General features: G+C 35.2%; 5 protein-coding genes, 2 long non-coding RNA genes and 1 pseudogene across 8 annotated transcripts; 6 read left to right on the plus strand and 2 right to left on the minus strand.

Annotated features, from left to right (window-relative positions):
* The first annotated feature begins 20497 nt into the window (after positions 1 to 20497).
* BNAC04G25570D (photosystem I assembly factor PSA3, chloroplastic) lies at positions 20498 to 22409 on the plus strand. The gene is made up of 3 exons (XM_013807307.3): positions 20498 to 20923; positions 21697 to 21861; positions 21977 to 22409. Exons 1-3 carry the CDS (start codon positions 20570 to 20572, stop codon positions 22298 to 22300), a joined length of 843 nt encoding a protein of 280 aa, XP_013662761.1. The 5' UTR covers positions 20498 to 20569; the 3' UTR covers positions 22301 to 22409.
* Positions 22410 to 23048: 639 nt separating this feature from the next.
* On the plus strand, positions 23049 to 26898 carry LOC106367520 (beta-hexosaminidase 1). Its single transcript, XM_013807308.3, has 15 exons — positions 23049 to 23515; positions 23614 to 23697; positions 23766 to 23801; positions 24030 to 24141; positions 24257 to 24327; positions 24404 to 24534; positions 24642 to 24658; positions 24789 to 24837; positions 25100 to 25200; positions 25305 to 25364; positions 25442 to 25475; positions 25590 to 25688; positions 25758 to 25817; positions 25893 to 26143; positions 26545 to 26898. Exons 1-15 carry the CDS (start codon positions 23156 to 23158, stop codon positions 26718 to 26720), a joined length of 1641 nt encoding a protein of 546 aa, XP_013662762.1. The 5' UTR covers positions 23049 to 23155; the 3' UTR covers positions 26721 to 26898.
* A 7421-nt stretch (positions 26899 to 34319) lies between these two features.
* Positions 34320 to 36410, minus strand: LOC106363353. Its single transcript, XM_013803107.2, has 5 exons — positions 35619 to 36410; positions 35081 to 35467; positions 34772 to 34942; positions 34642 to 34654; positions 34320 to 34522 (listed from the first exon to the last, which is right to left on the minus strand). The coding sequence occupies exons 1-5, from the start codon at positions 36408 to 36410 to the stop codon at positions 34320 to 34322; spliced, it is 1566 nt and encodes a 521-aa protein (XP_013658561.2).
* A 2971-nt stretch (positions 36411 to 39381) lies between these two features.
* LOC106367521 (protein-tyrosine-phosphatase MKP1) lies at positions 39382 to 42964 on the plus strand. 2 transcript variants are annotated; one of them, XM_013807310.3, is made up of 4 exons: positions 39382 to 39529; positions 39647 to 42121; positions 42377 to 42518; positions 42638 to 42964. In XM_013807310.3, the coding sequence occupies exons 2-3, from the start codon at positions 39992 to 39994 to the stop codon at positions 42431 to 42433; spliced, it is 2187 nt and encodes a 728-aa protein (XP_013662764.2). In that variant the 5' UTR covers positions 39382 to 39529; positions 39647 to 39991; the 3' UTR covers positions 42434 to 42518; positions 42638 to 42964. The 2 variants fall into 2 exon arrangements, with proteins under 2 accessions (XP_013662764.2, XP_013662763.2); XM_013807309.3 differs by having other exon boundaries at positions 39383 to 39529; positions 42635 to 42964.
* Positions 42965 to 44401: 1437 nt separating this feature from the next.
* Positions 44402 to 46207, plus strand: LOC106367522 (60S ribosomal protein L23a-2). The gene is made up of 4 exons (XM_013807311.3): positions 44402 to 44490; positions 44636 to 44682; positions 45512 to 45875; positions 45959 to 46207. Exons 2-4 carry the CDS (start codon positions 44667 to 44669, stop codon positions 46041 to 46043), a joined length of 465 nt encoding a protein of 154 aa, XP_013662765.1. The 5' UTR covers positions 44402 to 44490; positions 44636 to 44666; the 3' UTR covers positions 46044 to 46207.
* A 1419-nt stretch (positions 46208 to 47626) lies between these two features.
* On the minus strand, positions 47627 to 50960 carry LOC106367523. Its single transcript, XR_001273879.3, has 2 exons — positions 50534 to 50960; positions 47627 to 48467 (listed from the first exon to the last, which is right to left on the minus strand). It is a non-coding gene; the product is annotated as an uncharacterized LOC106367523 (long non-coding RNA).
* On the plus strand, positions 50612 to 53085 carry LOC125585295. The gene is made up of 2 exons (XR_007322212.1): positions 50612 to 50844; positions 50967 to 53085. It is a non-coding gene; the product is annotated as an uncharacterized LOC125585295 (long non-coding RNA).
* Positions 53086 to 56499: 3414 nt separating this feature from the next.
* LOC106364774 lies at positions 56500 to 58801 on the plus strand (annotated as a pseudogene).
* The last annotated feature ends 13288 nt before the right edge of the window (positions 58802 to 72089 follow it).

Below are 72089 nucleotides of genomic sequence, written 5' to 3' on the forward strand. Positions count from 1 at the left end.
AAATATTAAAATTATATGTCAATACTAATAATAGTTTTGATTGAAAAAACGATAATATTTAAGCTAAAGTATAAAATTTCGGGTTTTTGGGCCGGCCCTAGCCCAAACGGGTTTAGGCCTAAAAAACCCAAAGCTCAAACGGGCTTAGCCCGAAAAGCTCAATTTTTTGGGCGTATAAAACTAAGTCCAAGCCCGGTAATTTAGGGCTGAGCGGATTCGGGCTGCGGGCTTCGGCCCTAATTTACATACCATTTTTATTTGTAACGTATGTATAATCACATCTTTGTGTGTGTCAATCTTACAGAAGAGTTCTGAATCAAACGTTGTTTTGTTGCGTCATTTTCAATTTCAAGATCACTTGTATATTTTTGTCATCAACTGCTATAAATGTTAAATACTAAATAATACTTTCTCCGTTTCAGTTTAATTGTCGTTGTAGAGTAAATTTTTGTTTCAAAATAAGTGTTGTTCTAAAATTTTGATGCAAAATTTATTAACAATATTCTCCAGTTTATTTTTCTATTGGTTGAAATATGAATAGATATGTAGTTAATGATGATTTTTTTTTATTTTGAAAATATAAAAATTAAATGTTTTCTAAATATACAACTAAAATGAACAGAAAAAGTAGTTTTTCGCTAATAATGTAAATATCATTACATTTAGGTTTACAAAGAGTGAGTGAATAACAAAATTCTAGAAGTCTTACATTAATGGACTACATAATATTCCATCTATTTCCTAATAAGTGTCGTTTAAGGTTTTTGCATCTAAAATAGAAAATTAGTAATTTTTTATTTTCCCTTTATTTAATACATTATTTTGTTTGATTTTATTAAATAATGAATTAAAACTAAGGATAAAAACTGGAAAATATATTTAATATTCGCATTAAAAATGTAAAACGATACTTATACTGAAACAAATTTTAAAAATTAAAATGACACTTAATATGAAAATTTCATATAGAATAGTTACCGAAATCAAAAGTTGATTAATTGCATCAGTGCCAGTGTCATCGTTATTCATGACTACCATAACTTCAAGGAATTATATATACTAATTTCAGTATTTAGAAGAGGATGGGGTATGGTTGGGGTCAACATTAACTTCTTTCATACAATTATAGGCATTTCATAATTTCACTAATATGTATTATGCTATTTATTTTATTCCATTTTATTTGGGTTTAGAGTTTATATTTAGATTTATGGTTTATATTTTGGGTTTAGGGTTTACTGATTAGGGTTTAGGGTTTAGTATTTAGGGGCTAAGATGGGGTTGCGATAAGGTTTAGTATCTAGATTTTAGGGTTGAGATAGAATTGGTGTCCTATACTATTTTGGTGACATGGAATAGAACATTTAAGTTTTTTATACAATAAAAATATAAGTGAATTGGAATAGACTTACGGTGTAAATAAATGGGTACACCATTTAATGCGACAGTGTTGCATGTAAAAATATAAGTGAATTGGAATAGACTTACGGTGTAAATAAATGGGTACACCATTTAATGTGACAGTGTTGTATGTATCCACACATTTCCTGGCTACAATGAAAACTGTAAGCTGTAAAAACATAAGTGAAGTGGATATCTTCTCTAGCTCTGGTTGTGAAGCATTGACGTCATCTACTTCTTCTATAGAAACTCAAATTTCTGACATAATTCGGTCTATTATATAACTAACATGTTTATTGTACATAATTCGAGCCGGACCTGAATACAAGCCGGTGTTTCAGGGCCGCCAAATAAATATTTTTTGGCGCCAATTTAATTGAAGTATTCTGTAGCTCTATTGGAAATGACAGAACAAATGCTGACCCTTTCAATTTCCAAAACTTAATTTTTAGCATTTTCATGGTTGTTCAAAAGATTATTTTTGTTGTGAATTATAAAGTTTCAAGAAATATTTATATTATTTCTTCATTAAGTGGTGTACATACGTGAAGGAGAAGAAGCTAGATCTTTGTATTAGCTTTGTATTAAGTTGTTGTGGTACGTAGAGAGAGATAGAAATATGACTGGTGTCACTTATATTATTTATCACACACACGATGTGTTTATATAGGGAGTAAGAGACGGTCTTATAAACCGACTTAAGCAATACGATAAAATACAAGTCTTATCATGTATAAAGAGATAATCTCTGAAAGTTGTTAGAGACTCATGAAGACATCGGTCCCATTAGATGTCTGAATATAGATGATCATACGTAACACTCCTTCTTGATCATATATCTTGTATTACATAGCGCCTCATTAAAAACCTAGTCATGGAAAAATCCATTGGGACAAAAACCATGACAAGGGAAAAAGAGTACACTGTCGTAATCTCCCCATGAGAATAGTGGACGTAAATTTCTTCAAAGGTTACGCAAATGCCGCATTCCGATAGCTAGACGTGTTTTCGGAATGTTGTTGTCGAAAGAGCTTTGGTGAATAAATCAGCCGGATTTTCGCATGACCGTACATACTCGATGTCCATCTCTTTATTTTTCTCGAGCTCTCATATGTACGAGAAAAATCTTGGAGGAATGTGCTTCACTTTTAATATAGCTTTCTTTGAGTTGAGCGACACAAGCCGAATTGTCTTCAAATATTTTCATCGGCTCTTTTTCGTTGACTATTCCACTTGTTTCTTGTATGTGTTGGCTCATTGACCTAAGCCACACACATTCTCGACATGCTTCGTGAAGCGCAATAGTTTATTCATGATTTGAAGATGTTGCAACCAGAGTTTTGTTTCTGGGACCAACAAGAGAGCGCGGTTCCACCAATTGTAAAAACATAGCCGGTTTGCGATCGAGCCTTATGAGGATCTAATAATTCCAGCATCTACAAAACCAACCATACCAAATTCGGGTTTTCTAAAATACATTAACCCAAAACCAACTGTACCTTGGAGAGAATGAATACGTTCTCGACGCCATTCTAATTTCCATGAATAGGAAATGAGTTGTATCTTGCAAAGACATTAGTGTTTAAAAGTATATTTAATCAAATACAACTCGCAAGATATATAAGCTCACATATGCTTTATGACCATTAGCATCTCCAAAGTACTTATTTATATAAGATCTTACCAGGATCTTTTAAACATCTTTTTCAACATCAAAAGATCTATTAACCATTGGAGTACTCAAAGGAGTCACTTTATTCATATAAAAGCGTTTCAATAACCTTTTCGTATGATTTGATTGATGCACAATTATTCTTTCTCGGAGATGCTCTATCTGGAGCCCAAGATAAAACTTTGTCTTGCCGAGATCTTTCATTTCGAACTCCTCTTTCATATGAGTTCGAGCATCATCATCAACCTCCTTTTGAGTTCCAATTATGTTCAGGTCATCTACATATACAACAATGATCACAAAGCCAGATGACGATTTCTTTATAGAAATGCATGGACATATCACATTATTCACATATCCTTTTTTCAAGATATATTCACTTAAGCGATTGTACCACATGTGTCCGGATTACTTTAATCCGTAAAGTGATCGCTGTAACTTGACCGAAAAAATCTCCCTGGATTTTTCTTTCAATGCCCCTGGCATTTTAAATCCCTCAGGGAGTTTCATATATATATCGTTATCCAACGATCCAAACAACTATGCAGTCACAACGTCCATGAGATGCATTTCAAGATTTTTAGACGCGTAGGCTCATCAAAAATCTAAACGTAATTACATCCATTACCGGGGAATATGTTTCTCAAAATTAATTCCCGGTCTCTGAGAAAAATCTTGGGCAACTAATCAGGCTTTATATCATGTTACTTTTCTCACGACTACCCACTTATACCCGACAAGATTTATATTCTCAGGCGTTATGACCATAGGTCCAAAGACATTCCAAAATAGACCTTGGATCGGGATCATCAATTTTATGATCGATCTCTTTGGACACAGAAAATGAGAACATTCCATCAACATCTTTTATCTTATTTCTGATTCATAACTTTTCATCTCAATCGTAGTTGATGGAAATCTCATATTTTTCTGTTCCCTTCTCGTCATCTGGATCCCTATCTTTATTTGGTTCTTCTTGAACATTTTCATCTACGTCGTCTTTCAGACATTTTCAGTATCAGGTTCTTCTGGAACCTTTCCACTTATGCCTTCTTTCAGACATCTTTCAATATCAGGTTCTTTCCGAACCTTTCTGCTTTGCTCAACAATTTTTTCCGGGGATTTTTATCTTTAGAACCCGCTAGTCTCGCCCTCTTTAACTGAACCCTAGGCTCATTCATTTTGTTACCATCGGTTTGTTCTTTAAGAACATCAACTCTTGATGGAACATTTTCAGCGGGTATATCATGTCGTATCTGTGAACCCATTTGGTAACTGGCTTGCCAAATTATGCAAATGCACAATTTCCTGAATTTACTATTCTCTTTAATTCATAGGGGGGTCAAGGTGTAACAACGATTGTGTACACCATATAATATCTTTAGGAATTTCTCTAATTCCTCCCCCTAACACTGGAAATTCATTCTCATTAAAATGGCAATCGGCGAACCTTACCATAAACATATCACTAGTTACTGGTTCAAGATACCTTATATACGGCTTGTTCTAACTCTTCCAGATTTTTATACATTCCCGAGAGCATCTTTAACTCTCCAGGGACTACTAAATATCAAGATGCAACTCAAGTCGTTTATGTCCCGCCAGACATTTCAATATACTGCATCTATTTTAAATTTTCTCCAGTGACCTTGGAACAAGCCGTTTTTCATACCTCAAGGTCATCTTTTATTTCATTCTCTGGAGAAATATATACCTTGGACTTTTGGTCCAAACATTTCTTGTTTTTCTAATGAGCTTTATGTCAAATTGATTGTCTCATTCACTCTTTGGCTAATCAATTCACTATACCCTCATATATAGAGGTAGATTCAGGATCCGTATTTATATAGCGCTTTTTCATTTTATTGTCGACAATCTATTTTCTCTTTGGTTTCATCTTTTTATCCATACTGATATTGTTAATCGAGATCTCTTTATCATCATCAATGATTTACCCAGGTACCTTACTATTATATTAACCATATCAACGGTCTCATCATGAGATTCATCCTCTCTTTATATTTTTGCTCCTTTTCGAGGACTCTTTGGAACCAAAATGGTCTATCACGTCTCTAGCGTGCCATAGACTCATATATCGTCTTTTTAGGACACTATTTTCTTATTGGAGCATTTCAGCTGGAATATGAGATATCATTATTTCATCAAAATGTATGGCAGGCATTTTGTAAATGGATCATCCTACTTTTCATTGTAATCCATTTCACATATCTCACTCCATCAGCTTATCATATGCTTCTAGCAAACTTGCGATCATATTTCTAATTATCCATACACTACAAGAAAACAGGGGGATTCTGATGGCCGAAATCGTCAGAAATTCGTCGGAATAGACCGATTCCGACGAATTTCTGACGAACCTGTCCGTCGGTATCGTTTTGTCGGAAAAAAAAAATTTATCGGAATTTCGTCAGAACTTCCGACGACTTTCTGACGAATACCGAGAAACGTCATTCTAACGAACTTCCGACGATATTACGATGCGGACACACGAGACCAGAGTTCATCGGAAAAACTATGTACCGACGGAGAACGTTCCTCGGACAAGTCCGACGTAGTGTATTCCTCGGTATATTTCGTCGGAATATACCGACGGACATTGGTTCGTCGGAATATACCGACGGATATTTGTTCGTCGGTATATTCCGACGGATATTGGTTCGTCGGTAAATTCCGACGGATGTTGGTTCGTCGGTATATTCCGAGGAACCGTTGTCCGTCGGTATATTCCGACGCCCAGAGTTCGTCAGAATATACCAATTTTAAAAACGAATTAATTTTGCATTTTTATATATATTTTTATATTAAAAATTAATTAATAAATTAAAAAAAATCAGAAATTTAAAACTAATAATATTATAGAATTTAAATTCATACAAACCGAAATAGAAAAAAATTCAGAAAGTTTAAAATTTATACAAACCGAAATAGAAAAAAAAAACATTCAGAAAGTTTTAAAAAGCCAAAAAAACTAAGATGAACTCGAAGACATCAAACGATCTAGCTTCTGCATTATCTCGGTGTTGAACTTCTTCTGGGATGCCAACTCAGCAAGGATAGTGGCATTCTCCGAACGGATAGTGGCATTCTCGGAAAGGATAGTGGTGTTCTGCTCCTCCAATGCACCAATCCGTTCATCTTTGTCATGTAGCTCCTCGAGAATCATGGGATTGGCATACGGAGCTTGCGAAGAAGATGCCGGATACGAAGAAGCATGGCGGGCCAACCAACCTAAACGGCCTCCTTTCCTTTTAGGAACCGCCTACAAAAATATTTAAAGTTAGTAAATAGGGACAAGTTAGTAATCGACATTATAAAAAAAAATATATTAATAAAAAAAATTACCTTTTCAAGCATCTCATTTATTTGCAATAGAGACAAGTTGGTTGAAGCTCCCGTAGAATCGTCGTCATCAGAGAGAGGCTGAGATTGAGATACTATTTCAGCTTCCACCAAATCAACGACACCTTTGATCACGGGGTCCTGAATTTGACCCGTCGTCTAGTTAGTGTGAGCCACCTTAATGAGCTGGAGACGATCAACGGGATTACCGTCATTTGCTTCGATCTAAAAAAACCGTCATTATTAGCCAAGGAATATATAAAATATTTATTTAAAAAACATAAAGATAAATAATAATAAAAAACTTACAAGTTCATCCTCCTTAGTAGACATAGAGCAAGCGCCGAGGTTGTGCACATACATACCTTTCCCGCCACGATCGCTCTTCCGGTTCTTGGAGTTCCTAGAAGACGTCTCTGCAGTTTCTTCCTTCTCCCAATGAGCTATCAACTGCTCCCACACCGTCCCGTTGATGAACCGTGGCCTCTTGTTCTTCTGCCAAACTGTCTTCCACGCGTTTATCTGCTTCGTATAAGAGTCCATGGCCTTTTCGTTGAATTTCTTACGGACTGTTTCCGTAAGATCGGAGTGCCAGTTGAACTCTTGCTACAAAACAAACATAATTTAATAAGTAAATATATTTAAAAAAATGTAAAAACTTTAAAAAAATGAAGAGTTACTATACCGCAAACTGACAAAACCACAACTCTCGTTCGTCGGAAGGGATCACACTCCACTTTGGATATCCAAAACGGAGCATGGAGTACATCATCTGGTTGATGCTCCGGCTAATGCCATTTTTCGACTTGGTGAACCTTTAAAAAAAATACAAGTTAGCAAGTTAATTAAAGGAAAAAAATATAATGGTACAAATAAAAAAAATACTAACCAAGTGCTATGTCCTCGTAGTGGGTTGGGTTGGAGAACCGGGAGATGCTCTCGACCTGGTTGTTGAACCAATAGTTGAACTGGCATGACCCCCGGATCCTGTTGAGCAGCAGCGCGAGGGGCAGCGGGAGCTGGAGCGGGAATATATGCAGGAACCGAGTTTTGTTCATGAGACGATCCCGATGCACGGGAACTGCTCACCGAACTACGTCGAAGACGGGCTGCGGGGCGGGGTTCATCCTCGGCCCTAAAAAAAAATTAATACATCAAAAATATTTTCAAATCATTTCTATTTTTAATGTTTTCATTTATACATTTACAAAAGGTTTTAAAAACGTTTTAAAAAAAACTATTAAACCTCTTATTATACATAGTTTATTACTAGAAACTTATAAAAAATAATAAAAAATTTAAAATTTTTTATTATACATGATTTATATATATATGTATACACAATTATAAAAAATTTATAAATGTAGAAAAGTGTTGTTAAATATTTATAATTTTTTTTAAAAAATGTTTTATTATACATAGTTTATTAGTGGAAACTTATAAAAAAATTTAAAATTTTTATTATACATGATTATATATATATATATATATATATATATGTATAAAAAATTATAAAAAATTTATAAATATAGAAAAATGTTGTTAAATATTTTTTAAAAAATTTAAAAACGTTTTATTATATATATTTCATTACTGGAAACTTGAAAAAAGTTTTTAAAAATCAAAAAACGTTTTAAAAATATTAAAACGTTTTGAATTTTAACAAAAAAAAAAAAAATTCCAAAAAAAACTAAAACAACAATCCAAACAACAATTATATATCCTAAACTATCCATTCAATCCTAAAATTTTCAATCAAACAACCTAAAATCCGAGATCTAACTTCCAAAACCCTAAACAATTGATATAAAAGAGGGTTTGGGATGATTCTTACATGATTTGGGGTTTGGGGAAGAGATATGAGGGTGAGAAGAGGATTCGCCGGTGAAGAGAGGTGGAGAAGGGCCGGAATCGCCGGAGGGATGGAGAAATCGCCGGAGAGGGATCATTTTGAGAGAGAGGCGGAAATAACGAAGAAGGAAGAAGAAGGGTTATTATATCCGAAGATTCCGACGGACACGGGTTCGTCAGTATTCCGTCGGTATCATTAAAATATACCAAATGGCGATTCGCGAAAATTTTCACGCGGTTTGGTTCTCCCGGGCAAATTGGATTTCCGACGGAATGTGTCCGTCAGTATATTCCGATGGAATTCCGACGACTTAGTGTTTAGGGTGTTGATTACAAGTTTCTAAATGCAAAATCCATATCTTTGATAAGATATATAGTAATTGCATAAAGATTTAACAATAAAAATGTTTTTATAACACGATTTTACACAACAACATTTTTTGTAATGTAAGATTATATGAATATGATTGTATAAGTATATGAGTGTTAAGATGAGATGTTATGAAAACAATGATATGCATACATAAATATTTTTATGAGTTGTTATATTTGAACGGTTGCGATCTAATACTATACTAAACACTTATTATGTGTTATTTTCATAGTTTTGGCTTCTAAATTTATAGATTTTTATGATTAAAATTTTTTAGGAACACATGTCGTCGGTAATTCGTCGGAATATACCGACGACATTCCGACGAACTTGTCTAGTTCGTCGGAATGTCGTCGGTATATACCGACGAATTACCGATGACCTTTACAAACTTCAACGAAACCCTTGGTCGTCGCTATGTCGTCGGTATATTGGGAGGGATTTCCGACGGACCAATAAAAAAAAAAAACTAATCAGAATCTTCTGAATCTTCATCAAGCTCCCCAACCTCGGCTTCTGGCTCCGAATGTACAACAACATCATGTCCAAACACAGTCAAATTCTCAACAAGTTGAACATTTTCCAAATCTTCAACTGCCTGGGCGTTGCTGGTAGACTCTGGTTGCAATGGTTCATCATCATCAGAAGTTCCATCCACTCGTCCTCTTGGGTTGATTTGCGTTACAGTAACCCATGGATCGTCTCTGTACGTCACCCGAGGGTAACTTATGTAGCACACCTATACATATCAATTATACAAGTATTAGTAAAATATATAACATTAATTAATTATATTGGTAAAAAATTATGAATAGATTGACATATCTGATCAGCTTGCGAACCAATAATGAAGGGATCATAATATTGAAGTTTCCGCCGTGAATGAACTGATGTAACACCAAACGCATCAATCTTCACTCCTCTATCTGGGGTGGTGTCATACCAATCACAATAGAATACTACACAACGCAATCCAACCATTCCAGAAAATTGGATTTCCAATATTTCTTTTATGTTGCCGTAGTAGACATCGTCACCGGAAGAAGATGAAACACCAGCATCATATGTTGTCTTAGAATGACATTTCCTTGTGAATGCATATCCTTGCGTACAAAATTTAGGATATGATTTGACCACATAGTTTGGTTCCTGCACAAATTCGCGTATCCAATCATCGAACACAAGACCTCTGGCCAAACCATCATTCACCTATAAATTAAAAACATATATGATTGAAAAGTTAATTAGTTTATATTAAATTTAAACTAATCATTTGCATAGGGTAATATGATATATGACTCACATAACTACGAAGCCACGCAGCAAATCCGTTATCTCTAAGTTGTCGAAGCTCATCTTCTGTTGCATGCCTGTGAGTCATACGCAACTCCGCCATATATACACTATATACAAAAATATTATCAATATGAAATAAATTTATTGAATATTAATCTAACAATAAATGAATAAATATTTTTACCTCTCATATTGTAGAACATCTTCACAGTTGGTGAGCAAATATGTTTGCAAATGAGCGTGCTCAGTGTCCGTAAGTCTCCGCTTCGTGAATTTTCCACTAAGTCGTCCTATTTCCTTGAACATGCTTGGGACAGTAACATGATATGTTGCTCTCTCCCCTCTATCATCATGCCGAGCAGGTCTTCGGTGTTTTGTATGCACTTCTGGTGGAAAATAATTTTCAGCAAAGATTGCAGTTTCTTCATTGATCACCTGTGCCACTATAGATCCTTCCACCCTGCTTTGATTTTTGACCATCTTCTTCAGATGATGCATATAACGCTCAAAAATATACATCCATCTGTACTGCACAGGACCACCAAGTTCCAATTCTCTTGCGAGATGAATAGCAAGATGTTCCATTACATCAAAGAATGATGGAGGAAATATCTTCTCAAGGTTGCACATGCTGACTGGTGCGTTTGTCTTCAAATTATTAATACCCTCTTCAGTCACTACTCTGCTGCATAAGTCGCGGAAGAAAACACTAATCCCTACATAGATAAAAGACATAATTTTCGTAAGTATTAAGTTTTTATAAGCATAATTGTTAAATATAAAAATAAATTAAATTGTAAAAATATAAGATACCTGCAATTGCTTCATGAACATTACGTGGCAATAATGCTAAAAAAGCAAACAGAAGGAGGCGCTGCATAATTACATGACAATCATGACTCTTCAAGCCAGTAAACTTTCCTTCGCTTCTATCAACGCAGTTCCCCAAATTTGATGCATATCCGTCAGGAAATTTCACTTTATCTGTAATCCAATCAAAGAACTCTTCTTTTCTAGCACCATCCAGCCGATAAATGGGAAAAGGGCCGTACCGTTCTCATCAACGTGAAGTTCAGAACGATCACAGATATCGACTAAATCCAACCTTGACTTCAAATTATCCTTCGTTTTACCTTGGATGTTAAGGACTGTGTTCATCAGATTGTCGAAGAAGTTCTTCTCAATATGCATGACATCTAAATTATGCCGCAATAGATGACTCTCCCAATATGGCAGATCCCAGAAAATACTCTTTTTGTGCCAGTTATGTAGCTCTCCAACCGCACTGACTCGAATGTTTTCATGTCCACCTACATCTGGCGTCCTTTCTGCATCAAAATACCTAAACTGCTTCAACAAATCTTTCCCACTAACTTCCTCAGGTGGACCATCAAACACCTGCTTGTTCTTCGTAAACGAAGTCTTACTCCTGCGGTATGGATGATCAGGTGGTAGAAATCGTCTGTGACAGTCAAACCAACACGTTTTCCTTCCGTTCTTTAGTTGGAAAGCATCTGTGTCATCTTGACAATATGGACATGATAGCCTCCCATGTGTTGTCCATCCAGATAACATACCATATGCTGGAAAGTCACTTATTGTCCACATAAGTACTGCCCGCATCTGAAAGTTTTCTTTGCACGAAACATCGTATGTCTCAAAACCATGCGCCCATAGTTGTTGCAACTCATATATCAGTGGTTGAAGAAACACATCTAGTGATCTTTTAGGATGATCTGGCCCGGGGACGAGAATTGAGAGAAACAAAAACTCTCGTCGCATGCACAAGCTCGGCCGTAAGTTGTACGGTGTCACAATAACTGGCCATAGAGAATACTGTCTTCCATGCTTTCCAAATGGGCTGAAACCATCAGTAGATAATCCAAGATAAACATTTCTTCTCTCTTCCGCAAATTCTGGATATGTTGACTGGAAATGTTTCCAAGCCTTCGCATCTGAAGGATGTCTAATCTCACCATTTGTGGAATGCTCTGCATGCCATCTCATTGCTTTTGCTGTGCGCTCACACTGATACAACCTCTTCAATCTTTCCGTCAAAGGCAAATACCACATTCTTTTGAATGGGATCGGAACTCTTCCCCTCGTCTCCTGATAACGAGGTTTTCCACAAAATTTGCATACATTCCGTGTCTCATCCGCTCTCCAGTAGATCATGCAGTTGTCAATACATACATCTATCACTTCATACGGTAGTTGAAGACCGGCAACAAGTTTCTGAACCTCGTAGTATGAACCCGGTGCAAGGTTATCCTCAGGTAGAATACCTTTGACAAAATCTGTAATCGCATCCATACATTCTTCAGCCAAATTATAGTCTGTCTTAATACCTATTAATCTAGTTGCAGATGATAAGACTGAATGACCATCTCTACAATTTTGATACAAAGGTTGTTTTCCTGCATCCAACATGTCAAAAAATCTCCTAGATTCGGGATTTGGTTCTTCACCTCTATAATGATCATGTACCATCTGCTCAGTACCTACACCATAATCTATATCCGTTCTAGATTCTTCTAACCTAATATCAGGCTGAAGTTCACTAAAGGCTGAGGTTCGCTAGTACTACCATATTCATAACCAGTTTCCCAATGAAGGTACCAAACTTTATAATTACGTGAAAACCCTTTCATATACAAATGAGTCCAAACATCAAATTCTTTTATAACCTTATTATTATTGCAAGTAGAGCAGGGACATCTTAACATACCACTTTTTGCATCCGGTTGCTGTTGAACAAGCCTCATGAATTCTCCAATCCCTTGAACGTATTCTTCCGTAAGCAAATTGGTGTTCGGATCCAAATGAGGTTTATCCATCCACGAACGATAATAAACTTCTGAAGACATGATTTTTACGGAATTGTTATGACTAAAGAGAATGAAGAGAGAATGAAGTGTGAATGAGTTGAATGAGGAGGGGTTATATTTATAGGAAATTGCTTACGGCCCTCCGACGACTTTCCGACGAAATTCCGACGGATGTAAAGCAGTCCGTCGGAATTCCGTCGGCATTGTCCAATCTCAAACGGCTATACAACGGTCATATATATTTGTCGGCAATGGTCACATGGTTCGTCGGAAATTCGTCGGAAAATTCCGACAGAATACCGACGACTGTACTGTTAATCGGAATATCGTCGGAAGTTCGTCTGTATATTCCGACGAATTTTCGACGACTACAACGGTTACATTTTTTATTGGAATGTCGTCGAAAAGTCGTCGGAAAATTCCGACGACCCATGTTTCGTCGGAATTCCGTCGGAAATGGCCGACGGAATTCCGACGACTTCAAATTTTTGGATTTCGTCGGAAATTGGTCGGTAATCCGTCACAAACGTCCAACGACATTGATGTCCGTCGGAACCTCCGTCGGAATTCGGCGTATTTTCTTGTAGTGATATTATCCCTCTGGATTGTATATGTCTTTATTACATACACAACTGCATGTTTACACCCGATCATGGGGATCATCTTACTTGAATTTACTTTATCAAGTTATTTTTCGAGTGGCGAACATAATTTTCTCAATGTTCCACTCATTAAAATTCTTTAATGCTCCCCCTCGAGATGATGACACTCCATGTCTAAAATATCGTACTGAATCCCACTCTAGAACCAAATAACATATTCAGTTTTTCCATTTTGAGATGAATTATGTTTCAAATCCTTTAGAGTGAGATCTTAATTTGGGGTCTGCTTAAAAAAAATCACATATTGTGAACTTGTTTGATGATTCATCACCCATGATGGTTTCTTTTATTTTCTTGACATGCTATATGTGAAAAACTTCTCGTTTTTCAACATTTCAAAATAATGTTGATAACATTATTGGAGATGGCTATATATCAGTAAACTTTAGGTTTAGCACTCATTTATAATTTTGCTATCTTTTTCTTATGCATGTCTTTTCATCATAAGCTCTTCTAGAGCCAATAATATGTTTATATTACTAGATACTATACTTATTTATTTTGAGAAAAGATAGATATTTGTTACCTTTAACCATGTACGATGACCAAATATCTGCCAAGTATGCATATCTCCATCCAGAATCTCGAAATTTTCTTGAGAAAAATAATTATCATATCACATCGATATTTTATTTTTATTTTCTGGACCAACCAGAAAATCTGAATCATCAAGATGAGTATTCAAGCTATGAAAGATGGTTCGGGCTCATAAGAGACGAAGTTTAATATACTTTCTTTCTCTTTTTCTTTTTGATTCTCAATATAGATCGGCTAAATATTTGACGTACGACAACTGCGTACCCAATTTTCTTTTTGGCCGTATCTATAACAAACCTTTTATGTTTGCCTTTTACCACCCGACCACTTTCATTTTTCGTGGAAGCTCTAATTATTTCACATGAACGGAATCTTCTTCCTCGTCCTCTTCCACGACCACGATAGCGATTTCAACCGCATCCACATCCTCGTCCTTTTCTAGTAGGACCGATTTGATGGTTTAGTATCATGATTTCATTTTTTTTTCAGTTTTCACGGAGGATTTACATCAACTCCGATCTTTTCTTTCAAGGATTTAATTATCAATGATCTTCTAGATCTTTTCTCATGATACACCTCATCTTATAAACCATCATTAAAGTGGCGTAAAATATCATGGTTTTTCTTTTTCTCATCCGATATCGTTTCAACTTATCGATGATATCTCAAAGCTCATTTTCTCTCAGGTGCACCTTTGCATCCACTTTCCAAGTCTTATAATTATTTCTCGTAATATCTAGGGCATTTATTTTGAGCTTTGTCAAATTTGACATGATAACCGTATTCATAGAATAATAATATATAAAGACGGAAATTTAAATGCATAAATTAAAAGCATAAAATAAATGAATAAATTAAGTTGCCGAAATTTAAAGAGCAATAAAAAAATTGGAGGCTTAGCCTACCACATGATCCGAGGAGTCATAGACTACCATATTGATCATTATTTTTCAAAGTTCGAGGAGACATGGTCTACCATTTTGACTTTTACTTTTTGTTTTCAAGATCAGAGGAGACAAAGTCTACCATTTTGATCTTTTCTTATTTCAAGGTCCTAGGAGACTTAGTCTACCATTTTTGACATTTTCTTTTTATTTACGGAGGCAAAGCCTTCCACGTAACTTTTTTTTTTCAATTCACGGAGGCAAAGCCTACCACATGTTTCTCTGATCGTGAAGGCATAGCCTTCTATAACGATCAGTAGGGGAAGGCAACGCGTATCATCCCGGAAAATAAACTGAGAAGGCCTAGCCTCTTACTCCGGAACAATGATAAAATTTAAATGAATTAAGTATATTGAAACACATAAATTTTAACATTACCTCGGCTGGTTTAAGAACTTTCGGATTGATAAACCTCAGTTGGTCAGAGCTTCGTGCTGATAACGTGTTGTGAATTATAAAGCTTGAAGAAATATTTGTATTATTTCTTCACGGAGTGGTGTACATACGTGAGGGAGAAGAAGCTAGATCTTTGTATTAGCTTTGTATTAAGTTGTTGTGGTACGTAGAGAGAGAGAGAGAAATATGACTAGTGTCACTTATATTATTTATCACACACACGATGTGTTTATATAGGGAGTAAGAGTCTGTCTTATAAACCGACTCAAACAATACGACAAAATACAAGTCTTATCATGTATAAAGAGATAATCTCTGAAAGTTGTTAGAGACTCATGAAGACATCTGTCCCATTAGATGTCTGAATATAGATGATCATACGTAACACTCCTCCTTGATCATCTATCTTGTATTACATAGCGCCTCATTAAAAACCTAGTCATGGAAAAATTCATTGGGACAAAAACCATGACAAGAGAAAAAGAGTACACTGTCGTAATCTCCCAATGAGAAAAGTGGGCGTAACTTTCTTCACAGGTTACGCAAATGCCGCATTCCGATAGCTAGACATGTTTTCGGAATGTTGTAGTCGAAGGAGCTTTGGTGAATAAATCAGCCGGATTTTCGCATGACCGTACATACTCGATGTCCATCTCTTTATTTTTCTCGAGCTCTCATATGTACGAGAAAAATCTTGGAGGAATGTGCTTCACTTTTAATATAGCTTTCTTTGAGTTGAACGACACAAGCCAAATTGTCTTCAAATATTTTCATCGGCTATTTTTTGTTGACTATTCCACTTGGTTCTTGTTTTTCGTTGGTCTGTAAATATTATCTAGTTAGTTGACTTTTGCATTGGATTTTGAAATAATTTATGTTGTGAAAAAAGGGTTCAAAATCCTTTATATACTAAAGCACAAGTCACTTGAGCAATCAGATTTTGACAAATGTAATTATTTTTTAAAAAAAATTAAAAATTAAAAATTAAGAAAATCCAGATTAAAACACGTTCTAATGATTTCTAATATTTTTCAAACTATAAAAGAAAAAACAAGTTCCTATATTTTCTCAGACTATCAAAAGTAATATGAACACGTTCGATTATAAAGATCAGTAACTCCCAATATCAACTGCTCCATCTCCTATATAACATTCAATCAACTATATTTTTTTCTAATATTTTGTCTTTGTTTTCATTTTCTTCTTTCAATTGTTTTGTTCGTTTTTAGTTTTACTTTGTTTTGAGTGTGGTAACGAGTTATTCTACTATTGCTCTTAGCACATTTCTATATTTTGCAGATTAATTTTCACAAAAGGATGGAAAACCAGACTTCTCTTCACAAAATTACCATCAGAGTTTGAAGTTATTCTCAACATGAAAAAACTTTTTTTGTGCAAAAAGGTAAACACATTTATATTTGAAAAATAGTATCTAAAATCGGTTAAAAAAATGAAAATTAGCTTTGTAGCCATTTCTTATATAACAAAGAGATAAAATTAAAGCTTATGTAAAATATAACTCAGTTTTTTCATGGTAATTTTAATATAGCTATTTGCCTTTTATATTTATGTTGATATTTATTTTTAATTAAATTGTATTTTTTCAGAAATCATCATAATTTTATTGTTTCTTTTTGGTCAATAGTTCTATTATTTTATAATTATTAAGTTATACATGAAGGGACTTATATTTAAATAAGTATTATTTACAAAATTAAAAGCAAATATATTAAATATAATAGTTATACCATATTTTGTCTGTTGGTAACTTGGTATATATCTTAAACTTTTAACAAAAACAAGCTTTCCAACATGTAAGAGGTATTCCTTTTTCAAAACAAAATCACAAAAACTTAATGCATGAATTTCTAAATTTATGAATCAATGTGTTGTCCATATTTAGAAAATATGTGAATAAAACAATAATTTATTTTAATAATCATTATAAATTTATGAACAAATAATTTAGAAAATAGGAATTTATGCACGGGAGATAATACTAGTAATTATATATTACACTAGATTTGGACCCGTGCAACGCACGGGTTCTTTGATATTTAGTTTGAAATAATATAATATTTAAAAACTTAACTAATTTTTTTATTTAATTTATAAATAGTTCAATTTTATTAACATTAAAAATAATATTAATGGTATGTAACTAAAATTAAAACATATAGAAAAAAATTTTGGTGTAAATCCTCCATATTGTTTCTAGGGTTTAAAACAAATTAAAAGCAACACAATTTAAATAGATAATGTTACACAACTGAATTAAAATATAAATTGAGCATAATAATGTGATTTTCTAAATATTCTCACATGTTTTACTTTAAATTTTTTTATCTTTGTTCTTTGCGTTTGTTTTTACAGTTCTTATCCATAAAGTTGATTTAATAGAAATAAATCAAAATTGAAATATTAAGTTTAGCAAAATAAAAAATATATAATATGTAGTATATTTACCTTTATGTTTTTATGAATCTTTGAGACCACAAAATTTCAAAGATTATTATCTAATTCTTTAATTTTTATTTGAAATAAATAATTTTCACCAACACTTGAATGTACACATTTGACAATATTTTCAATTCTTTCAACGTGACAGTATAGCTAATTATATATTTTCTATGCATATAAACGCATAAACATAATGGTGGCATAAGCTGATTAACAACGGCATCATAATTTTATGTACACATAAGATGTAGCAAATTAATAGTAAAGAAATTTAGAGTTGTGTGAAGAAATAAGTCTTTTATAATACTTTTCTTTTATCTGCTATTATGTATGGTGAAAAATTAGAGAGAATCTAATCCTATATACAAATATAATTATTGTGATCTTTTAAACATCAAAATTTATTATTAAACATAAAATTTTGTTATTTATAAGAAATATTTGAAAAACTTGTTTTACAAATCAAATTTATTTAAGATTTGAAAAACAAATTCTATCAAATACTCTTGAAAATTAAATTTTATTCTGTTTAGGATTTTTTGAAAAGAAAGACTCCTGTAAAATAATTTCATCAAAAAAAAAATTAGAATTATATTTTATTCAAAAATTTAGAAAAGGAAAAATACTATCAATAACAATTTTCAATTATAATTATATAATTTTTAAAATAACTGTTTTTATAATTCATTATTTTACTATTTCTAGTATCATGTTCTTCATCAAATTTTTATAAAGGTAAAATTATTATCAAATAACTCATTTAAAATTCTATTTTCTATGGTTTGAAAAAAAAAGTTTTATCAAACAATTTATTTTAGATAATTATCATATATTTATAAAACAATTAACACATGTCAATATCTTAATTTTTTATTGTCATGTGTCGCGATAATGTTAATTAGAAACTTTAAAATAATTATTATAAACCATTTTTTTTTAATAATCTACTGTTTAGGTTTTATAAAATTACTATCAAATAATTATTTTTAGTTAAAATTAATAAGTTTTCCACATTACTATTTTTACAATTCATTTTGTCATTACTTTTAATATAAAAAAATTTCTCATTTTTTTAAAGGTAAATCACTTTCAATAATTTTCAACTTTTCTTTTGTTTAGGAACTGTTAAAAGAAAAAATTACTATCTTATATTTTATTTTAAATAATAATTATATATGTATATATATTTAACTATATTTCACTTAGGATTTTAGAAAAGTAAAGTTACTATCAAGTACTTTATGTTAGGTATCTATAAAGAAAATTTGGAATAATTACTATAAAATAATGTTTTACAGTTATATTTGGTTTATGATTTATGAAAAGGAAAATTACTTTCATTTAATTATTTTCAGTTACATTTAGATATTTTATAGTTACTATTTTTACAATTTATTTATGCCACCATCTCAATATAATGTTTTCATGAAGTTCTTTTTAAAAGGGAAAATTACTTTCAAATAAACTTTCCAATTTTATTTTAATTAGGATTTATAAAAAATAAAAATTACTATTAAATAATTTATTTTAGATAACTATAATTATATATTATCAAATAGTAAGATTACAAAAATTTAATATTTTTAACACATGTCACAATCTTAAATTTTAGTCGCCATGTGTCACGATCATGTCAATTAGCAACTTCGAAGAACCAAACTTTATATAATAAGCTTCAGTTACATTTAGATATTTTATAGTTACTATTTTTTACAATTTATTTATGCCACCATCTCAATATAATGTTTTCATGAAGTTCTTTTTAAAAGGGAAAATTACTTTCAAATAAACTTTCCAATTTTATTTTAATTAGGATTTATAGAAAATAAAAATTACTATTAAATACTTTATTTTAGATAACTATAATTATATATTATCATATAATAAGATTACAAAAATCTAATAATTTTAACACATGTCACAATCTTAAATTTTAGTCGCCATGTGTCACGATCATGTTAATTAGCAACTTCGAAGAACCAAACTTTATATAATAAGATATTTTTTTAATTCAAAAACAACATGTTAAGTTATTATTTATATTCTTAACAAGTTTATAACAAACATAAAATAATTTATATATGACAGAAAATTTCATTAAAATATATATACTAATTATTGTGTTGAAATTTTCAAAACACTCATATATTATAAATGTTTTAGACTATATTTTTATACAAATATTTTTTCTTCATTAATATTTAATTATATACTGTTTTATATCTTAAGTTTTATAATAAAAATATTATTTAAAGATAACAACACAACATATAAGTATTATCTTATTTTTTAGAAATATAAAATATTATTTCAAGATAACAACACAATATATGAGAATTATCTTTTTAGAAATTTAATATTATTAATATAAAATTCGTTTTTAATTAAATTATTATATATAAAAATTTATTAAGGGTAACAACGATATTAACCAGTTTAACTTTTAACGTGAGAGCTCGATTCCGAAAATTCGGTTGGCAAATAGTAGTATAGATCAAACTATCGAAATCTGGGCTTTACGTAATGGTCATATGGCTGCTTTTATAAGTAAGCCCAAAATAAACATTTTCTCCTTTGTTCTATTTGGGCTTGTCAGTAATTCTTACCATGGCCCCCTAAACTTTCAAATTCACCGTTTTGTTTCCACACAAAAAGTAAATTACTGATTAGCTTTTTTTTTCCTTTTAATCTGAACTCTTAGGAGAGTTTCGTATGGGGAAGAAGATAACGTATATAAAGATGAGGTCAAGATTATCCATCACTTTAAAAGACCTTCCTTTTCCACAGCCATGGTGGTCGTCACGCACCTCTCCACTTCCTTCCACCAAATCTCCCCTTCCTTCTTCCACCTCCGCCTCCGTATCCCCGCCGCTTCCTCTCTCCCCAAACGCGGCGGCGACGGAGGAGGAGGATTCGCCTTGTCGATCAGAGCTTACATAGAGAAACCAAACTCCATCTCCAGCTTCGCCAACACAGTCATCGGTTCTCTCCCGGTCATCGGACTCCTCGCCAGGATCCTCAGCGACGAAGGCGGCGTCGGAAGAGATCTCGTCGACTTCGCCGAGTTTAGGAAACGAGTTGGGAATAAATGCGCCCCTAGTGATTCTAGAGCTTTCTACGAATTCCAACAGCGAAGAGGCAAGGTAACTAGAGTTTGATCATTTAGTTGGTGGAAACAGTTACAGTTATTACATATGGTTATGTCGGAATATTGTTATTCCATGTGGGTTTACACCGTTCAAGCAAATGTTTTTAGCATTTTTTGATGATTTTTTTTTTCAGATCATGTATGGTTGAATTGTTGTGTTACATAAAGTTATATCCTTTTTTTTTGGTTGGTGCTAATGTGTTTGATCAGCTTTTAAGTGCCTTGTTTGGTTTGTTTGATATGTCGGAATATTGTATTCCCCTTGATTTTACACCATTTAAGCAAATGTTCTTAGCATTTTTGTTGATTTTTTTTTTCCAGATTATGTATGGTTGAATTGTTGTGTTACGTAAAGTTATATCCTTTTTTAATGTGTGTGATCAGCTCTTAAGTGGCTTGTTGTTTTGTTTGATATGTTGGAATATTGTATTCCCTGTGATTTTACCCCAATAAAGCAAATGTTTTTAGCATTTTTTTTGTTGATTTTTTTTCCAGATAATATATGGTTGAATTGTTGTGTTACATAAAGTTATATCCTTTTTTGTTGGGTGTTAATATGTGTGATCAGTTTTGAAATGGCTTGTTGATTGTTTGATATGTCGGAATATTGTTTCCTGTTATTTTACATCATTTAAGCAAATGTTGTTAGCATTTTTTGCTGACTTTTCTTTTCATATATTGTTGTGTTCCATAAAGTTGTATCCTTTTTTTGTTGGGTGTTAATGTGTGATCAGGTTTTAAGTGTGGCTTGTTTGGTTTGTTTGGTAGGCAGGAGAACCTTTGTATGTACTTCTTTGCTGTTGGGTTGCTGCAGTAGGTGCAGGGCTTCTCAAGTCTGAAGAGATCCTTGAAGGTGTTACGAGGGTTAGCATTTCAAATGATCTCGAGTTCGAAGAACAGAACTTCATTGCTTTGATGACTGAAGCTAGACAGGTATTGATCTGTTTCTAATCCGTGCCCTTTAGACCTATGCTATTGTGTATTGGTTTGTAATCTTCTCTCTGCAACCTCTCGTACAATTGGTTATAAATGTTTGTTGGTGATGCAGAGGAGGGCGAAGTTGAACGTTGCAGCACCAACTATCCCTATGGAACTAAGAGTCGAGAAGGCTCTTGAAGGCATATATGCTTGTTGCTTCAGGAGGGGAGTTATTGAGGAGGAAGATGAGAAGCTTCTTCTAGTGATGCTTACCGCGGTTTTCCCGTCTGTTGACAAGTCTGAGATAGAGAGAATCATCAAAGAGAAGGCGACAAGGGTCGCAGAAGGGGGAGAAGAAGAGAATCTGGCCGAGCCGAAACGGCTGCCTAAAGAAGCTATTCAAATGCAAATGAAGGATCTTGAGTTCCTTCAACAACAAAGCATAGAATCTTAACAGTGTGGCAAATCTGTTTTTACTTTCAGTTTGGATAAGGAAAAAGCCAATAACTTGAAGTGTATCCATGCTTTGTTACTTTGTTTAAAAGCTAAGCAGTTCATAGTCACTAGGAGATACGCGTGATGATAAGTAATAACAGGATATATCCCAACAGGGATTTTAACCCGAACCAGCTGAACCAAACCAATTTTTTTTGGTTTATTTGGCGATGATCAGTTATCAGTTAGTTCAATTTTCTGAAAAGTTAACCAAATTTTCAAACTAAACTTACCAAAATTTCGAACTAGAATAACTGAACTAACTAAAATTTTCTAAATTGTTGACCAGACTAAACCTAATTTAACCATAACCAAAAATTAAAATGAATTTGATAGAATTTTCAAAAACCTTACTAACCAAATACCAAACTGAGCCGAATCAAAATTTTCGGTTGAATTTGGTAAAATTTTGTGTAAACTGAACTAATCAAAAACTAAACCATTTGAACCGAATTAACTGAACAAACCGAACCACCCACAAGCTTACTAAAAAAACGTGCAGAAAGACGAACTTTGAGTTAAAGAGCATGCTTCCACAGAAACCGGACCAAAGCAAAATTTCCGGTTCAGTATTATACAAACCGATCTAACCAAAAACCAACCATCTGAACCGAATTAACCAACCGAACCTGGAAAAGAACATGTAGAAAAAGTCAAACTTTAGAGTACACCCAACTAACCGAAAAACATGATGCTGATGACTTCGAGGTTCCTGTAATAAAATCAAAGCAGGGAAAAAAAAAACAAATCCAAATCTATCTTCTCATGTGAATAAACATCCCCTGTGTCGTTGACAAACACATACACTCAAAAAATGGCACTTAATCCTCCTCTTCTTCATACCCTCTTGATACTCCTCTCACTATCCACCACCATCACTTCATCTCTTCCATCGCAGTCTCTCCAAGACTCTCCTCCATATCTATGGCCATTACCTGCAAAATTCTCCTCCGGAGACGAAACCCTCTCGGTGGATCCTTCCCTTTCTCTAACCGTAGCTGGAAACGGCGGCGGATCTCCGATCGTTAGAGCTGCATTCGACAGGTACATGGGGATGATCTTCAAGCACGCTTATAACAGAGCTTCTTCTCTCTTGACGAGAATCAGGTTCCTGAGTATGGTTGAGTATGATATCACTTCTCTCAAGATCATTGTTCACTCAGATTCTGAAGAGGTAAAGTAAAAAAAAAAAAAAAAAAAAATCTTGATTTGATGAATCCAAGTTTCAAGATTTGGTTCATTTTGGTTTGTTTCTTTTGTTTCAATGTTCAGCTTCAATTGGGTGTGGATGAGAGTTATACATTGATGGTTTCAAAGAATAACGAGCTATCTATTGTAGGAGCTGCCACCATTGAGGTTTGAGTCTCACTTTGCAGTCACACTTTTGATTCTCTTCTTATATCTCATTTGCTTGCTGGTTTCAGGCTAATACTGTGTATGGTGCTCTTAGAGGGTTGGAGGTATGCTAAGTATGATATGTTAGAGATGAGTTTCTCCATCTTGATCATGGTCTATACTAATCTTATATGTATAAATAATATTTCTTTTCATTTATTTGCTTAATAGCTTTGTTTATGATCTTCCTCTTCCTATATGTATTTCTATGTTTTGATTCTTGAACTTTTGAGTTGTTTGTTTTGTTTCTTTGCTAATTCTTTGTGTGCTTTTTTTTTATGAAAACGTTGCAGACGTTTAGCCAGTTGTGTGCTTTTGATTACTTAACCAAATCTGTGCAAATATATAAAGCACCCTGGTTTATTCAAGATAAACCTAGATTCCAGTACCGTGGTCTGCTAATAGGTAACTAAAAGTCCATATCTCTGTCTAATTATTGTTCATTCCTTGTGTGCTTGATATGTACTTGCTACTTCATTCCGTGTGCTTGGTAGTTACTTGCTACTTCTTCCGTTTGTAGATACATCAAGACATTTTCTACCAGTTGATGTTATCAAGCAGATCATTGAATCTATGTCATTCGCTAAACTTGTAAGACTTCATGCTTGTTTGTTCCTGTGGTACACCATGCTTTCTAACTTCGTCACTACTCGGTTATGTGAGGTAGAACGTCCTGCATTGGCACATTGTAGACGAGCAATCATTTCCTTTTGAGACTCCTACGTATCCTAATCTGTGGAAAGGAGCTTATTCGAGATGGGAGCGTTACACAGTTGAGGATGCCTCTGAGATTGTCAGGTAATGGCTTTAAGTGTTGTACGTTATAAGAAGAAGCTTATTTCTTTCTACTTACTAATATTCTATGTTGTATTTGTTCTTTGCTTTTTGTGATCTCAACTGTGAAGGTTTGCCAAAATGAGAGGTACTTTCTTCACTAAGTCTGGAGCCTAACATGACTGTTATGGCTAGCAGCTCCTAATAGTGATTTTTATAAAAGGCTTCTTTTGTGTTTTGATCATATGCTTCTAATGGTTGGGATATATCTCTTGCAGGTATTAACGTCATGGCTGAACTAGATGTTCCTGGCCATGCTGAATCATGGTACAAATAAAACTTCTAATCCTGTTCCTCTCTCTTAATCTCACACGGTTACTAGCCAGCCCATATTTTTATATCCCAGTAGCATAGGATCTTAATTCTTAAGCTTAAAAGTTTATAAAACAAACTGTGGATGTACTTTGTGTTATTTATTATACTCCTTATGCTCAAGTACATGTTATGGTGTGTGTATGATTTGAGAATTTGAGCTATCATTATCTTTATCATCACTCTTTGAATGTGTATGGTTTGCGTTTCAATGCAGGGGAACTGGTTACCCTGATCTTTGGCCCTCTCCGTCTTGCCGAGAGCCCCTTGACGTTACTAAGAACTTTACATTTGATGTGATCTCTGGCATTTTGGCAGGTCTACTTCAACTAGTTGACTCATTTTGGTAGTATTATGCAGTTATGTATGTCATGTTTTGATTCTCATGTGTTCCTATCACATCTTATCTCTGTTTGTGACAGACATGAGAAAGATATTCCCATTTGAGTTTTTCCACTTGGGCGGTGATGAAGTAAATACAGGTTGGTTTGATCAAATCTCTACTTCCTTTTTATACTTAAGTCACTCTTAAAAGACTAAATGTTGCATGCTTTGGCAGATTGCTGGAAAAATACAACTCATGTCAAGGAATGGTACAATCACATGACTCTTCTTTTCATGTCACTCATCATTCATTTATAAGAGAAACTTTGAAGTTATCTTTATAGTTTGATTAATATATATCTGTCCATCATTCTCAACTGCAGGCTTCAGGGTCGCAACTTCACTTCTAAGGACGCATATAAGTACTTTGTACTCCGATCTCAACAGATAGCCATATCTAAAAACTGGACGCCCGTCAACTGGTACAATCTTTTGCATTAAGTTGCATTATGTGACACAGAATAACGTTGTGACTATGAATGACTATTCAGGGAAGAAACATTCAGTTCATTTGGAAAAGATCTCGATCCCCGGACCGTGGTGCAAAACTGGTAACGATTATACAATACCAAATGTAATAAAAAACAACATGAATCTTCGTTATGTCAAAGCTGCTCTCCTTGCAGGCTAGTATCTGATATATGTCAAAAGGCGGTAGCAAAAGGATTCAGATGCATTTTCAGTAACCAAGGTTATTGGTACCTCGACCATCTAGATGTCCCATGGGACCAGGTTTACAACACCGAGCCTCTAAATGGAATCCATGATCCTTCTCAGCAAAAGCTTGTGATTGGTGGAGAAGTTTGCATGTGGGGTGAAACAGCTGATACATCCGTTGTACTTCAGACAATTTGGCCTAGAGCTGCAGCAGCTGCAGGTAAAGACTCTATTAGGCATGCAGTCTCGGTTTATTCGATTATTTCGGTCCGGGTATTTTTGGTTTTGGTATATTCAGTTTGGCCACAATCCCACTGAAATGAACCCAAAAAATTGGTTCGGTTTTCGGTTAATTTTTTATTTTTTTTAAGTTATTTTTGAAAATAATCGTTTTTTGTTCCAGTTAGAATTCGGTACAGTTTTCTAAAAATCGGATATTCTTGGTTAAATTTGGTTATTTTCGGGTAATCCGGTTAGTTTGGTTCGGTTAATTTTGGTTATTTCCGCTATTTCTGTTGGGTTCGAACAAAATCCTCAGGCCTAAACTCTATAGTGATCTTTAGCCATGAAAAGTTATTGGGTCTCACTCACCTCTACTTTCATGAATCTTTGGTGGAACAGAACGGATGTGGAGCACTAGAGAGGCTGTGTCAAAGGGAAACATAACGTTAACTGCATTGCCTCGTTTACACTACTTCAGGTGTTTACTGAATAACCGTGGGGTTCCAGCAGCTCCAGTTGATAACTGGTACGCACGAAGACCACCCTCTGGACCTGGCTCTTGCTATGCTCAGTGATTCCAAATCATATCATCCCATTTTAATTTGTATTATATGTAATGTCTCTTGTCTGAAAACTGGTTCTTGCATTTGTTTTTTCTTTAACTGTCTTCTTCTTGATAACTCAAATCAAAGTAGTGTTTTGTTTTTTCTTGCAACAATAATCAATCGTGAGAACATCTGACTTTTTCGATGATTTGATCTTGATACAAGAGTGCTCCTAGCATATTGTTAGTTAGTCTATCTATTTCATAATGTAAATTGTTTTAGAAATATTTTTTTTGGTTTCAAAATATAAGTCGTTCACATTTCTATGAAATTTTGTATTTATTGGATAATGTATAACTAGTTAAATTACAGAGACTTTTAAATGGTTGGTTGAGCTAATTCTAATTTATAATTTATGTAATATTTTTTGAAAAATAATAAGTTTTTAATTTCTTTTGTTTTTATTTAAAAAAATTATATTACTAAACAGAAGGAATACCATATAGCATTGGAAATTATTTACGTTCTGCTGAAAACATACCTCATTATTGTAATTTTCTTTGGACTGGTCTTATATAATGTTGAAATATGAACTAGCAAAACAACATGGACCTGTTTTGGTGTTTAAACATAGCTACAACGTTGATTTGTGTCGATGTTTGTAGGCTTGGGTTGTATATTTACGTATGCGTTCGCATATTTACATTTAAAAAAAAAAAAAACATATTGTGTTCTAAAGCATTTACGTTTTTGGTTTTAAGAAAAAAGCTTACAGCATTCAAATATTCATAGTTCCGTATGAAAATTAACGTTTTAATCTATGACGTTAACGTAGATATGAGATTAAACAATAGAATTTTGGGCTCTCTCTCCTCTCTTTTAGAGAGAGGATTTTCTCGTTACTTTCCTTGTTCCCAAATTTAATCTTTCACAAGGAGTAGAGATAAGAGAGTTTCCAGATCGGTTTTTGTTTCCGGTGACGCACCTTTTCTTCGGTGGTCGGCCGGTTCTGTCTCCGGCGTCGCGTCGTTACTCTCGATGGTCGTCCGGCTTTTGTCTCCAGCGTCTTTGCCTTCTTCTCCGGCGATGGCGGCTGGCTTTCTCTGGTACACGGTGGTCTTCTCGACGGCGTGTAGCCGGCCTTGTCTGGGTTCCGTTTGTTCTCCTCGAGTGTGATCGAGGTGAGTGACGAGTTTGTGGTGTGCGTGGGCCTTACCTTGGATGAGATCTCGATCTCGATTTCGTTTTCGATTTCGATTGAACTCTCCAAAACGTTCGCTTGAAGAAACTGATTCCGGCAATCTTCCAATACTGTCGTTGGAGATGGATTCGGTGCCTCTGGTTAAGGTCCTGGTTGAATTCCGAGTGGTGGCTCTGATTCCGGCGTGGTCCGGCGTGGTTGCGAGACGCGTGTCTTCTCTAGTTGTTAGAGGTTGACACGTGTCTCTTTCTTTCGCTAACTTCAACACGTGTTTGCGCGTGTTTTCGTCGGTTTGTCCGAATCGGTGATGTGGGCCGCAGACCATGTTTTTAGTTGTTGGGTTTTTTTTTGGTTAGTCCATTGCTTTGGGCTTTTAGAAGTTGGGCTTTTGCCCTTTAATAAAATTTCAGATGAAAAAAAAAAAAAAAGATATGAGATTAAACACGTACTCACTATACAACTCGGTCAAGTCTTATATGTTTTGGTTAAATAATAATAGTACAAAAGCTATATAGTTCAGGCCTCTTCTCGTAGATACATTATTGTCTATAGCAATGTGGGAAGAAAAGAAGAGATATCTATTGCATTGACGTCGACATGTAGGTTACAATTATTGACCAAAGAACATCATCTATAACGACTCGTCCTTAAATTCTCAAGAAAATCCAACGTTATATTATATAAATATCACATGAGATTGATATGTTTTTGACTAGTTCTACTCCTATATTTTCTAACAAACGATGTTCATGAAGTTTTACTTACGGAAAATTGAGAAAAATAGACACTTTCAACTTTTATTTGTCAGAATAAAACTTTTGATATTTTTGGTCATTTTGGACAGGTTTTACCTTTCTGTAATGGAAAAAATAGTAAACTAAGTTTTAAAAATATAAAAAATATGTAAATCATTGTAAACATTAGTATGACTATTTATATGTTTAAATTTTATTTTTAACAATAGTGGAATCATGTATTTTTAATGTTCTAGGAGAGATATAATATTCATTCTAGTCATCTACTTAGTCTAGAAATCGGATAGTAAGTATTACACACAGATTTATCCTGGGTACAGAATACTAATAAAACTTTCTTCAATATTCTATGCTAGCTAAATTTCGTCTGGTGATATTCTAACAGGATATATTTACTCTACTTAAAGTTTTTTCACAAGTTCTAACCTCGACTCTGTGAAATACATTCTTTTTTTTATGTGTCATAACATTTTCTGCCTTTTACGTTATCAAATGCGTAAGGAAGAATAAACCTCTCACCCTCTCTTCAGCGCTCTGATATATGTACATTACATATTATAGGTAAATCACGAAAAATATGGAAACTTCCATATTTCAATAAATATATTTCCTAAATCTAAACTAAATCTATCCTAAATCTCTCATAGTATCTTCTCTCTCACGTTTTTCTCCTCCCACCCCACCATCTTTCTCTCCTTCGTTCTTAGTTTCTCTCTCTTGTTCATCGACATAACCATCTCTTATATCTATCAATAAAACATGGTTCTAATCTATGTTAAATCTGGTGAATGAATCTCAAGTTGCGGTGATCAGTGGAGTTTCTTGGCCGACAAAACAAGGGGTGGTCAAATGGTAACATTAGAAACTACTACTTTTCCGAAGCAGCTCAAGATCATCGTGTGTGAGGATTCTGGGGTCGACCATATGCTCGTTAATGCCGAGTTCAGTTATGAGATGGTGAATCAAAGAGGGAATCCTCCCATTATTATCAGCAATGATCGACAAGTATCTAATTTTGTGAGCTACACGAAGAAGATTTCGTCTACAACCTTGTGTGTCACGTTGTTTGCTACTGGTGCAAAAGAAAAGGAACGAGTCAATATCGATTTGAATAAGGAGCTGTTTGACTCAAGCAATTTTGAGGATGAAGAAATTCCTGAAACAAATCAAGGAGACTTTGCCATACCGTCAAAAGAGTCGACTGATAAAACGAAGAATCATGTCGCTAAAGATGGTTTCGGTGATGCTGTTTTAACAAGTGAAAACAATGGAGAGCGAGAAAACAACGGCCAATCTGGAAGCACAGATTTCGTGAAGAATGATCAAATTTTCAGAAGTAAACGTGTTCTGAAGGCAACAATGGAAATTTGGGCAATGAAAAATAATTATGATTACATTGTTCTCAAATCAACGAGAAAATGGTGGTATATTCGATGTAAGGATAAACTGTGCAACTGGACTCTGCGTGCGGAATGTTTGGATGAGTCTACATACTTCATGATCAACAAGTGTGTGGGAATACATTCATGTGCCCCTTCGAAGAAAAGCAAATTCGGAAAAACGGCATCGGCAAGAACAATTGGGAAGCTGATACAACATCGATTTGATGATGCCAATGATGGCCCAAAAGGAAATGACATCATTCAGTTCATGAGACTGGAGCATAGTTGCGAGATTACTTATTGGCAAGCTTGGGAAGCTCGTGAGTATGCAATTGCAGCGGCTCGAGGTATACCAGATGAAAGTTATGCTAAAATACCAAAATATTTGCATATGATTAAAGAAGCTAATCCTGGTACCCACACGCACTATGAAACAACTGAGGATGGGAGATTCATGTATCTATTTATGTCGTTTGGGCAATCAGTTTGAGGATTCTACAATGCAATGCGTAGGGTGATTGTTGTTGATGGAACTTTTCTGAAAAATAAATACAAAGGAGTGCTACTTATTGCTACATCTGTAGATGGTAACTCCAATTTGTATCTGATTGCTTTTGGAGTTGTTGATTCAGAGACTGAGGATTCATGGGAGTGGTTCTTAAGACAGTTGAAAGTGGTTATTGCTGATAGTAAAGATTTAGCTTTTGTATCAGATAGGGCTGCGTCAATAGCTAAAGCGCTTGGGACTGTTTACCCTCGTTCAAGATATGGAATTTGCATTCACCACTTGTTGACCAATGTGGTAAAAAAATTCAAGACAAAGGGGTTGTCCGCCTTGGTCGAGAAGGCTTCGCGGGCATATAGGTTATCTGAATTTCAAGAACGTTTCACCGAAATTGTTGAAATGTGTCATGCGCTTGGAAGATATCTACAGGAGGCTGATGTGAGAAAATAGGCTCGTTTTATCTTCCCTGTAGCCAGGTATGACATTAGGACCAATAACCCTGCAGAGTCTATAAATTCAGTTCTGAGATCACCTAGACAATATCCAGTTATTCCTTTGCTGGATAGTATAAGAGAAATATTGACCCGATGGTTCTTTGAGCGTCGCATGTTAAGCTCGAAGCATATTGATCCTTTAACTGTTAAGGTGGAGAAAAAGATTGATAGGAGAATTGTGAAGGTAAAAGGGTTTCAGGTTTACAAGGTTGACAACTACAGAGCACTTGTTAAAGGAGACAATTATGATTGTCATGTTGATTTGGAAAGAAGAACATGCACATGTGGGAAGTACGAGTTAGGAAAAATACCATGCAAACACGCCATTCCTGCAATTTATTCACGAGGTATGGAAGTATACTTAGATGATCTTGGTGACTAATTTTATTTGGGTGTTTTGGCAGCATATATACATTACTCTGTCTCCGTTTTTTTGACACATGTATGGAAGTACACAGATTTACTGATGGCGTCTACACCACTGCAACGTGGAGAACTGCCTATGTCGAATCCATTAATGCAATAGCAGTTCCAGAAATTGATTGGAATGTCCCAGCTGAGGTTAAGCTTGCGAAGGTCCTACCACCAGAGGCAAGAAAGAGTTCTGGTAGACCAGTAAAGAGAAGATATAAAACAGTAGAAGACAAGATCAGATCTTCTCAAGGATAAAAAAAAAGAACAAAAAGCACAAGTGCAGCCGCTGTGGTACCGAAGGACACAAGAGAGGAACTTGTGATTTACCTATTTAGTATGTTCTGTGTGTTCTCTGTTGTCTTTATTTGCTTATTACTCTATTGGTATTCTTGAGACAAATCGAATTTGGTATTTGACAGTTTGGTTTTTTCAAAACTTTTTGGATTTTTTTTAAAGGCTTTGTAACTTCTTCATAACATAAAACTGAAGCAAAAGTGAACGTGAAAACAGTAAAAGATGGTAGGTACCAAGAGGACCACAAACTCCAAACTAAAAAACAACATCAAACGCAAGAAAAAAACACTGAAAGCAATCACCAAGAAAGAACAAGAAACATATTCTTACACTTATTTGAGAAACCAAAAACAACAGATTGAGTTACACAATGGCCATCATGCATAGTTAAGGTACATAAAGACCATCACCAAACAAAACACAAACAAAGCTTTTATGAACCTTAATTCCCTAATGCATTCGATGGTCTTCTCTTCAGAACGTCCAATCACATCTTCCATTTCTTCAATTCTACTCTCCTGGCGTTTCAGCATGGTCTCACAAGCTGTCAATGAATTCTGAAACTGGGAATTGTCAATGAGCAGCACGTCAAACAGTTCCTGGAAGTCTTCAATTTCCTCAATAACTGACTGTCAGTCCATTTGAACAAGTGGGTTATGTCCTTCATCATTACCATCAATCAAATGGTTAGAGTGAAACAAAGGAAAGGTTATATGATTACACGACTAACCTTCTCAGATCCCATCGGAGAAGAATGAAATAATCTTCCCGGATTTTTAACAGTTTTTGAAGTGAAAAGAGCCGTTGCCTCACCGCAATTACATCTTGTGGGAATTCCGCGTTGTTTGGTGATTCAATCTCTTGATTCGGACGAAGAATTGACCGAAGACATGATTGATTTGGTCACCAAGTTTTCTCCCCTGGGTTTCTCTCTGTCGTGAAAGAATGAGGAACAAAGGAGAGTAGGTCAAAACATAAACAAAAATGACATCATTTCAATAATTAGATTACATGTATTCTACCTAAAGTAGATCGATAAAATGTGCCAAATAAGCCACGCAAACCTACTACTAAACGTTGGTGCTTATCACCCCTAATCCTCTAAATTACTGTTAATACATGAAGCAAAAAAAAGAATAAAACTGTACATAATTGGTGAATCTCAATACATTGTCATCACCAATGATAAGAGTTTAGAGTATAAGGACATTTTATGAAGGCTTTCGTCAGGGTTCGTTTATGGTTTAGTGAGGTTTCGTTTAGGGTTTAGTGAGGGTTTGTTTAGGGTTTAGTGAGGTTTCGTTTAGGGTTTAGTGAGGTTTCGTTTAGGGTTTAGGGATGGTTGGTTTAGGGTATAGTGAGGGTTCGTTATTTCTCAATTTGATTAAAGCAACTCTTTCATGCAAAAGCAAACCACAAATTGATAAGCAAATAACCAAGTGTTTTGTTACATAATTCCTAGAAAACCAATCAAGAGTTTTGTCACACAAATCCTAGTAAAACAAAGACAAACACACATAATCAGTCTTCTTCGATGTCAAAGACATCAGAAGTCTCATACTCTGAAGGCACATGTTCTGCCATAAGCTGAATTAACATGGGATCTTGTGCAGCCTCCCATATATCCAGAGCAATCTTCTGGCGGCAACCCTGCATGATCTCATCATCTACTAAACTGAGGTCGAGACCAAGCAGCAGACATTCCAAGTGTTTCAGTGCGTATACCCCACAATTGGCACAAGACTTGTTCAATCTGGACTTCATAGGTACATCTACGATAGAATATGGTGAGAAGAGTAGTTGCTTCTTGCTTTCAGGTGGCGCAACGGCCTTCACTATCCTAGGAATCATAGCAGCAAACTTCTCCACGTATTGCCTATTCCTTCCCCGTTGGCAATCAAAGGCTTCCACTTTCTTTTCAATGATGTTGACACAGACAGAAATCCAATGATTACCTACGTGTGACATTACTAAATTTGTAAATAGAGATACATAAGTGTGGAGACGTGTATAAGAAGCAAGGATTCTTACCATTTACAAACAGAGGAAAGTAGAGACGATCAATATCAACACCATAAACTTTATCAGTTCGGCCATGAGACGGAAGCTCTCCTCTCCCGTAAGCAAGAAAAAGATCCGGAAATTCGTAGGCTTTTTTGTTAGGATTAAATTTGTGGTATGCATTGTCGAGCTGGAGGTAGAAAATGGCGCTCATGAAAGCAACACGTTTTATATTCCAACGCCTCAAAGTTGTGTTCTCTCTCCACATATACATCATCGAATCCATTTCCTGAATATTGACAAATACCAATGTCACAATCAAAGATATGTTAAGAACCTGCGACCATTGAAATTGTATTAGAAATCTATACCTCATTTCCCAGCCACTTCCCAGGAGTTAATATCCTTTGAGCGGCAGTCAAATTAAAGGTTGTATGACCAATCCTTAAGGTGTTGGATTTAAAGCCCATTGCGTGAATCTATTCCATGATTCTTCGTTGAAGTAATACAATAAGGACTGCGGAGAACCATCGTCAACCATTGGTGAATCACTAAGCTCAAGTTTCTTGCTTGGTCCTTTACACTATCTCTCCCACTTAGTCGGTGATGGAGCTGCGGTTTCTTCCATTGGTTCAACTTTTGGTAGTTTTCGGACAGTAGTCATTGGAGTCCACCAATCATGTGCTTCGTTGTCCTTATTGGTCTGCGATAGATCAAAACCAGGCACATACGAAGACTGAGAAAGCCCTTCAAGGCCTTGGGTACCTATGTCTTCGTACATATCATCTACTTGACTCAAATTCACATCATGTTAATTCAAAAATACACAAGCAACACATAAAAAACTGATACAATAACATTCATTCCATGCATATCTTATACAAAGTTCACATAACCAACCATACTTCCAAAATCAGACTACATGAAACACAACATTTCACGCCGATACATAGATGAAATTATCACAAATATACATGCAAACTAAACACGTGAAAACAACATTGAGGAGAGTGGTGAAGACTAGGAGTTCTTTACCAAGCGTTTGGACCTCCTTAGAGATGGAATGCTCGGTGGTGGCTTGCTCGACGATGGCTTACTCGTCGATGGATTGATAGGCGATGGCTTCCTAGGTGATGGCTTCCTCGTCGATGGCTCTATATCGTCAACTTCAACACTTGCATCCTTAAGTGAACCTTTAAGCTCATACTACATTTTCTCAAATCTTTCACCAATCTGTTTCTGTAGCCTCTCTTCCATTGCAGAAAAATTCTGCTGAAACAACTGTGCCATAAAGCTCTTCATATCTTCATTAAACGGCGCATGTTGTGGTCTAGAACAGAGAACCTTTTGCTTCATTTTTTCCATTCCACGATCCGGGAGCCTCTTCTTTCCTTTTCTAGCTCTGGAGACTCTGTTCGATGATCCTCTTGGAGTTTGAAAGTCTTCATCACTCCCATCTTCTTCATCATTCTTGGGAGCTTCTTCATCATTCTCAGCTACTTCATCATCCTCTCCTTGTTTGTCATCCTCTCCTTGTTTGTCATGAAGCCCCCAAGAAAACTCTGGTGTCTCTTCGAACTCCCAAATGTGGTCACTGAAGTCATGCTTAGTATGTATCATCCTCATGAGACCCTTGATTCTATCATCCTCCAAATCATCAGCTCTGCGAAAAGCAGCATTCTCAACCACTTCATAATTCCCACTCCACGAGATGTATGGATAGATGTCATCCTACACATAAAACGTAAACAAGGTTAGATTTAAACACTCATTAAAACCGGATGCAATCACCTTAAATTGGAATATTTACCTCGGATGTAAAGATGTTCTCCAACCTATTGAAATCCCCGTATGAAATCTTTGTAGCTCCTATTCAGTTTACGCATCTAGGACCGTTCATAAAACCCTTGTTCAATTTTTTTCCACAGAGCTTTCCAATCTTTGGTACCGCTTCCATTGCCCAAATCTGCAAGGCGTAGGAGAAGCCATCTAACACGTAACTAGTAGTCTTCTCCTTCAGTTTGTCACTTGTTTTAGCTATTGACTCACAGAGAAGGTCAAAAGAAGCAACTCCCCAGGGATACTTTCGAACATTCTCAAGATCCATGACCAACTTGATATACTTGAAAGGGATATTAGCCTTCTCATCTCTCGCGCAAACCATAGTCACAATGATGCACAGATACACCAGTCTTATTCGATCAGCATTACTCCACTTCTTAACAGCTTCATGGTGATTCTTCCAAAGGTCCAAGATAGTTACTCCCTCTTTTCTCCTCACCATTGTGCTCCAGAAACCACCATCATCCTCGAAGTCAACCAACTCCTTACGTGATAGACTAGTATCGCACTGAAGGCCGGTAACTGCGTGGTACTCTATCAAAGAAAATTGAAGCTGTCTCCTCACAAACGCAAACCAGAGCTCATAGTTTTTGTAAGTCACCAGCTCCCTACACAAGAAGCTGTGTATCACTCTCGCCGAGTAACCCAAACCATTCTTGTACAACTTAAAAATTGGAGCAAAAACCCGATCTTTCTTCACTTCTTTCAACTCATTTGGCAGCCATTCCTCCAACCTTTCCATATAACATACCATTCTGCAGTTGTTATTGATCTGAGTCACTTGCGTCTCCTCACCCTCCTTAATAAGCCGCTTTGGTAACTCTTTAGACATACCTACAATCAAAGATAAAAGATTGTAATGAGAGCAGAAACAAAAGATAACATTATAATCGAACGACAACTAGTATAATATACCGAGACCCAAAAATTTCCCCTTTCCAAAAACCTAAATCAATACTCTTTACAAATCAAAAACAATAACATGCATGGCAAATCGGTTTTAAGATGATTAATCAACCCATAAAACTAAGGGAACTAACTTAGTTTAAGAAAGATGAAAAATCGGTTTTAATCAAATCTAGGGTTTAGAGAAGTGATCTCTTAAGAGAATCAATAGAAGAAATCACATACTTACTGTGAAGAATGTGAGATTTTGATGAAATTGACGGAAGAACACTTCGATTTCGAAAAGAACTGTCGGACGAAACTCGTTGAGGAAGAAGATTTCGATTTCGTTGGATGTAGTGTTTGAGAACGAAGAGGAAATTGACGAAAACGAGGTTAGAGAGGAAAGGATTCACGGAACCATGATGAAGAACTCTTAACCCTAAATCGCCATGGAATGAGTGAAGAGAAACGGCGGAGAAGACGACATAAAAAAGGGTTATTAGAGTTACCCTAAACTCTTTAACCGTATTTCTTTTTCCTTGTTTTTACTTTTTTTTTTTTTTTAATTAATATTAAATCAATTACAAAACTTATAATTTATATTTAAAATTCATATTATTTGGTTAATTACAAAGGCATTATGGTATTAACAGGAAATAAAATTCTAGTTTTCCAAAAAATCTTCAAAAAATCTTATTGAGATAAATCAAACTTGAAAGTGTCTTTTTTTCCCAATTTTCCCCATTACTTTGGGGAGAGTTGTGCGTGGTTCATTTATTGGTGTTTAGTAAACTAAAAGGAATGTTCTAACATTATGTAATTTATTATTGTGTTTTTTTCATTTTTGTAAGTGAAAGGTTTATATTTGGTGATGAACTAAAGAAATAATTGGACATACTATTTTTGCAGATAATCATAAAAATGCAAGAACAAGTAAATGGATACACTTTTTTTGGTTATAAGTTTATGCCTAAATTAATAGAGTTTTATTAGTTGTATCTTTTACATGTGTATGGTATATGATTTACTGTGTTCATTATACAACAAAATTGTCTTTCAAAAATATGTAGGAAGTAAAAACTTATATAAACAATGTTCCAAACATGGTAGATACGACAATCGTCTCGGACGCTTGTCATTGTTAATAAATGTGGTTACTATGTAAAATTCAAAGCTACGTAGTACGTACTAAGTTTTTTTTTGTAACTTAAGTACGTACTAAGTTACAGAAAAAAATAAATATATTATGCAAGAAATTGTTTATTTTTTTGAGAAAAAAGTTTCTTTGTTTTTTTCTCCAAATGAAAACAAAATAATATTTCAAACAAGACAAAAATAAAGAATAAATAAAACAACAATCATTACTGTCAATTATCACGGGAAAAGATTATTAAAAATGTCCACCATAGAAATCTCATCATGTTTCTTTTGGTTCTTGCAAGTCTTAATAAATAGTATGTAGCAAAGTTGGCTTTAAAATATCAAAAGAAACTTTAGTTGAAATATCAAAAGAAACTTTAGTCTCCCGGCATTAGTTGAAATCCAAAGGCATTCCAAATCGGATTAGACAGTGTGAATAAATCCACTATTTAGCATTAAATGTGTTCTCTCCTAACTAACCGAATCAACTGAAATAATTTGTCAAAAGAAAAGATAAATATTATTTGTATTCTGCAACGTAATTATGTTATTATTGATGATGCTCTCGCAATGTTACCATAAAAAACTCAGATCTAAATTTTAACATAGAAAACAATATACAAACACAACATAACAGAACTAAACTTAAATAATTTAATTTTTTTTTAACAAACTTAAATAATTTAATTTTTGTGCGAAAAAATCCAAAATTCCAAGGTTTATTACCCTCTGTACAAAGTAAAAATTAGAGACATGAGAAAAGGCAATTTTAAATTTTAATTATTACTTTTTGACCGAAGTAATATGAGAAATTCTTGGGTTCACCCCATAGAGTGAACCTCTAGATTCACCAACCAATAGTGTTTGAGTATTTGATATTTGATATCTTTTAAAAAAGGAAACAAAATTGAATTTCCAAATAAGATTATATTTTTAAAATAAAACAATAAAAATACATAAAAATAGTTACAAAAAATAAATAAATAAATATTGATAAACTTTTAGCAAAATACTAAATCCTATACCCTAAATCCTAAATTCCAAACCCTAAATTATAAACCATAAATCTTGGATAAACCGTAAACCATTAGAAAATTTTAAACCCTAAATCATACATTAAAAACTAAATCTTAATAACACTAAACCCTAAACCCTAATCACTAAACCCTAAACCCTTGGATAAACCCTGGACCCTTGGATAAATCATAAACTCTAAATCAAAAATATTTAAAAGTAAACCCTAGAGTTTATGATTTATCCAAGGGTTCAGAGTTTACCCAAGGATTTAGGGTTTACCCAAGGGTTTAGGGTTTAGTGATTAAGATTTAGGGTTTAGTGTTAGTAAAATTTAGTTTTTAATGTATGATTTAGGGTTTAAGATTTTCCAACGGTTTAGAGTTTATCCAAAGTTTAAGGTTTAACGTTTAGAGTTTAGGGTTTAGGATTTAGGGTATAGGGTTTAGTATCTTGCTGAAGATTTAACAATATTAATTTATTTATTTTTTGTAACTATTTTTATGTATTTTTATTATTTTATTTTAAAAATATAATCTAATTTAGATATTCAATTTTATTTCTTTTTTAAAAAGATATCAAATATCAAATATTCAACCGGAAGAATTTCTCAAGTAATATTAACTTTTTGACAAGCAATTCAATTGGTTTCATAGTTTCAACGCCTTTGAATAAAGAATTCAACTATTTCGTGCTCAGGAGAAAACAGTTCAATCAAGTAAATTAATAATCGTTACTTTAATTAATTAATTTGGGGATTAAGAAAACGAATATTAATTAAAATAATTTTAACTTTCCTTTTGTGTTCATCTTCTTCTTCCCCCCCACCCCTGGCTCTCTCTCTCTCTCTCCACGGAAGAAAAAAGTAGATCTATCTTTGACGGCTCTCTCTTCAATCCTCTTCACTCCGTAAGTTCCATATCTCTCCTTCTCTCTTCCATCAAACCCTTTTTTGGCGTATCAGATTCTCGATTTCTCTTTATTATCCCGATCTCTAATTGAATCTGCTTATTCTTTGTTCTGCAGTTTGGCTATGTTGTCGTGTCTGATCTGATACTGGTTCCTGTTTGCCTACCCCTCTTTTGGGTTTGGTCGGAACAGACTAAGAAAGCTTCCTGTTTTGTGTCTTGTCGGAATAGATTAAGGAAACTTCCTGTTTTGGGTTTGGTCGGAATAGATTAAGGGAGCTTCCTTTTGTGGGTTTGGTCGGAATAGATTAAGAAAGCTTCCTGTTTTGGGTTTGGTCGGAATAACCCATCACCGAGTGTATGGAAGAAGCAAAGTAGATGTTCTTGTAAGGAAAAGACAGCACTTTTGTTTCATTTTGTGGATAAAGTTCAAGTCTTTGCTTTGTTGTAGTCTGATTTGGGTATGGTGGGAAGAGAGGATACAATGGGTAACGAGGAACCTCCTCCTCCTCCTGGTTCCAAAAGAATGTTCTGGCGGTCTGCGTCCTGGTCTGCTTCACGTACTGCATCATCACAAGCTCCTGAGGAGGACCCACACCTAACCATCCCCTCTGGTCAGCAGAGTCGTAGTAGATGCGGAGGAGCTCCTCCTCTAACACCTCGCTCACATCACAACAAGGCTAGAGCTTGCTTGCCTCCACTCCAGCCTCTTTCCATTTCGAGAAGAAGCTTAGACGAATGGCCCAAAGCAGGGTCAGACGACGTAGGCGAGTGGCCTCATCCGCCAACAACCCCTAGCGGCAGCGGCATGAACGAGAGATTGAAGCTTGATTTATCATCAACGCGGGTCCCGGACAAAAGCTCTGGTCTAGTTAAGAGGGAGAAGATCGCTTGCTTCGATAAAGAATGCTCTAAAGTCGCTGATCACATCTACGTGGGCGGAGACGCCGTGGCCAAAGACAAGGACATATTAAAGAGCAACAGAATCACACATATACTCAACTGCGTCGGTTTCATCTGCCCTGAATATTTCAAATCCGATTTTTGCTACCGGTCGTTATGGCTGCGCGACAGTCCCTCGGAGGATATAACCAGCATCCTCTACGACGTCTTCGACTACTTCGAAGACGTCAGGGAGCAGAAGGGAAGGATCTTCGTCCACTGCTGCCAAGGAGTCTCCCGCTCCACCTCCTTGGTGATAGCCTACTTGATGTGGAGAGAAGGGCAGAGCTTCGACGACGCGTTTCACTACGTGAAGTCCGCTCGAGGCATAGCGGATCCCAACATGGGCTTCGCCTGCCAGCTGCTGCAGTGCCAGAAGCGCGTCCACGCCTTCCCTCTCAGCCCCACTTCCTTGCTGAGGATGTACAAAATGTCTCCCCACTCCCCTTACGACCCTCTCCACCTCGTCCCCAAGCTTCTGAACGACCCGCGCCCCTCGAGTCTGGACTCGAGGGGCGCGTTCATCTTGCAGCTGCCTTCTGCGATCTACATTTGGGTCGGGAGGCGGTGCGAGGGGATCATGGAGAGAGATGCCAAAGCTGCTGTTTGCCAGATCGCGCGGTACGAGAAAGTGGAGGCTCCGATCACGGTGGTTAGAGAGGGAGAGGAGCCTGGTTACTACTGGGACGCGTTCGCGAGCATTTTGCCTGTGATTGCAGACGGCTCTACTTGTAAAACTACTCAGACGGGGGAGAGGAGGGTGGAAGCTTATAATCTCGATTTCGAGATTTTCAAGAAAGCCATCGAGGGAGGGTTTGTGCCGACGCTAGCGTCGTCCAACAACGAGCATGAGACTCATCTTCCTGCTAGGGAGAACAGCTGGAGCTCGCTGAAGTGCAAGTTCGCGTCGAGGTTCGAGAGAGGGTTTCGTTATGTCTCCAAGACGCCGCTCTCGAGAGTCTACTCTGATTCGATGATGATCGTTCACGCGTTAGGCTCGCCTTCGTCATCAACAACAACAGCTTCTTCTGATTCTGTGTGCGCAGCGAATCCAAGTAATAGCAGGAAGAGTTTCCTACCGCCTTTGATATTGCCTAAGTTTGCCAGCCTGTCTCTTCTTCCTTCCCAGACTTCTACTGAACCGGGGCCAAGTAGGAAGGCTTCTCCTTCTCTTGCGGAGCGGAGAGGCGGTTTAAAAGGGTCTCTGAAGCTGCCGGGTTTGGCTGATGATAGTAGTGACATTGTCTTCAACTTGGAGGGTGTTAGAAAAGATGATCCAAGTCCATTAAGTGATGGCGAGAGTGAGAGAATTGTAGATTCAGATTTGCCACAGAAGGAAATGGATGAATCAGGAAGTGGGCAGGCTTTAGCATGTAGGTGGCCAAGTATGGAGATGATTACAGAAGTGAGCAGAGGTTACTTAGATTCAGAATCTGTTATAGCACTTGTGCTGCCAAGTGGTGATGATGATGTAGGAGGAACCAGTAGTAGGATTTTGTACATTTGGATAGGAAAGTCATTCGCTGTAGATAACAACTGTTATCTGTTAGATAGCAACAAGGCGGTAGACAGTGTGGAGAATCTTGATTGGGTGCAGATTGGTGAAGCCATTTTGTCTAAGATGGACTTGCCTAAAGATACTCCTGTGAAGGTAATAGCTATGGTTCTTTCACTATAGTTTTTAGCTTACAATGTCAGGATTTTTGTTACTGGGTCTGTCAAAACTGTGTTCATAGAATATTGTTATAATACCATTATATGCGGAGAAGCCGAATCTATATATAATTTTAAGAAGTTTATTTTGCTTAGTGTTGTGGTTTTATTCATTTCGTGGTGACTTGATTATTGTGGTTCTCATATTGTGTATAAGTACTAACTGATAAGGTGCTTCTCCATTTGTTCACAGATAGTTAGAGAAGCTGAGGATCAAACTGAGTTTCTTGCGCTGCTGAGTGCGCTTTAGCACCTCTTCTTCTTTTTTCCTTTTACGTTCACAGATTCCTTCCAGTCAACACGTTTCCATTTCCAGTTAAGAGTATTCAGCTCAGGTGAGAAGTTCTCTAAATTACATTTTGATCAGAGTATGGTTGGAACAAAACGCTAATAAGCTACCAAATCCTCACAAAACCATATTGTTTTTTTTTTTGTTTTTCATCTGATGCAGCAGGTCTCTCTCTCTCTATCTCTGGTTATGGAAGTTCAAGTTGAGAGAAAACAACTCTCTTGTACAGTTGGGAAAACTTGTTCCACAGACATTGTAATCGTCAAGGAGCCATCTATTAGCAATGTTATAATCAGATAAAAATGTAAGGTTTAGGGGGTCTAGGAGGGTTTTAGATTATTAATGGACTTCTTCTTACAATGTTATCATATATACTCACCAGTTGGTAGACCTCCTTTCTTTTATGTTGTTGTTTCAAGACTTCCAAGTAAAGTACACTAAAGTAGGTTTCGAATTCTTGTTGAAGTGTAATCCAAGAGTTAGTTTATTACAGTTTAAACCTGCTCATGTACTGTTCTTCTTTGTCATCCAGTTTTGGTGTTTCGCCTTTTCTCTCTAAAACAGCAAAACCAATATAAAGTGGCATTTCGGTTCACTTCTTTGGCATGCTTCAAAAGAGATAAGATTCATGTTGGCATGTTTTGTTACTCAAAACTCGTAACCAATGACGATTTGGACTTGCTTTGGGGACCCAACAGTAGCATCAACCATATAGTTTCTGCGTTTTGGTTCTTAGGATCCGACTGGTTTAAACGCAGTGGTTGCGGTTGAGGATGCGGGAGTTTGCGGATGCGGGTGGTTGCGGTTTCAAGCGTTATTAAGCGTTTTGTATGACTGGTACAACGTTTGAAAATTGTTGCATTTGCGCGATATTTGTGACTGGTTGGTTATAAGATATTGCAGCGGTTTAATAATAAATTACCCATATTAACATACTATAACATTATAAAAAAAATAAAAAACATACTATTGTAATAAAATATAATGGTTATCAATATAATATGGTTAATAAAAATAATAATTTTTATTTATAAAAATTTTAAATTAGTTGAAAGCTATAATTTTAATAAAATTTGTTTTGAAGATTTATATTAAAAAATATTAAAAAATATTTTATTACGTTTTATATATGTTTGTATATAAATGTTTAAAAATTCTACTAAATAGTTAGTTTCGTTTTTTATAAAAAAAATTATGATACTGTTTGTGAATTTTAATTAATATATAAAATATGTATATATTTTTATTTATAATATTTCCATTTTAAAATTTTAATTTTAAAATATTAATTTTAAAATTTTAAAATAATTTTGAAAATAATTTTATATTTATTTTTTCACCGGCAACCGCCTGCAACCGCAAACGCTAGCTGGAACCAGCTTTTGATTTTAAGAGGTTATGAGCGGTTTGAAGCGTTTTGTATGATTGTTTCGAAACGCTGTCAAGCGCTACCAACCGCAAAAGCTGCGTTTGCGGGTCGTAGAGAAAAAATCAGTCAGACCCTTAGTTCGGTTTTGCACCAAAAAAAAAAACTATTTAGCAACAAAAAATCAGTTTTTGGTTTGGTTAGATAATAGGTTAGTTTGCTTTACTATTTATTTTTTCTCAAACAGTACCAACTTAACAAAAAATCAGAATTGAAGTAAATAAAAAATTTCAGTTTTTATTCAGTTTAAACAGAAAATTAAACTAAAACAAAAAACCTTGGTAAATTTTTTTTGAAACTAAACGAACTGAAATTCTTTTCTGTTCACTTTGACAAGGTTTCACTGACCCGAAGAAGTAACCAAATAATCCAAACTAATCGACCCGAAGAAACCGAACCCGCGTGCTTTATTCGAACTAACAACCCCTATATTAACCTAATTACAAATGGGCCTCTAATTATTCGATAGATGAAAGCCCATTAATTTAGCCAAGGCCCATAAGGTAACGATTTAGGGTTTTTATTACTCTTGTTATGTTTTAATTTTTCCTTCTCTGAAAACTGATCAAAGGGTTTCCGTTTCGCCGCTCAGGTTCGTCCCTTCTCAACTTGAATCGCTTCCTGGGCAATGAATAAATGACGTCAAATGTTTCTGGAAACTATGTCTGTACCTCCGAAAGCTTCAATCTTTGTTCTGCTTTTCTAACTGATTTACTTCTATGTGTTTTTTTTAACAGTTTTTGTAGGAAAGGATCTTACTTTTGAGTAATGGCTCCAGCTAAAGGTACCGCCTTTCTCCTTTGGTACCTAAACAGCTATCAATAATTCAATATGGATCTTTTCATCTTTATCATGTGCTTGTTTTACATTGATTTGCAATCAAACGAACAAAGCTTAATGTGTTGTGTTCACGTTACTAACAGAAATCTTTGTGGAAATGCCTAATAAATAATAATGGTTATTAAATTGTTTATAAAAACGTTTCTACTATCTTACCCTAAACAGTATCCTCAAGTGTATGATACAACTAGATTCTTGACGATGACAGTATCTTCCACGTGCTTAATGTAACTTTTCTTTACGTATTGAACCTTTTCATCTATCATGAGCTTTTTTTACATTGATTTGCTATAGAACAAAGCTTTAATGTGTTGTGCTCATTGTTGTCATGTTTGTAGCATAACTATGTGTCGAAATTTTCTTATAGTGGTTATAAGTTTGCATTTAAATGAGTTTTACTTGCATTCCTTGTCTCTGTGATTCGCATATCTGGTTTATGGCTTGAAGTTTTGGAATGTAGACACGTATGATTGAGTTTTCTGTAGTAAAAATGTCCAAGTTTTTGTTCTCAAAGCTTTCTAAATTGATTTGCAATCGAACAAAGCCTAATTTGTTGCATTTACTGTTGATTTACTAGGAGAAATAGCTAATAAAAGTTATAGGCTTGTTTTTAATTTGCATTTAAATGAGTTTTTCTTGTCTTGTGAATCACATTGGGTTTATGGTTTGATTTTTTTAATTATAGACTTGTATAGTTGAGTTTTTAATAGTAAATAAAATGTAGTTTTTTTTCTCTAAATTGATTCAACTCTCTCCTGTTTTTGTTGTTGCAGTTGATGTCACTAAGAAGGCTGACCCAAAGGCCAAGGCCTTGAAAGCTGCGAAAGCTGTGAAATCAGGGCAAGTCATCAAGAAGAAGGCCAAGAAGATCAGGACGAAGGTGACGTTCCACAGGCCAAAGACATTGACAAAGGCTAGGGACCCCAAGTACCCACGCATCAGTGCAACTCCAAGGAATAAGTTGGACCACTACGGAATCCTCAAGTACCCACTCACCACTGAGTCAGCAATGAAGAAGATCGAAGACAACAACACCTTGGTCTTCATTGTTGATATCCGTGCTGACAAGAAGAAGATCAAGGATGCTGTCAAGAAGATGTATGACATTCAGACCAAGAAAGTTAATACCCTCATCAGGTTTACACACATTCTTGAAAGCAAAACTTTCTTTATTGGTAACTTTTGAGAGATGTGTTTATAATGAAGTTGTTTGTTCGCAGGCCTGATGGAACGAAGAAAGCGTACGTGAGATTGACTCCTGATTATGATGCTCTGGATGTGGCTAACAAAATAGGAATCATCTAAGTTATTAATTTATTATCATCTGAGCTCTATCATTTTACTTTTGCAGTTAAAAACAGACTTCTCGTCTTAGTATCAGTTTTGCTAGAAAAGATAATCTCTTTGTTGTGCTTTATCGTTGGATTCGAAGCTTTGTTTTGGTATTTATTTTTCATCTTGTTCCCCAATTTCTATTGCTGCCTATTTAACACCGGTTAATTTTGGTTAAAACGATGTAAATAGTATCAGCCTATTGATACCGGTTGATTCAAGCGTACCAATTTTAAATCCAACTAGAATATGATACGTTTTTAAATGCGGGTTTGTGACCACATTTATACAAATAAAATCGAGTTTGAAATAGTCGAAAAAAAAGAATAGAGTTTGAAATATTAATGTTCTTAAATAGACCCGGCCTAGCTTTATTTTTTATTTTTAAATATTTGAATTTGACCCGTAGCACAAATTAAATTTTGTTTCTTAAAGTATGAACCTTACGTTTTGATGCTTACAAAACCTGTGTGTTTTATGTCTAAAACAAAAAGGGCAATTCTCGTAAATAGACCATTTTCAGGTTTTGATATAAAAATAGATCACAAAGAGGAAAATGATCAAAATGTTTCATTTAATAGGTAAAAAGATCATAATACCCTAGATATATAAAAAAATAAAAAAATAAAAAATAAAAAAATATTTTTTTATAGTTTTAGATTATATGTTTTCAAATTCGAACTTTTTTATAAAATTAAAAAAAAAAATTCGAAATTTATTATTTTTTTTTTAAATTTTTTTTTTGTAATTCGAAAATACTTTTGAAACTATTTTTAAAATTTTTATTTTAAAATTTTTAATATTTTTTTTATTTTTTATTTTGTAAAATTTTAAATCTCAATCTCAATTTTCCATTATTGACTCTAAACCCTAATGTTTGAATTAGTTAACCCTAGGAGTATAAGTGTATATTTATCTATTTAATGAAACATTTTGGTCATTTTGAACTTTAGGATCTATATTTATGACAAAAAAAATTTAGTGCTATCCTAGTATTTCCGAAACAAAAATCTTGTCTTAACCAAACAAAGGTGGCTATCAAAATTGCTGAAAGTGTGACACAGAACCATTTCTACCAATCTTATGTGGCCTCGGGAACCCTTGCTGGTTGCAGGAAGGGATTGCAGAAGAGGGTTGTTTATTAGTGTTTGTTTACGTGTTTCTATCTGGTTCTTGTCATCTTGTGTCTTTTGACCTTAGAGCATGTTTATTATAGGTATGTTAGATTGGATCTTTTAGCGTAATATAAGATACGGTCTTTTAATTTTTAACTAAAAAAACTAAGAAACGTCTCTTAAATAAGAAATATAAGAGACGTCTTTTAGCTTTTTTAGTTAAAAGCTAAGAGACCGTATCTTATATTACGCTAAAAGATCTAATCTAAGAAACTTGGAATAAACATGCTTTTAGTGCCGTACTCTGTTTCGTTCTTTTGATTACTGCAGTTAAAATTCAGGGGAACAAAAAACTAAACAAAGTTTACCTTGAATAGTTAATTTTTTTTTCTCATTATTATTCAAGTTTTTGATCATGCGTCATTATAAAGTATTCCTTTATTTATTTTGATTTCGTTTCTATGTAGATTTGGCATCAAGTTCTTCACGTTGTTAATGCGTCGGAAGGTCATTTTCGCAAAACAAATAATACATAAAACTGAAACGAACAAATAATACAAATTTAACTAGTATATTTTGTATTATTTCACATAAAACTAAAATTAGTTTCAAAGGTTACTTTTTTTTTTTTTGACAACAAATTTCAAAGGTTACTTTTCTTTTTCTTTTAAGGGTTTTTGCACTACATATACATGATACACTTTTTAATTAGATAAATGGCAAACACACTGTTGATTTTCCAGTAATACCGATACTATCCCTAGTTATGTGGTGAGCTGGAATATAGGTATATATATTTTCTCTAACATATCTCTCACACAACCGGTTAAGCAAGATTTAATAAGTATGACATCGATTTGGAACAGTATCTTACTCTAGTTTCGATTACCGGAAAACAAATCCCTTACCAAAAATCTCTCATATCATCCAATATCTTTATTGTCATTTTCTTAGACCGTTCATTTTCCCTCATTTCTCTATCACCAAAAAAGGTTGTAAACCCTAATCGAGAGATGGTGGCTTCTCGACTCGTTGATTTCCCCGAAGAAGTAGAAGATGAAACAACCGAACCGTTGCCGGAAATGATGTTCGCCAACGGAGAGGAACCCGTCGGGGTTAGGGTTATTACTTATCAGTCGTCCCGTGCGATAATAGTGGTTGTCGTGAGCAAGAGGAGACGTCTCGAGCTCGCATCCGTCTTGACCCGTAGTCACCGGTCTCGAGCTTGCCCATGTCACCACTGGTCTCAAACTCGTCCCCGTCGTCATCGCTATCGCTGGTGCTGGGATGGAAACAGAACAGAGGAAGACATCAAAAAGAGAGGCAAAGGAGGAAGGAGGAGGCGGCAGCAAAGAGATTAGGTTTAGGGTTAATTAAGTTTTGGTTAATTAGGTTAAGGGTTAATTAGGTTTTAGTTAGTTAGGTTTAGGTTAATTATGTTTTGGTTAATTAGATTTTAGTTTAATGTTTTTAATTAGTTTTAGCCTGGTTATTTTAGCCGGATTATTTTCTTGGCTATTACAAATTTTAGCCGGATTATTATTCTTTTAATATCTGGATAAAAGCTACCACGTCCATATTGCATCGTCTTTATAATAACTTAATTCGAACCTATGATGTATTATTTGATTGTAATATACATTCATATTATAGATACAATAATCATTATAATCAGGATTATCTATGTATTATTTGTTTACAATGCGCATTCATATAAATCTATTGCAATATGAAAAGACCAATCCAAAATGTATATATGACTTATTGAAATAGTCTTCCTAGCCTAAAAATAGTTATTGTTACCGATTCACCAACCAATATGAATTTGTTATTTCATTTTCAGTATCTCAAAAATGAAATAAAATATTGTTAAGTTATATTATGTTTTTAAAATGAAGAGGTAAAAATAAATAAAAATTAGTAATAATTGTAAAAAATAATAATTTAAAAACAGTAAACACTAAATCTTGGGTAAACCCACTAAATCAAAAACAGTAAACACTAAATCTTAAAAAACCTAAACTTAATCATAACCCTTAAACCCTTAATCCTAACCCCTAAACCATTTGATAAAAAAATAGTAGTAGTTGCTAAAAAAAATAATTTTTTAAAATATTTTTGACGCCGTCGACAAAACACTAAACCCTAAATACTAAACACTAAACTCTAAATCCTTGGATAAGCCATAAACCCTAGGGTTTAGGATTTGTCGAAGGGATTAAGGGTTTAGTATTTTTAAAATTTAGTGTTTAGTGTTTTGATTTAGGGTATAGGATTTATCCACAGATTTATGGTTTACCCAAGGGTTTAGGGTTTACCCTAGGGTTTAGGATTTATCCAATGGTTTAAGGTTTACCCAAGGATTTAGTATTCAGGGTTTAGGGTTTAGTGTTTTTCTGACGGCGTTATTGTATCCAGATTACTTTTTAATATCCGGTTAAGATTTACACATACATATTACTTTTTATATTAACTCAACCTGAATCTATAATACATTGTCCAATTTTGTTGTGCATTTAAAATACATATACAATAACCATTTTCTAGCTATCAACATGAAAAGTCAGATTATCTATGTATTATTTGATTATAATGGGTATTCATAAATATTATTTGATTGTAATGGGTTAATCGAGGTTGTGATTTTGGGTTTAGTGCTAATTATTGTATTAATAGTTACTAGTACTTGAACCATATGTATAAAGAGTATGTATTTGGTTCATTTATCTTCATGCTACCAAACTTGTAACCTTTGCCATTTGGGTTAACTGAGGTTGTGATTTTGGGTTTATTGATAATAATTTCTAACCATTTTGCTAATGGGGTTATAGTGACACATAAATCATAATAAAGAATAGATAGTGAACCAATTCAATTAAGGATTGTTATTTGGAGCATTTAGTTTAATAATAGCAAATTTAAACGTTTTTCATTTGGGTTAACCAAGGATGGGATTTTGAGGTTAGTGATAAGTCAGGGTATACATTTTTTTAACCGGTTACAGTTTCCGATTAACTTGCCTATATTGGTGGGAGATTCTTGAGTTTAATCTTAATGAATAGTTATTTGGTAAAATGATTTTACTAATACTAAACTTATATTATTTGTTATATGGGTTAACTGAGATTATGATTTTGGGGTTAGTGATAAATTTGCTAACTAATTTGTCAAGGGGGTTAGATTTCCGTATAATTTTTTAACTAATATGGGGTAATTGTTGGAAATCAGATACTTTTGGGGCATAAACGAAAGAATACAAGAATCTTGGACAAATGTCGCAATTTGGGAATGTTCGCTTGGGTTATAATGCACAATCAAAAGTCCAGGGCTTGAGTCGTGAGGACATACCTGCACTGTCAAGAGTTTTGGGGTCAAAGCGTGAATAGCCGAATGTTTAAGGTCATGATGTTCAAATGGTCTATAAGTCACCATTGTTGATCCGACCAAGCTTCTCTTCCGTCTGCAACACCTCGACTTGATTCTGACGGCGAGGCTCGATCCCGACGGCGACGAAGAGCACGGCCACGCGGTGGAGCTGATCAGGGCGATTTCAGAGCTTCCACGGTGGATTGCGTGGAGGAGAGCTCCGACTTGGAGCGTGCTGGAGATTGACGAAGAAGGAGAATCATGGAGGAGGCCCGTTACCAACCGTAATACTTGTGAGTTTCGAAAATATTTGCTCATTTTTTATCCAACCGTTGATAGTAGTGTGGACAAATAATAAGATGCTTTACGAGCCTCATGTTTTACAATACTTAAGTTGATCTATTTTTTTTATCAGTCAGTGTCGAACAGCGTGTTTATTATCAGAAAGAGACAAGAAAACCGGCTACGGGGAAAGATAAATAGTTTCCAATACGTACGTGAGACTACTACTGTAATTTCAACCATGTCGATCACAAGGTTCGCAAATTAATTATAAAAAAGCACACTTTACCAATTTCGACACTGAATTTGTATATTCACCTAAATAGGACTTCTTTTAATAAGATAGATAGGATTTTATGTATATTATTAGTAATATACTAATTCATAATGTTATAGCTTTAATTTGAAAACGTGACCTTGTGGAGCCCACTCAAATAAGTAAAGATCACTCAAATAAGTAAAGATCACTCAAATAGTCCATGTCACTATCATGACATCGTCCATGTGGAACTCGTGCTTACAAAAATTATTTAAAACTAGGGGCTTTTCCGGGCTACGTCCGGATTTTTTCCTATAATATTAGTTTAATTTTTATATTTATATATTTTAAAAACGAACAAATATAATATACACTGAAACTTGTTATAGAATTATAAACATAAATGCAAATTTAAAATTATTTGAAATAATTTGTTGTGTTTTATTGGAGTTTTATGTAGGATATTAGAAAGATTAATAAAAATTTAACTAAATTATAAGTTAAGATCTATATATATATATATATATATTCTTTATCTTGGTTATTTATTTTTATATAAAACAATTGTATTTTTTCCTATAATATTAGTTTAATTTTTATATTTATATTTTAAAAACGAACAAATATAATATACACTGAAACTTGTTATAGAATTATAAACATAAATGTAAATTTAAAATTATTTGAAATAATTTGTTGTGTTTTATTGGAGTTTTATGTAGGATATTAGAAAGATTAATAAAAATTTAACTAAATTATAAGTTAAGATCTATATATATATATATATATATATTTTCTTTATCTTGGTTATTTATTTTTATATAAAACAATTGTAAAGCTTATAATTAGTACTGTATAAATTTTGATTGGTTTTAAAATTATTAAGTTTCATTTATGTACTTGTATTTAAAAGAAAGTACCACCGACTTGTATACCGATTCTTTATTTGTTGTCTTCAATTTATCGTTTTAACCAAAATAATTTTGTCAACCTTTTAACCAAAACTTAAATTTAACAAAAACGGTTTAAGAATTCTAACACCTACGGTTTGATCTACAATCTGAGTTGCAAACCTACAAACTGCATTATTATTATTCTCGCATTTGCCTCACTTCTTCTTTTGTGTTTCATGGCCTTTTTTTTAGGTTCCATGACCTTTGTCTATGGTGCTTTGATAGTATTATGTACAAACTCAATATTAAATTCTACTTTAGTTATACACATTCTAAGTTATTATCCAGGCTACACATGTTTATATAAACAATTTGTTTTATATTTATAATAATTTTAAAATTATCAAAATAGAAGATCGTGTTTAAAATTGTAACCTTTTAATTAACTGCCATTTTCTATTTTTGGATTTATATATACATAAATTATGTTTTAAATGTACATTTCATATATAATACACATTATGTTAATATTTTTTTGTATACGTAATCTTATGATATAATATTTTATAATCACATTTAATATGAGTAACATATACTAATTATTGAATAAAATTAAATTGCATCTTTTTCCCCAAAAAAATTCACTGTTTAAATAAAATATGTTCTATAAATATTGAAGCTAACCTAGGGTACATGAAGCTAAGCTGATCACCACCGTGCTTGTATTCCTCCAACATCTGAGGATGATACTCCAGTATCTAATGTTTTTTTTCCCCAAAGATAAGTGACTGTTAAAACCATTAAAGAGCAGAGAAAAGCAAGATGTGTAGAAGAAGAAATGCTTTTTGTGTTACCTCTCAGTAGATTAATTCTCTGACATCATCATTTGTTAACTTCTTTCTCTCGAAATCAAACTCAAGCTTTGAGATTGGCTGTGTTGATGGTTCACGCTCTGAGTTTGACAAACCACTGAAGTATGGATCAGATAGTGCCTGAATAAGCAAGATCAGAACAATGAAAGATAAGAGTTTAAGTCTGTGTAAGAAAATGGGAAAGAAAAACAAAAAGGTACATCTTCAGAAGATGCACGGTCTTTGGGTCTTTGGGATCAAAGGCAAGCAGGCGTTCAAGAAGGCGGAGAGCCAAAGGATCAGCTTTAGAGAAGTTATGAGAGAAAGGGACTGGCTGTTTTTTCCTCTGCTAAGATACCTCCTCGCCTTTCATTTCTAATCTGTCATCATTTCAAGATTGCAACATCATATTATAAAAAATTAAAATTAAGTATATTGTATGTTTCTGGCTATGTCCAAGAAACATACAAAGATCTCCAATGTCTTCTGTGTAGATCATTGTCTTATTATACTCACACGATGGCTCCCCCGCCCTATACACCATAAATTTTTTCGTTACGTGCTTCAATGTCTACACCTCGTTTTCATCGTCCTTCTCCGAGTCGGTGTCGGTGTCGGAGTTCGAGTCTGAGTCCATCCACACCACTGAGTCCTTACCATACCTGCAAAGACATGATAGAGTCAATACTAAACTCATTCACACAGAAATAAATGATTCAAAACCACTTAAAACCTACTAACAAAGAATTGACCAAGTGACTAAAACTCTTAGATTATTTAATAGGTGTCTAACGGGTCATATGTTCAAGTTGCGTTGCGAAAGATTTTCTCCCCCAAAAAGAGTGAATTTAGGAATTCAGAACCTGCTAGTCATTCAAAAAACAAAATACCAACTAATTTCTAAATAAGAGCCTTATATTATATATGTAGCTAATTAGATACTATACCACTTGATGGCATTTCTCATGACCAATCAGCCAAGATTCCATTTAAAAAAATATATATATATACCAACTTCCTCCAGTAGAAGTTTCAAAAGCAAGACAAACATGAGAGACTATACTAAACACATGAAGACGAAGACATAACATAAAGCTTCATAAGAAAAAAACGTTGTGTCGAAGTCAATAAACAAAAGGGAGATAATTAGTCTTTAATCAAAGGAGGATTTGAAGTTAAAAACACAAGCAGATTGTAAATTATCTGAAGTTTGAAGCTAAATACTTGTTAATCTAAAGCATTAACCAGATAATAATCAAAATGCAAATTTTCATCGGAACAGAAACACCATTCACCTTGAGAAGATCGATGGTGTCGGCGGCCATGCGTCCCTTGATAGGAAGACTGTCGCGAATCTGCTATCTCTCCACAACAACAGGAGCTGGGCGGAACCATTAGCGACAGTGATTTGAACGGAGGCGACGCATGAAGTAACCAGGCGTCTGAGGCATCTCAGGCGAGTTCCGCCGAAGGAGAAAGCAGTGGAAGGACTAAGAAGACGGGGAGAAGAGTGGGGTTGACGGCGATAGGGAGGGAGAAGAACATGGTTTCGTTTGTAGAGAAGGTGATCGATCAGAGCTCTTTACGCTTTGAATCGGAGAAGACGAAGAGGCAGAGGCATAGATCCTCGAGACCTCCGTCTGCTTTAGGATTCATCGCGATCTCCGTGCTCTGCAGGTAATTTTTTTTTTCTTAGGTTTGTCGAAGACGAAGCCCAGAGTAATAAAAGTAAACAACGGAGTCCCAAACGTAAATACCACAACGGAGACCGAAGCCCATCTGACGTGGCAAAAAGAAATGTTCTGGTTGGAGGATTATTTTTGATGACGTGGCATAGCTGAGAGTTGAGATTATCTCCCTTTTAGTATTGTATTGATACTATCGCTATTTGGGAAAATGAACTATTAAATTCCCAACTATTCGAGCAGTTTTAATACTCAACTATCACTTACGCATATTTAATCCTGAATTTATTGTTGACCGCACAAAATCAGGCTTGAAAAAATCAAACATTATTTATTAGACAGAAACATGAATTACAATTAAAAAAAGATCGGTTTTATTAACCCATAAATCTCTAAAATCGATGCATTCCGAAAGAGATCAAGCGAATATTGTTGTTAAAGAAAGGAATCGTGTTCTCTATTTTCAATGTCAAAAGTTTTATATTTTCACCGGAACTTTTTTTTTCTTTCTGAAATCATCTGAACTCGACGAAAATCTCCTCCATTATTTTACATAGTTTATTTTAAGAAGTTATGAGTTTTAAAATGCCAAACCAATCCCATTTCTAATTATAATTCATGTAATAATTAACGTTTGACTTTTAATGTCTAATTTTGCGCAGTCAACGATAACTGGGATTAAATCTATGCAAAAGAAAGTTGGGTATTAAAAGTTATGATTTCAAATAGTTAGGGATTTAATAGCCCATTTTCCATACGAATTAATAAAGTGACTGAAATATATTTAAAAGTGATGATTTCAAATATGTTTTAAGAAATATCACTTTAATATTTCTTAAAATATATTAAAGTGACCGAAATATATTTATTTCTTTATATTTCTTAAAAAAAATCACTTTAATATTTTTCATACAGATTAATAAAGTGACTGAAATATATTTATTTTCTTATTAATACACATATTTGACTAACAAATAAAATAATTTATATAATCAATGCAGTTTTCAGTTAATATTAAGATAAAAATAAGTAAAATTTCTGAAATTTTAAAATGACATATTTTGTGTAACAAGAAAAAAAAATTAAATAGCACTTTTCAAAAAACATAGGGAGTTTTAGGTACTAAGTAGAAGATATACGTGGAGTCAAGTATTTTATAAAATATTGGTTAGCCAAATAACTTTTCATAGAAAATTAAATAATATCAAAAGATTTATAAAAATACATTTTAATGATTTGATCAAATTAAAGATTTAAAATTTTAGAAATCAATTATGATACATAGTTTTAAAATTTTGAAATTAAAATATTTATGTAATTTGATATGTTCTAGTTTAATTTAAAAAATTAAAACTTTTTTCATGTACATATTTTGATTTTGAGATCTACTGTCTTTCACCTCGTTGGATTTCCTCTTCGGTGTAGGTGAATTTTGTTGTGTCCAATCTAAAGTCATAACAAAACTTCATCTCTTTATGTTTATCCCTGACTCGATCGAAATCAATAAAGTTTCTAATTTATAATTGGAGTTTTTGGTGTTGCTCGTTGTAACTCTTATTCAATCCTTGTTAGCAAAAAAAAAAAAAAACTCTTATTCAATCCAACCCACTCTCTATCTTTGATTGGGTAACTTCGTGTTTGCTTGATCCACAGCTTATAGTGGGGCAGAAAAAAAGCTCTGGGTTAAGACTTCTTTGAAAGTGTGGATGCGTTCCTTTTAGATAGTACATAGCTGAAGATTGATGATCGAAATTTTTTAAACAATTAATTCCAATTTTTTTAATGTGGAACTTTTAACAAATTTAATAATTTATATTCATTTTAAAATATTAAAAATATAACATACACAAAAATATAAATTTTTATTATATAAATAATATGATTGCTTAATTTATGTTAATAATATAAATTAAACAAAAACGATAGAAGATACATAAATTGTTATCAATTTTTTGTTATTCAAAATTATTAATAGTCATATATATTTTAATCAAATTAGATAATTTCCGAGATTATATTTAAGGAGCAAATGAAGAATATTTGTTTGTAGGCGACTAATTAATTTCATGGTTAATTTAATGAAAATATAGTAAATGTTTTGTAGAGCAAATAATGAATGAGATGTATTGTAGTTGCTATAGTAGCTTAAACCTATTGTTCTAAGGATTTTAAGAATCATTATATTGACTAATCATATCATAATGGATTTTAGCATAATGAATTTTAGCATGTTTCCAGAAAAAGAAAAAATAGGATATAGCATAATAATAGATTCAGAAAACCTAATTATTTTGGTAATTACACCAACACAGTTGTAGATCTTGATAACAAATGTTGTGAATAATTGGTTGGACTGTAACTATACATTTTTATTGTAAAACTCTCTAAATTTTTTATATAGCTGTATATGATAGAACTGCAAGAATTAAATGAGAAAAAATAAATATAAAAATTATAACTACATCAATATTTATCTCTATAGTTTACTAAATAGTTGGGTTAATTGGTTGAGATGTATCTTTAAATTCGTGGTGTAAAAATTTGGTTGTATAAATTTGATGTAGTTGTATTTGCTGCTGTAGCAATGCATTTTTCCTACGGCCTATAAAATATTGTTTTAGGAAATAAGGTTTTATCGTCGTTTTTTTTATGTAACTTTAGAAATTGATTTAAAGTATAATTGGTATTTTTAAATGTTGTAGATAAAAATTAAAGCTAAAGTTATCTACGGCCTAAACAATCATTCTCGTATACTTTAGAAAAAAGATTGCTTCAACCATATTTTAAAACCTTTTTACTTTTTTTTTGTTCAACTAAAACTTTTTTACTTTTTTTTTGTTCAACTAAAACCTTTTTACTTTAACTTTCAAAACTAGGTGAAACAGGATTAGTGATTTTTATGATTATAGATTAAAAATTAAAATTAAAGATCTATGGTACATCTTAACCAATCGCCCTCTCCCCCTCCCTTCCCCAGGTCTTTATAAATGTGTTATGGCCTTCTCCTTCTTCGCTGAACACACACCAGAGAAAGTAATATGAACAATCATCAAACGACGGTGAGATATATTATCTTCTCTCTCTCATTTCTCATCACACTCTCCATTTTAATGCAGATTTACAGGATAAGTTTTTGAAACATATCCTTACTATAACTTCATGATAAAATCTCATCTTATGTTGATTTTTTTTTTTAATTTGTGTTATTTTCTTCATCATATATATAGCTCACGGAATTTGTCTTTCATCTGTTTCTGCCATTTTATCCTCAAATTTGTTTGTTTTCTTTTTAATGGGAGAGAACCAGGTGTTGAACCAACTTGAGCCATGGTCTGAGCTTAAAGACAAAGTGGTTCTTCTGACAGGAGCTTCTTCTGGTATTGGACGAGAGGTCTGTCTTGATCTGGACAAAGCCGGCTGTAAGATTATCGCAGCAGCTCGTCGCGTCGACCGTCTTGAATTTCTCTGCTCTGAAATCAACAGCTTAAGTTCAACTGGAATAATGTTAGCCGCACCGTTCGAGCTAGACGTTTCATCAGACGCAGCCACCATTCAGAAAGCGGTCAAACAAGCTTGGGACATCTTTGGAAAGATAGATGTGTTGATCAACAATGCTGGAATCAGAAGCAATGTCAAGACGTGTTTGGACTTGTCTGAAGACGAGTGGGACAGAGTCTTCAGAACCAACTTAACCGGAGCTTGGTTAGTATCCAAATACGTCTGCAGTTTAATGAGGGACGCTAAACGCGGTGGCTCGGTGATAAACCGGAGCTTGGTTAGTATCCAAATACGTCTCGTCCATCGCCGGTCTCCACCGCTCTATGTCACCCATTGGAGTCGCATATGCTTGTTCTAAAAGCGGTGTTGACACCATGACAAAGATGATGGCTATTGAGTTAGGTGTGTTTAATATAAGAGTGAACTCGATCGCACCGGGGATTCTTAAGTCAGAGATCTGATATACCTTGGAGGGTTTATACTCGTAGACAGAAGAAGCAAAATAACTTGGAAGAGAATAAGAAATGAAGCAAGACGTGGAGAAGAAGAAAGAGCCTCAGCTTTATTCAAATAATACTTGTAAACAATACAATAGTTGTTGTGGGCCTTAGTCTATAAAAGGACCCATAGGGTGGATAGGTGGGCTTATGCAATTTGGTAGAATTGTGTCTGGGCTTGTCTCTCTTGTGTGAGAGCAAGAGTGGCAGTTACGGAGTCTCGAGTCGAGTCTTTGTAGCTGAGAGATACGGTTACATTGAATAATACATCGTTACTCTATCAAATTGGTGCGTCATGATCGTTTTGGATCGAACAATCGCGAGATCTACGAGACGACGATGCCTCCGAAGCAGTCGCAATCGGCGGATCTTCAAATTCAGGCGTCCGGCTTAGACGCGCTTACGACGATGATGCAGAGGCATATCGCAGCTCAAGAACAGACGAATCAGCTGGTTCAAGACTCGTTGACGGAGATCAGGGAGAAACTGGCCGGTTTACGGAAGATGAAGGATCGAGGAAAGGATCCAGTCGAGGATCTTGAAAAATCTGATCCGAACGTTCCGATACACGAGAATCAGGTACGATCTTCTAACTCGGAACCTGGCCGTAGTTTTAGGATGGAGGAAAACCGGAATAGAGAAGTTTTGGTTGAATCGAGGGAGGGATTTGTGAAACGTGTTGAGCTGCCGATCTTTAGCGGTGAGGACATTTACGGGTGGATTGCTATAGCTGAACGCTATTTCAGAATTGGCGGTTACAGAGAAGCGGTGAAGTTAGATCTGGTATCGATGAGTCTTGGTGGTGATGTGTTGAGTTGGTTTAACAGTGAGGTTCATCGAAGACCTTTTCGGAGCTGGTTTGAGTTTAAAGAAAGAATGATTGCGAGATTCAGTAAAGTGAAAATTCGAGATCTGAGGCAACCGTTCTTTGCTCTGCGACAGTTGGGATCAGTGGCGGAATATATACATCAGTTTGAAGATTTATCAACGCAAGTAACAGGCTTGACTGATAGTCAGCTTGAAGGGATATTCATGAATGGGTTAACACCTGAGATGCAAGAAGTTGTTAATATGTGTAAACCATTTGATCTTCCGGAGATGATAGCAACGGCGTATCAGATGGAATCAAGTTCTTTACACAGTGTAGTAAAGAAGGAAATGCAGCTGACGAAGAAACACAATCAAGGAGGACTGAAACCTTATACTAGTCACAACAGTCAAAATGGATGGAAACCTAAACCTGTGACTCAAACCAATGCGCAAAGACCACAAATTCGTTTAACTGAAGCTCAAATTGCCGAGAAGAAGAGATTGGGCCTCTGCTTTAAATGCGATGCTAAATGGTCTAAGCAGCATCTCTGTCCGAATGCATCTCTGCAGGTGTTGGTTGTTCTCAATGGGATGGAAGTGGAAGTCATGGATCCAGATCATATTGAGGTTGATGAAGATGATATAGTGTGGGAACCGCAGTTAAGAGCAATCTCATTGAACTCTTTTTGGGGCATAACATCACCTACAACTACTAAATTGTGTGGGTTATTGAAGAAGCAATCTGTAGTAGTGATGTTAGACAGTGGTGCGACACATTACTTCATCTCTCCTACGATGTTACAGAGGGCTCATCTGAAGACATCAACGAGGCCGGGATTGGAGATACTGTTGGGAACTGGGGTGTCAGTACACAGTTCTGGAGTCTGTGAAAATGTGGAGATCACGTTACTGAGGGAGCTAAGTTCACTACAAACTTCATTGTGTTGGAACTTGGAAAAGTGGATGTGATACTCGGAGTGCAATGGTTGCGAACTTTAGGGAAGTGCCAAATTGATTGGGAGAAACATGAATACTCTTTTTGGCATGATGGAAAACAAGTAACGTTAGTGGGTGATCCTTCGTTACATTCATCAAAAAAGTCCTTAAAGACAATGCAACCAGAGTCTGAGATTCCAGTGGAGTTGCTGAAAGTATTGAAGCAGTTTGAGGAGGTGTTTGACGAGCCAAAGGAATTACCTCCAGTACGTGGAAGGGAGCATGCTATAAACTTGCTACCTGGCTCTGGCGCTATAAGTGTGAGACCGTACCGGTACCCTCACGCTCATAAAGAGGTTATGGAGAACGCAGTGAAGGAGATGTTGGCAACAGGAGCAATACGACCAAGCCATAGTCCCTATTCAAGTCCAGTACTACTGGTTAAAAAGAAGGACAAGTCTTGGCGCTTCTGTGTGGACTATAGGGCATTGAACAGGGCCACTATAGCTGATAAATACCCAATTCCGATGATAGATCAGCTATTAGATGAACTGCATGGAGGTAAGATCTTTTCAAAGCTGGACCTATGGTCTGGGTACCATCAGATTCGGATGAGGGAAGAAGATATTGAAAAGACTGCATTCCGAACGCATGACAGCCACTATGAATTCCTTGTGATGCCGTTCGGACTGACAAATGCTCCTGCGACGTTTCAGGCTTTGATGAATGAGGTGTTCAAGCCGTTTCTGAGACAGTTCGTGTTAGTATTTTTTGATGACATACTAATATACAGTTCATCTGTGGAGGAGCATGAGAAACATTTGGCACTGGTACTGGAAGTGTTTAAGGAGCAGAAACTGTTTGCCAACAGAAAGAAGTGTACGTTTGGACAACGAAGTGTGGAATACTTGGGACATATAATATCTTGTGAAGGTGTGGCAACAGATCCTCAGAAGATTGCAGCTGTGGTTAAGTGGCCGAATCCGCGTACTGTCAAAGACCTCAGGGGATTTTTGGGGTTAACAGGATATTACAGGAGGTTTGTTCAAGCTTATGGCATGATAGCAAGGCCATTAACAGAACTGTTGAAGAAGGAGCAATTCTTATGGTCTACAGCTTCACAGACCGCCTTCGACAATTTAAAATCAGCAATGGTTTCAGCACCAGTGCTTGCGTTGCCAGATTTCACAAAGATGTTCATCATTGAGTCTGATGCATCGGGTTATGGTTTGGGGGCTGTATTGATGCAAGATAGACATCCCATAGCCTTGTTTAGTCATGCTCTCATGGAGAGGGAGCAAATGAAGCCGATATACGAGCGTGAGTTAATGGCAATTGTGATGTCAATTCAGAAGTGGCGACATTATTTGTTGGGGAGGCGTTTCTTGGTTAGAACGGATCAGAGCAGTCTCAAATTTTTATTGGAGCAGCGAGAGGTTACATTGGATTATCAGAGGTGGCTGACCAAGATTATGGGCTATGAGTTTGATATTGAGTACAAAGTGGGGAGTGAGAATCGAGTTGCAGATGGGCTGTCTCGTATTGTCAACTACTCTTCCTTGGAGCTACTGGCATTGACAATACCGAAGGCTCTACAAATTGAGGATCTTTACAAGGAGATTGATGAGAGTGATGAGATGAAATTGATGATCAGTGAGAAGACTGTGGATGTAGAAGTGGAGAATGGATTTATGGTGAAGGAAGGAAGATTGTTGTATAAAGGTCGTCTGGTCATTCCATCGAACTCAGCGTATATTCCATTGATACTTAAGGAATGTCACGATGGGTTACTTGGGGGACATTCAGGCGTTCTCAAGACAATGCAACGTGTTAAAGGCACGTTTTACTGGTCCAAAATGAGACAGAGAGTACAGGCTTATGTTGCGGAGTGTGAAATTTGCCAAACTCACAAGTACTCTACACGATCTCCTGCGGGTTTACTCCAACCAATCGAGCTTCCTACTCAGATTTGGGAGGATTTATCCATGGACTTCATTGAAGGGTTGCCAATGTCTGGAGGAATCAATGTTATATTTGTGGTGGTTGATTGTTTAAGCAAGTACAATCACTTCACTAGACTGAAGCATCCTTTTACGGCTGCAGATGTTGCAAAGAAGTTTGTTCAGGAAGTGATCCGCCTGCACGGCTACTCGAAATCAGTACAGCGTTCCATCCACAATCAGATGGTCAGACAGAGGTTATTAATCGATGTCTTGAAACTTACCTGCGCTGTTTTGCTTCCTCTCATCCCAAGAGTTGGTCTAAATTCTTAGCTTGGGCCGAGCTATGGTACAACACTTCTTTCCATAAGTCGACGCAGTGCACACCTTTCAAACTGGTATATGGCAGAGAGCCACCAGCATTGGTGAGTTACGAGCGAGGGTTAACGAATAACTTTGAGCTGGAAGAGATGTTTATTGAAAGGGATAGGGTGTTGGCTGAAGTTAAGCAACATCTTATTCGTGCTCAGAGTATCATGAAGAACAATGCTGATAAGAAGAGAAGAGATTTGGAGTTGACTGTGGGTTTAATGGTTTATTTGAAACTTAGACCATACCGTCAGCAGTCCGTGAGTAGAAGATTATGTCAGAAGTTGGCAGCAAGGTATTATGGTCCTTTTGAAGTGTTGGAGAGAATTGGGAAAGTTGCTTATAGGTTGAGACTTCCCGAAGGATCGCGCGTCCACCCGGTTTTTCATGTGTCTCAACTTAAACCAGTGGTGGGTGCTAATCAGGTGGTGACACCTTTACTACCTACCTTGTCGCCAAGTGAGGAGCTGGTAGTGGAACCTGGGGAGCTATTGAGTAGTCGTTATGACGATGCATGTCATTTGGAGGTGTTGGTGAAGTGGCGTAATTTGCCTGATCACGAGAATACTTGGATGCGTATGGTTGAGCTGAAGCAGCAATTCCCTGATTCATCGCTTGAGGACAAGCTCGTTCTGCGAAACGGGGGTATTGATATACCTTGGAGGGTTTATACTCGTAGACAGAAGAAGCAGAATAACTTGGAAGAGAATAAGAAATGAAGCAAGACGTGGAGAAGAAGAAAGAGCCTCAGCTTTATTCAAATAATACTTGTAAACAATACAATAGTTGTTGTGGGCCTTAGTCTATAAAAGGACCCATAGGGTGGATAGGTGGGCTTATGCAGTTTGGTAGAATTGTGTCTGGGCTTGTCTCTCGTGTGTGAGAGCAAGAGTGGCAGTTACGGAGTCTCGAGTCGAGTCTTTGTAGCTGAGAGATACGGTTACATTGAATAATACATCGTTACTCTATCAAGATCACTCAAGGTCTAATGCAAAGAGTGGCTTAAGAAAGTGACCGAGAGGACTATACCGTTAAAGGTGCAACAGACCGTGGATCTGGGAATTACCTCGCTGGTTCGCTATCTCATTCATGACTCTTCTCGATATGTCTCAGGAAATATATACATTCTTGACTCTGGAGCTACAATACCTGGCCTGCCCATTATTTCTTCTCTTTGAGCCTCAAATCTTGTGTGTTGTAATAAAAACAATGGATGAGAATAGGCCGGACACAAGGTAAGTATTCACTATTTTGCATGTAGTTGCTACTTGATTTGACTTGTACAAGTAATAAATTTTTGACTTATACTTAGACTTGACTTGTTAAAAACGAGTACTTGCTAGTTTGAGTATTTGATCAAAAATGAATTACTTGCAAGTTATTTGCCTTGCTCTATTACTTACTATTTAAGAGTACTTGTGAACTCTTAAAAAAAAGAAGAGTATTTGTGAACTATTTATGAATTATGAGTACTTGTGAACTATTTACGAGTTTTATGAGTATTTAAAAACTACTTACTAAATAATACTCTATTAGAAATAGACATAAAAGTTTGTTTTGTTTATTCTACTAAAAATAACATATGAATTACTTTAAACAAAATATTTGTTTATATTATAAAGAAGACAAATAAAAATATATGTATATTTCGATATATAAGCATTGTATAATTTTCACGATGACAAAAAAATCTTCTCTAAGCAAATAACAGGTAATAACATGCCATATAGCTAAATTTTTTTAAATATTTGTTACTATAAAAATACTTGACTAGATACGACTAGTATTTAAAAATAAAGACGGATACGAAACAAGTAACAAGTATAAGAAGACAAATGAGTATTTTTGTACAATTCTAAATGCAAGTAAAAGAAAAGACATATATAAACAAGTAAATTTCTGGGTATATTTCGATTTTTCTTTTTTTCTTTATTTCTTGTCTCGTTACTTTTTGTTTCCAGAAAAAATTCTGATCTTGATCTTGCTAAGGATCCCGAGATAGATCCTTTAAATATAAACTTTAATGAACAGAGTCAAGAAAATAATCTTGTTGTAAATTAGAGAGTTTAGAGACTGAATATTTCTGTGTTATTATTAATGATCAAGGGGTTCCTTTATATAAGGATTACAAGATGAAGATAAATGGAAAGTATCCAAAACCTAAACTCACTAGGATTAGGAAAACTACTAATACATAATAATGGAAAGATTACATCTACTAGGAAAAGGAAAGGGTTTCCTTTTCTCCAAGCTTTGTGGCCGCCTCTCTCTCTCCTGAAGTCGGCTCTCTCTCTCCTCTCTCTAGGCTTCGGCCATCTCTCCATCTTCTAGGTATTGGGCCGGTCTCGGTCCGGGCCTGGTTAATGGCAATCCACTCCATGATTTATAACACTCCCCCTTGGATGCCATAACCATACAGGATTTGTAGTACGCTTCATGTTGCCTCATTAAAACCTTATCAGGAAAACCCAGTGGGACAAAACCATGATGAAGGAAAAAGAGTACAACACGCACTACTCCCCCTGATGTGAACCTCAGTGTAGGTTCTACATTCTACGCATCTTGGTGCGTGATCTTTCCTGTATATGTAGGAAGGGAGTAATCGGCCAAGTTCATTACTAAGCCGTATCTAGACCACTTCGACCTCTTAGGTCGTTTCTCATGTCTTTTGACATTGAGTGTCCCGGTAAAGCTTGTGTGCTAAACAATGTGAACCATATTGTTTTCGGGGATCACCACTGGGTCTTTGCAAATCGTGTTTGCATGTGTCCATAGTCTAGACGTGATCGTCTACTGTTAACTCTTTACTTTGGTCGGACAAAATAAGTACTTATGGACAATGTACTAGACATGGTTATCATGAACCTATGTCTCGATCTGGCCGATCCATGTCTGGGTCATTGACCTCGTCTATACATGTCCACTACTTGTCTCATGAGTATTCAAGATCAATGATCATTGATGTGAGTTTATAATCTCTTATTATGGCTCTGCGGCTGAAACACTCTCATGGATGTGGACATCGATTTCTTTGCCTTAGGTAATGTCGTATTCATTTTGCATTCCTATCTTAATGATGGCGTCTCATGACCTTAGTTGCTGTGGATCATATCACACGCTAAGTATATATTATTAGGTCATGAATCTCGGCTTTCACAAGCTTATGGACTACAATAAATTTGTATCCGGTTAATCCTTTGTCTCTACTAGCCCGTGATCAAGAAGAAGGGCTAGACGCCTTTTAGTCTTAAAGCCGGATGTGTCTAGTAGGATAGCCTGACGTTCTTTGCTGAAGAGTCGGACGCCCTTAGACGGACAGAGTCGGACATATTTAGTTTGAAGGACTGAGGCCAGACGCTTTTGGTCGGACACCCACATAGATTTATTCTATGCCTACTAACCTCTTTTAGGTTTAGTATAATCACAAGGAATTTAAAATATATATGGACTGTATTGGATTGTCTTTTATACAAGTCCAAGATCAATGATCATGCGTGATCAATTTCTTTTACATACTATATGCAGCTGCTTTATGTTTCAGTCTATGAATCAGCTTAGGAACGAAGCTGTTCTTTCATCTTATCCAGTGATCTATATGCTGCTTACTACATCATTTGTATCTAATTTCTTTCTTATGACCAGACCATTGTCAATTTCGAAAATCTGTAGCAGCATCCACCACATTGGAGTTTATCTCCTTATAATCTGTTCCTTTGATCTCAGTGAGTATCTTGTGTAACAAGCTATAATCTAATGCTGTTAAGTAGGAAGACATGAACACTCTTAGACCTCGTGATCATGTGCCTTCTCTCCCGGTTTCTTTATCCCACAAGATCCATCTATTTCACTTGTTTATCAGATGGCGTTTCTGTATATGTATATGGCCAATACGCCCATCTCTCTTTTAGATACTTTGAACCTCCACGTTTTATCTTTTCTAATCTCTATGATCTTTTATGATTGTATGAGTACTCTTTCGTGGGTTCATGATCCTCGTTCATCTCTTTATGTTCAAGTACTATAACTTTATGTATCTTCATACAAATGTGTGTGTGTGTCGACACTTTCATGTGGTTCCATTATGTTCCAGACATGATCTGATCACTTTGAGATTTCATTATCCAGGACCTTTGTTACCTAGTAGCTTGGCGTCCCAAGACTACATGGTTTGGTACCTTAGATGTGTAGCTGCGCAGCCTTTTCTCAATGTCTGGTATGGTTTCTCTTATAATCTCAGATCTGTATTCTATGCACCATTATTTTCTATCCGAGATTCCTTTATCTTATGGAACACTTGGTCTATCTTGTATAGACTCTATAGCAAGTTGATTATGTCTCTTCTAGGACATTCATTTGGTGCTAAGCTGGTTAGTCATTTCTCGGGTCAGTGTCTGGCATTTCGATTAGCTTCTCAATTAGCTAGCTTTATATAATCTTTCTTTGGACGTCTTAAATCATAATCTCTAGTCCGAGGATCTTTTGCCAAGACAAAGATGGTTAAAACCATTCTTATCATTCTTTTACTTTTTAATCTTTCTTTGTCCAGCTTATAATCTTTCTCCTTTAATATTGAATATCCGGATTCATTTGTTTCATGCAATCCGTACCTGGCCACTATTTTAATCACCCATGTTTTGGCTCACGGTCCTTTGAATTCGTGGATAAGATCTTATTCTTATATATTCCCAATCCTCTTCTGAGGTTCCATCTTTAGACGGCACATGAATGTATGTGGTGGTTTATTCAAAATCTCCTAAGATGGTGTATGTCTGGTTTTATGACCCGTATTCAATCTGAGATGGGAATATCTATGCTCACTTATATGGCCTGATGCATATTATCATTCTATACATGTAAATTCATAATGCCCCCAAGCATATAGACTGTAGAATCTTAGTCTTATAGATAATGGCTTATATGGCCGAACCTTTATAGGTAATGGCCTCTCCAGCCGGTTATGGCCCTTGCGGCCGACCTGTTCATAACATGGTCTCTTTGGTCGAGTAATGGCCTTATGGTTTGGCGGTTTTAAAACATGGTCTCTACGGCCGAGGAATGGCCTTTTATGGCCGAGTAATGGCCTTTATGGCCGAGCCATTTATAACATGGTCTTTAGACCATAGCGGTACACGAACTTGTAGTATTGATCATGGGTTTATCCTCTCTCCCCCTCATGACCATACTATAAGGTCGTGGTGCTTGGGACAATTAAGCCTAATGATTTTTCCTTTGTGTACATGTTTCACAACGTGAGATCTTTTACGGGATAACTTTGTGCCTTTTCAATCTTTGCATCAGGTTTAGACTTTAGGATGGCTAATCCTATCATGCCATATAGTGTAAAATTTCGTGGTGTTATCTCAATATGGTTACCACATCTCTTGCATCTTTATCATACTGATATGTAGCATAGTTTTGATCAGTCGAGATCATAGGTATAGTCTCGACCACTTTCTTTCAAGGTCTTTGGCGTTTTTCTTCTTAAAATCTAAAGGAACTTGTTTCCTTCCTTACCCATTGTTTCCACTTGGAAACCATACATTATAACTTCAATGGGTTACATGTTCTTTTGGGTGTGTATAATGCCTTTTAAGGCAATACCTTAGCCATAGTTTCTTTACTATGCTTACTATATCCATTCATGATTTCTTACTTGGTTTTATGCCCTTTAGGCAACTCTTTAAAAACCATTTATATGTTCAAGTAAGATCAGGCAAGACAATGAATTCAAAATCAATTCTATTGTATATACAAAATCGTGAATGACAATTAGGTTAAAGCAAATCACAAATCAAGGACTTTAAAATAAAATGTCGAGATCCCTCTTAGTCAATAGACATGCCGGCCACTCCTTGAGTTATATTGGACACGGCTCCCTTGGATTCATCCTGATCTATATCGGTCTCATTTGTATCAGGGTATCTCATCTCACTGCTCCTCTTTAGTACCTTGTCATTCTCAATCACCGTTAGGTAAGAGATCAGGTCATTGTAAGTGGTAGAACCTCTTTCTATGTAGATATGTTTTGACAACAAATCTTCTGGATGGAATGTGGAGTATGTCTTGAATAGACAATCATTATCTGTTACCTCTTCTCCACATAATCTCAGTTGGTGCACGACCCTGGACAAGGCAAAGTGAAACTCGGCCACTGTCTCAAAGTCTTGGAATCTGAGACTCATCCATTCATGTTTGACCTTTGGTAATAATACATTACCATAGTGTATCTGGATTTTAATTCTGTCCAAAGGTCACGAGGATTCTTGATATGTAAATACTGATTTCTCAGTTCCTCAGTGAGATGATGGCTCATCATTTCTCTTAACTTTTCACTTTCAATTTCATCATTTCTTTCAATGATACATTTCCCGAGTCCTTTAGACTTCAGGGCAATTTGAAGTGTTCATTTCCAATTCTAGATAATTATCTCCAGAGAGATTTAGAATGGCTTAATCCATGGGTTTAAATCTCGGCATCTGAATTCATCAATCAATTCATGATTTAGAATTCTTGCAACCAATATAAATAATCAGTGCACATGATTTCATAAGTCTGTCTATGATGCTTAGGCCATACGGCTTTGCATTGTGATGCTTATACCTCATGGCCATTATAAGATACAACGATCTTAAGGATCAGATCATGATGCAATCCGGTTTATATAACCATCCGGATACTAGGCCACACGGTCACTTTGATATTCACTAAGCCACACGGTCACTTTGATATTCACTAAGCCACACGGCTTTTAATCAATCAAGGGCACAAGGCCGCAAGTGTGAGCAATGTATTAGGCCACACGGCCATATACAAAACGAGATCTAGATGCATTCAATCCTATTTCTTAGTTGCATATCTATTAGGTTTTAGAATTAAATAATCTAGCAACCTAACTCTCATTCAATATGTAAATTCTTTAAATCAATCTTTCAAGCTTTAAGTAATGAGAGATTTAAGGTTTCAAGGCCTTCAAGATTAAGGGTTTCAAGGCCATCAAGATTAAGGGTTTCAAGGCCATTAGGAATTTTAAAATTCGAGATTATGGTTTTAGTTTAAACAAGATTCAAATTCAAGTTTTAAGACAATCCTAATCATAACTCTAGGCGATCAATCAAACACTCAAGTTTCAAATCAAAATTAAAACCGATTTTCCAAAATTAGGGTTTTAGGGGATTTCGAAAACTTTGATCTTTGATCAAGGGGATTTGATTTGAGATTCAAAAGCCTTTAAGGTTCTGATTTTAATTGATCAATGGATCAATCTCGTTCTTAGGTTTAGATCGAACTTATAGAGCTTCAATTTACTCATAGGGGATTGATCTATTTAACCTATGGCTTTTAGTTTTAGAGATTATCTTTTAGGGTTTCAATCTTTACAAAACAACCAGGTTCGATTCATGTTCTCAGAATTAGGATTACCTTTGTTTTGCAGATTGTAGAAACCAGACCTCCAAGATGAACAGATGAACCTCGGACGCGAGCTGCGACGCGGACGCGAGCTGTCTTCTTCCTATCGGGTCTCGAGTCGAGACGGACGCTTGCAGTCGGGGTCGCGAGATGAGGCTGAGACTGACGCGTGCAGTCGGGGTCGCGAGATGAGGCTGAGACGGACGCGTCTTCTTCTTTTCGAGTTCGCGAGCTGGTTGATTGGGAACTCAAGCTGGTTGTGATGCGAACTGGACTAGCTCTGTTGTGAACAGGAAGCTGCGAATGTCTAGGATCAGGAACGCTTAAGGGCTTTAGCTGATCGGGTGTTTGCAAGCTGGAACGCAAGCAAGAACAATTTAGGGTTCTTCGGGATTAAAGTTCCAAAAGACCAAGACGGCGCCGCGTATTGTTCCTGCGAGTGAGAGCGCGTCTGAGATCGGATCGACTAACGGTTTGCGTTGATGGATTTGTCTCGTCAAGAGCTTCAATCTGATATGTGGCTCGTCGTCTGGTTCCTCAGGGTTGGAGAGATCGATCGATTTTAAGTTGCATCTGGATTAGGGTTTATGTGTGACGGATTTTAGGTTAGGTTTTGTCTCAGGGTTTTGGAGTCTATCGTGCTGATAACGTGTTGTAAATTAGAGAGTTTAGAGACTGAATATTTCTGTGTTATTATTAATGATCAAGGGGTTCCTTTATATAAGGATTACAAGATGAAGATAAATGGAAAGTATCCAAAACCTAAACTCACTAGGATTAGGAAAAATACTAATACATAATAATGAAAAGATTACATCTACTAGGAAAAGGAAAAGGTTTCATTTTCTCCAAGCTTTGTGGCCGCCTCTCTCTCTCCTGAAGTCGGCTCTCTCTCTCCTCTCTCTAGGCTTCGGCCATCTCTCCATCTTCTAGGTATTGAGCCGGTCTCGGTCTGGGCCTGGTTAATGGCAATCCACTCCATGATTTATAACAAATATATATTTTTTTACAATAAAAATTACAATAAAAAATAGATGATCAATCAATTTAATAATAATGCTTTAATAGATCATGTAACAAATAGCAAGTAACTGGACAAGTAATGAGTCAATTATTTTTATGATATTTGATACTTGACTTGGTCTTGGAAATAATGAAAATTGTCGACTTGTTACTCGTCTTGACAACACCGAGTACTTGAATTTTTAAGGTGAGTACGAGTCAAGTAGCGAGTTTAAGGCGAGTAACCTATTACATCTTTTTCTTAAATCTGTCGGATCCAAATGGTTCGATTGGTCTGACCATATTTGAATTTTAGAGTTGAGATATTATCTAGATTAATGGTTATATAGACTATTATTTCGAGAGTCTGTGCATATATTTAAGCTTTTACATCATGAGTTTTAATGGAACATGCGTGATATAAAATAAATTTGAGCTGATAACTTACGGCCAATTAGTTTTAGATTGAAAATCCAAAAACTTATATGGTATTAGAGCTACCTAATGACGGGTGACTTTGTAGATGTTGTTCTCATAATTGCCTATAAATGAACATAAAGAAGAATGTTACTAAATGAATGAAATCTTACTAATCCACTTACAGCCAGTTAGTTTTGAATAAAATATTCATGACAAACCCAATTTTTACATATTCTTTTGGTTGGATAAACTTTAATTTTTTTAAACAGCGGAAAGTTTAGGGCTGAACCCGTAATCACCCTAGACCAAAACTACAATATGTAATATTAGCTTCATCTATCAGTCATTCGAACCGACAATCGTTGATGCAATAGCCAATATCATTTCTAGTTGAGATAACGACCTCTAGTCTTAATTTTATTTTATTTTAAAGGAAAGAAATCATTTACTTATTAATACGTGGTCAATAATATTAACGAGTATCTCACATTCTAAAATGATAACCTGTTTCTCAATCTCTCTTATTTTTTATTAATTTATTTTTGATGTTGAAAACATGTGCAGTAGAGAAGGACTAATTATTTTAGAGAAATTAAGACTCCTACCAAAACATTTTAGTCTATTTAGCTATCTACCATTTCACACTCTTTTTCAACCGTATATAATCGTTTATGATTCTGTTATCCCTA

The sequence above is a fragment of the Brassica napus genome, chromosome C4, assembly GCF_020379485.1.
Source record: "Brassica napus cultivar Da-Ae chromosome C4, Da-Ae, whole genome shotgun sequence".
NCBI lineage: Eukaryota > Viridiplantae > Streptophyta > Magnoliopsida > Brassicales > Brassicaceae > Brassica > Brassica napus.

Excerpts from the sequence above, each read along its gene's own strand:
- BNAC04G25570D (XM_013807307.3), top strand. The coding sequence starts at position 20,570 with ATGGTGGTCGTCACGCACCTCTCCACTTCCTTCCACCAAATCTCCCCT. Across the intron at positions 20,924-21,696 it reads TCCAACAGCGAAGAGGCAAG|GCAGGAGAACCTTTGTATGT; the intron begins GTAACTAGAGTT and ends TTTGTTTGGTAG. Across the intron at positions 21,862-21,976 it reads TGATGACTGAAGCTAGACAG|AGGAGGGCGAAGTTGAACGT; the intron begins GTATTGATCTGT and ends TTGGTGATGCAG.
- LOC106367520 (XM_013807308.3), top strand. The coding sequence starts at position 23,156 with ATGGCACTTAATCCTCCTCTTCTTCATACCCTCTTGATACTCCTCTCA. Across the intron at positions 24,328-24,403 it reads CTATGTCATTCGCTAAACTT|AACGTCCTGCATTGGCACAT; the intron begins GTAAGACTTCAT and ends TATGTGAGGTAG. Across the intron at positions 25,201-25,304 it reads GATCTCTGGCATTTTGGCAG|ACATGAGAAAGATATTCCCA; the intron begins GTCTACTTCAAC and ends TGTTTGTGACAG.
- LOC106363353 (XM_013803107.2), bottom strand. The coding sequence starts at position 36,410 with ATGTCTAAAGAGTTACCAAAGCGGCTTATTAAGGAGGGTGAGGAGACG. Across the intron at positions 35,468-35,618 it reads TTATGAACGGTCCTAGATGC|GATGACATCTATCCATACAT; the intron begins GTAAACTGAATA and ends TTTTATGTGTAG. Across the intron at positions 34,943-35,080 it reads TGGAAAAAATGAAGCAAAAG|TATGAGCTTAAAGGTTCACT; the intron begins GTTCTCTGTTCT and ends GAGAAAATGTAG.
- LOC106367521 (XM_013807310.3), top strand. The coding sequence starts at position 39,992 with ATGGTGGGAAGAGAGGATACAATGGGTAACGAGGAACCTCCTCCTCCT. Across the intron at positions 42,122-42,376 it reads CTAAAGATACTCCTGTGAAG|ATAGTTAGAGAAGCTGAGGA; the intron begins GTAATAGCTATG and ends ATTTGTTCACAG.
- LOC106367522 (XM_013807311.3), top strand. Across the intron at positions 45,876-45,958 it reads AAAGTTAATACCCTCATCAG|GCCTGATGGAACGAAGAAAG; the intron begins GTTTACACACAT and ends GTTTGTTCGCAG.